This window comes from Thermobia domestica, chromosome 10 (genome assembly GCF_964235325.1).
Source record: "Thermobia domestica chromosome 10, izTheDome1.hap1.1, whole genome shotgun sequence".
Taxonomy (NCBI): Eukaryota; Metazoa; Arthropoda; class Insecta; order Zygentoma; family Lepismatidae; genus Thermobia; species Thermobia domestica.
Genome location: NC_137463.1, coordinates 83,102,238 through 83,174,326, shown reverse-complemented (window position 1 = coordinate 83,174,326; position 72,089 = coordinate 83,102,238). Strand labels below are relative to the sequence as shown.

The following is a 72,089-nucleotide window of genomic DNA, read 5'->3' as shown; positions in this document are numbered from 1 at the left end:
TAGGTGGTAAAATTTCCGAAACCGGTCATGGAAAGTTAATAAACATCAGTAGCAATTTCATCTTAAAATAATTAGGTATTTCCATGGAGTTTAAGAACATCATGGGGTCTACCAAGATTAAATTTTAAAAGCTTTGTAAAATATATTTTGACATTTGTAAAGAGTATTAGAAATATGTATTTACCTAAAACTTCCAGCTAGTACATCTAGCAGCTAGAGAGACACCATACAATAAAAGCGTATTAGATCTTGAAATTTCAGAAAACAATGATTGATCCTAACAAAAGTTAAATAAGATGGTACTTATATGGGTTAAGTGAGTACTTCAGACTCGTCAGTACAATTTCGATCGAAAGATTAATTCAGCTCTAAATTTTCTTTGGACAATTCCAAGCGTTCATCGGGCTCTGAAATAAAGTGAACATTTTTTGTCAATATCTAATATAGCAAGCGAGATATAAGGAATTATGCATTTTATGACGTCGTAAAAATAGAGACCCACATGGATTTGTACTTTTGAGTATTTGCTGTAAGAAGAAGAAATTTCAGAAAACAACCGTATATAACTTAATAAGCAATTAAATGGGCAGGGGCACGGTGGCTTAGTGGTAGAGTGCTTACCTCTGGTGTATTGGGTTCTTGGTTCGATCCACGGCCAAGTCAGTTTGTAGTGGACATCGTTTTCGTGGGTTTTCTCGGGGCACTCTCTTTCCTCCCACCTTTGCATTCCATCAACTCTGTCAACAACATTCACTTGCTTTAATCATAATCTCCCTGAGACTAAAATGCATAATCGTGGGTCGCTACACTGAAATATTTCCTTTTATTTAATTTTAAACACAAACAAACTATTTGCTGAGCAAAACAATATATTCACATAAAAAACTACATGCGTGTTACAGTTTCGCCAACTAACATTTTGGCTTCATCAGACACTATCTTTTTTTTTTTTTTTTTGTCAATGTCCGCTTCCTGGTTTGACTTCCACCCTAACCGCTTCCCTTTTCCATTAATCTCTGCTTCACTTTCATATTAAATTCCTCTTCCCACACTTCCAGTCTCTTCATAACTATATCCCTAGTAAATATCAACAAACTATCACTAATGTCACTTTTCAACTTCACTGTCTTTTCTTCATTCAAAGCTAAAAAACGTTCTCTAATCCTAATCTCATTCCAAATCAGTTCTTTTTCTATCTTCTTAATGAGTCTTTTGTACCTGCTTGATTCACACCTCACTCCCTTTTTGTCAATCATCCGATCATCCGATAGTGTCTGATGAAGCCAAAATGTTAGTTGGCGAAACTGTAACACGCATGTAGTTTTTTATGTGAATATATTGTTTTGCTCAGCAAATAGTTTGTTTGTGTTTCAGTATATACAAAGCAAAGCTTCTACTTATGGAAAATATTACAGTTGGTGTGACTCCGATGCTGAAAAGGAGAATAGACAAATGGAAGGACAAGAGGAGAGCTGAGATATCGAAGAGGCAGCAGGTGTGGTTCCTGAGGCAGTGTTTAGTGGAACAGGTTACACCGAAAGGCTTAAGGATTGACAAAAAGGGAGTGAGGTGTGAATCAAGTAGGTACAAAAGACTCATTAAGAAGATAGAAAAAGAACTGATTTGGAATGAGATTAGGATTAGAGAACGTTTTTTAGCTTTGAATGAAGAAAAGACAGTGAAGTTGAAAAGTGACATTAGTGATAGTTTGTTGATATTTACTAGGGATATAGTTATGAAGAGACTGGAAGTGTGGGAAGAGGAATTTAATATGAAAGTGAAGCAGAGATTAATGGAAAAGGGAAGGCGGTTAGGGTGGAAGTCAAACCAGGAAGCGGACATTGACAAAAAAAAAAAAAAAAAAAAGATAGTGTCTGATGAAGCCAAAATGTTAGTTGGCGAAACTGTAACACGCATGTAGTTTTTTATGTGAATATATTGTTTTGCTCAGCAAATAGTTTGTTTGTGTTTCAGTATATACAAAGCGAAGCTTCTACTTATGGAAAATATTAATTTTAAAATTAAATAGGGAGTTAAGTATGATCGTATCTCTACAGGTTAAGTGAATACTCCAATAGTTTCTGCAAAAAAGATTAGTTAAATACCCTACCACTAAGCTACTGTGTCCCCGCCCACTGAATTGTCTATTAAGGTATATACAGTAGTTTTCTGAATTTTTTCTTATAGGAAAGACCCAAAAGTACAAATCCGTAAAGATCTCTATTTTTACGTCATAAAATATATAATTCCTTATATCTTGGTTACTATTTTAGATATTGACAGCGAATTTTCATTCTTTTGCACAGCTCGATGAACCCTTGGAATTGCCTGAAGAAAACCTAGGACTGAACTAATCTTTCGATCGAAATTGTACTGAGGTACTCATTTAACCCATAGAAGTACCATCTTATTTAATTTTGTTGCCACCAATAATTGTTTCCGAAATTTCAAGATCTCGTACGCTTTTATTTCACAGTGTTTCTCCAGATATTAGATGTACTAGCTGGAAGTTTTGGGTAAACACATATTTCAAATACTGTTTACAAATGTCAGATTATATTTTCAAAAGCTTTTAAAATTTAATTTTGGTAGACTCCATGATGTTCTAACACTCCATGAAGATATCTAATTACTTTAAGATGAAATTGCTACTGGTGTTTATTAACTTTCCATGACCGATTTCGGAAATTTTAGCATCTAAGACGAAAACCCCTTAACTGTGTTGGTCCTCCCTTTATTTGACAACATCTTGATAGCCGTTAGTCATATTTTAATTCAATTTCCGAATTGTAGCGTCAAGTATGCAAGCCCCACATACCTATAGTTTATTTTCCCATACCTCGGTATCCATAAGGCTTACCGAGTTGCAGTTTTCAGTAAAAAAAAAAAATCAGTTCTTTACATTTTAGAGACATGTATTTCCATATATCTAAAACGCAGAAATTAAGTACCGCATTAGAACCCCATTGGAGTACTCACTTACTTTTGCATAGCAGGGTAAAAACGCCAGTGGTTCTCACTTTAAGGTTGAAAACATACTATTTTGTCTCTTCTCTGAGCATCGTGAATCTCTCGGAGCTGTACCATAGTTGGAAAGACTCACTGATCCTTCCTATAATGACCATGTAGTTAGAATTAAAAAAGGAGTAGCCGTTGGAGGAAAAACTATTTTAAAATCCTTGCACCAGTAGTCGTCCCCTTAAAATCAAAATGTTCCAGTAGTAGTCAGGATTTTCTACCAGTGTTCGTCACTCAAATAACTTGACATAATTTATTCAAAAACGCACTGTTTAGGCTAAAGAATAGAATATAAAGTAGTAAGCTTAATAACTTTGCATCACTTTTAGCACTCAAGAAATAAAATAAAAACGTTTTTACATACTTTTTAAAACAATTTCAGAGAGAAAAATGTTAACTGAATTCAAAAGTTAACTGTATATCACTTCCACGTTAAGAGTACAATATTAAATACTATGTTTAATAACTATACGTCAATTTAAACTCTCAAGAATGAAAATAAACGTTTGTACATACATTTTAAAAACAATCTGAGAAACAAAATAAGTTAACTGAATTCAAAATTTAATTATACATCACCTTAAGCTTGAGAATACACTATAAAATACAGAGATTAATAAAAAATGAAATGTTTAAGTTTAACGTCCCACGATTATGCCGGTTAGGCTAAAGGAGACGGTGATAATGAGAAATGAGTGAAATGGTGGAATGAAGAAAGTGGGAGGAAACGGGAGAACCCCGAGAAAACCCATGAGCACGGTGTTTGTCCACTACAAAGTCCACACGGCGCGAGTTGGGATCGAACCAGGGACCCCAAGCACCAGAGGTGAACACTCTACCACTGAGCCACCGCGCCCCCTGAGATTAATAACAATGCATTACTGAAGAATGAAAACAAAAATATTTTAGCTACCTATATTGTATTTACATGTTACCGGTATTTCTCATTAACTTTTTTTTTTTTTGATACGTCATGATCAAGTGTAGGGATGCGCAAGAGAAAAGATTTGAGATTGTCTCCTCTCAAAAAGGTGCCGCGAAAGTTATGTCTCGTCTCGAAAACTGGATCCGTTTCTATTGGAAGAGCTCTATTTCGTCTCGAATTTCGTAACAAAAATTCTGTCTCGTCTTGTCTCGTGCGCATCCCTAATCAGGTCCATAGCCAAAAACTTCATTTCGGAGGGGGTTCGATAGGGCTTTGGGATATCCGAATTTAGATATAGATAATCGATATTGACAAACTATCGAAACTTGTTCGAAATATCGAAAAATACAGCAATATCGAAATATAAACAAAATCAAAAATCGAAAATATAGAAATATGAAAGAGATCAAAAATATGGATATATCGATCAAAAATGGATATATGATCTTGGAATACGATTTGGTGGAATAATGAGGGTGAAAAATAATCATTGATTAAATATTAAATTGAAAAGAAATAAGAGCCTGACGCTCAAATACTTATCTATCCGGCACCCATCTTGATCCCCATAAAATATCATGAAGTGCTTGATTGATTCTAAACCCAATAATAGTAATAGTAATTTAACAATAAACACAGAATATATAATTTACGCACCTTGAAATGTAGAAATTATTGATTGTAATCCCCAGCTTTCCAATAGACGTTTGATTTCTCCAAATGAAGATTCGGATATATTGTTTCTTCTCAAGCAATAATGGGTTACAATAATCAGTTGCAGTCCAAAGCCAAGTCACTAAGTTAAGCATGAAAATAAAGAATTCATTAGTTAGATGCATACAAAATCCTACGCATATAAATCCGAATCTACTTGTATTAAATTGTAAATTTAAACAAACTAAATTATACTACTTTGGAAAGCGTCTCCAAATATAATGTTTTCATTCTAAAGTGAAGGAATTTTTAAAATCGGATGACCCGTTTGCGCTGTACACTCGCTATGCGTCCAATGTGAAATGAAAATGCAACATTGCCATTTACCTGGACCCACAACGTAAGTGAGTGAAGTTACTGTCTTTTACGCTAACATGTCGATGGCCAGCCCCCGTTTCAAACAGTAACTTCATTCAGGTCAGGTAAATGACAACGTTGCATTTTCATTTAAAATTGGGTGCATAAAGAGTATACAGCACAAACATCTCGTCCGATTTTTTAAAAAGTGTTCACTTTAGATTGAAAATGTCATATTTCGAGATGTTTTTACCTCTTACATTTTGTTGTAACTCTGATAATAACAGAGTTATCCTATGTCAGGGAACGTTTGAGACATCCTGTATACATCATAAGAAGTTCCTTTCTAAATTCTACACGGATGTGGTTTCATTGAATGTGAGGTGGGTGATACACATTAGGCCTTTTGGGAGTACGTCACACGGACGACCGTAATTTTGTGTTCAAAATTTTTATGAACTGATGGGATATGTGATACATATGGCCACGGACTAGAATTTTCTCAGTATGTCAAATATGCAATCAGATTTCATGCAGCTTAATTTGGTGAAAAGCTATTGCCAATTGAACGTTACATTTACCTCTTTCTTGCAGATGTTGAACCATGCCGTTAGCACGTGAGGAATGGATCGAAATAATCAAACTGTGGGGCGGGAGGAGTATATGTGCAGTGGTTGCCGATTACAGAGTCATCCACAATGTGACTCTGTGTCACATGTTTCAGTGTCACAGTAATTAACTAAATTTGAGAAGACGGGGACATTCGTGAACATACATCGTAGCGGTTCAAACTCGCGGAACCTTTTTCCTTCCCCATTTTGAACCGGTACATGAAAATGCCATTTTCTCCATGTTTGCCTGCGCCGATTTTGAAAATTCCTTCACTAATCGATTTCTCTCGTCGAGTACTACAAGAATCAGTTAAAATCTCGCGGGCCCTTTTTTCTTCCCCATTTTGAACTGATACATGAAAATGCGATTTTCTTCATGCTTGCCTGCGCCGATTTTGACAATTCTTCACTAGTCGATTTCTCTCGTCGAGTATTACAAGAATCCGTTAAAATCTCGCGGTTCTTTTTCATTCCCCATTTTGAACCGGAACATAAAAACGAGATTTTCTCTATGTTTGCCTGCGCCGATTTTGAAAATTCCTTCACTAATCGATTTCTCTCGACGAGTACTACAGGAATCAGTTAAAATCTCGCGGGCCCTTTTTTCTTCCCCATTTTGAACTGATACATGAAAATGCGATTTTTTTCATGCTTGCCTGCGCCGATTTTGAAAATTCCTTCACTAGTCGATTTCCCTCGACGAGTACTACAAGAATCAATTAAAATCTCGCGGTCGTCTTTTCTTCCCCATTTTGAACCGGTACATGAAAATGCGATTTTCTGCATGTTTACCTGCGCCGATTTTGAAAATTCTTTCAGTAATTTATTTCTGTTGTCGAGTACTATAAGAATCAGTTAAAATCTCGCGGGCCCTTTTTTCTTCCCCAAGCCAATATTTTTGTATATTTTGAATGTATTCAAGTATGGAACAAAAGTATTATATAATTCCCTTAGTAGGTTTCTCAACTTAATATTTTTCAACTTAAATTTTATTTATTTTAATTATTTATTTTCTTGTGACTCAATATTTAATTGCAATCGTTCATTGGGGAGAAGGGTGGCCATTCTCAAATATATAAATATAGTATTCTTAAAATTTATGTGTTCTCGTACTATTAGTTTCTTCCACTAGACCTGGAAATTGCAAAATTAATACCTGGAAAACCTGGAAAATTCAGGGAAATTGAGTTCCATATTTATGTATGAACACTGCTATTTACAATTTTTTTTCGAATAGGGAGAACTGTACAAAAGGGTGTTTTGGGAATGGTATAACAATAGGTTTCTGGGAGTGTTGTTCGAAATGAAATCTTTAAGTTTTACGTCCCACTATTATGCTGGCTAGGCTAAAGATAACGGGGTGTTGTTCGGTGGGGGTCAATGTTGCCAATTTTGGGTAAAGTCGCTAAATAAGAGGAATTCGACCTCAACGATAGCGTAGGTTGACCATAAAATTTTCAGTTAAAAACGGGACAGGTTCTTGCAACCCTAGACTTTTAGATCTACCTTTGTTCTTATCAGTGCCTTGATATCAGATTTCCTCATCTCTCTCTTTGTTACAGAGCGGGTACTTATGAAAAAGGAAAGACACGTTGAAATTTGTTCAACACACAACCAACTGCTAAAACCTCTGCTGCCTTTCGAGCAGTACTGCGAACTATAGAGTATGTTTAATATAGGGTATTTCAGTTCAATTTTTGCCTCTTTGTTATTATTAATTATTAATACTTTTAAAAGGAGTAAAGTATACTGGGTTTGTTATTTACTTCTTTCATTTACATAAAACGGGACGAATACTACTTTTTTCCATCTACTGACGGGACGGCCGGGACACGCCCCTAAAACGGGACTGTCCCGGTCAAAACGGGACGTATGGTCGCCCTACGATAGCGACAAAAAATATTTTTTCCGATTGGAGACTTTTTTGGGTGATTTTTAAATGACGATTTACCTACTTACACATTTAGCAACTTTTTGCTCCAAACAAAATGTTCATCTGTAGAGAAGCAATATTAGTTCAAAACAGTTTTTACGTTCTTTTTTTCTGTTTGTTTGTTTTAATCAGCGCAACTGATGAAGAGTTTGGAAATATAGCATACTCACTGCCCCACAATCCTGCATTGTTATGTTACCCTTGCCCTCTAACGAAGAACAACTACAAACTTGATGTCCTTTAGTTCGCAGAGTTTCCGTTGAGAGACACACGTAATACATCATTACCGATAGCAACAAGATTAGCTATAGATGCGTGAATAAAGGCGAAGAAGATGTTTCGATGGTTGAGCGCCAAAAGGGCGTAACTGTCGAATTTTAAATTTTGGAGGTAATGCTATGAGGACATTATAATGGATTGAATTTTCTTGTGCCAAGACGCCTTAATGAAAATCTCTATCCTTGGAACGTTATTCGAAAATGATATAAAGGTATAACTGAGTTATTAGCATTTGCTTCTGTGCCAGAGAGGCACATATCACTTAAGCCTCTAAACTAATAAAATTGCAGTTACGCCTTTTTGGCGCTCAACTATCGGTTTGTTATATTTGTCCTTTGGGGTCTTTTAATTATTCTGCACTTTTTCTTTTACAAAAAAAATTGCTTAACGTAAGTACTGTAGTGTTAATTATTTCGGAACTATTTTGACCACAATATGAACAAAAGTACCCGAAACAACCTGAAATGATCCCTGAATTAAAGGATTGGTTGCGCCCTATTTACAAAGATGTGAGTAGAACCAGCGGCGCAAATCTGTCTTCAACATTGGGGGGGGGGGGGGGTAAGACCGTTACCATACTTTTTTTTGGCGATGTCCAAAATACTTATGAAGTTGAAAAACAATGTTGTGGAGAATCAGAATTGTCTTCAGCGTTGGGAGGCTGCAGATTTGAGGCTTATTCTGGGGGACATCTATTTTATCTCACGTTCCTTTGTAGCAATCGGACAAAAATAATCAAATTTCTCCCAAAAAACACATTTCAAATCGGATTATTGGAGAGAAGTCCCCCTCAGTTCCAAGATTGGAGGGGACATGTATCCGTCATCCCCCCCCCGGATTTGCGCCAGTGAGTAGAACATATTGTTTAGTTTACATCTACAACTTTGAAACAATGCTTATAGACAATGAATTTCTCGATTATTTTTTATAGCGACTTTTCACCCAAACTTGGAGTCGTCATCTCTCGTTTCGCAAACTTATTGCCAACATTTTGGAAACTGGTAGCGAAGAGAGCTACAATGGATGAGTCGAGTTATTTCGTCGCTTCCGCTGTGAACCTAAGTACAAGATTCCAAAGAGATTAAGAAAAAATGAAATGAAACCTTTGAGTTTTACGTCCCACAGTTATGCCGGTTAGGCTAAAGGAGACGCTCATGATGAGTAATGAATGAAATGGTGGAATGAAGAAAGTGGAAGGAAACGGGAGAACCCAGAGGAAACCCACGCACACGGTGTTTGTCCATCACAAAGTTCATTTGACGGGGGCTGGGATCGAACCCGGGACCCCAAGTACCGGAGGTGAACGCTCTACCACTGAGCCACCGCAGCTCTTAAGAGATTAAGAGTCACAAACATAGTCACTTTCAATTTTGTAATATATATAGGTCTATATATTGCATCACTGACTAATAACTAAAATCCTTGGATTGTATATATAAAAGTCACCCCCTGCCCGTAGAAAGCTTCATTCGAACTCGGAATCGAACAATTGCATCTGTAAAACAGTGCTGAGTTGATTTTAACGTTCCTTTCAGCAGCAAGGCTGTATGAGACGTGGACCTACAGATTAACGTGGAATCCGAACCACATAAGCTCCGGCCGGGAATCGAAAAAATGGAATGAAATCTTTGAGTTTTATGTCCCACGGTTATGCCGGTTAGGCTAATGGAGACGGTGATGAGTAATGAATTAAATAGTGGAATGAAGAAAGTGGGAGGAAACGGGAGAACCCCGAGAAAACCCACGCACACGGTGTTTGGCCACCACAAGGTTCACTTGGCGGGGCTGGGATCGAACCCGGGACCCCAAGCACCAGAGGCGAACCTTCTACCACTGAGCCACCGCGGCCCCCGGCCGGGAATCGAACCCGGATGTCCCACGCCAAAGGCGTGTTCACTAACCACTTAGCCACGAGGGAGCTCATCTGTAAGGCAGTGTAAGCAAACAAAAAAACGCACACTGGATGTTTGCGCAACTGAGGATCAAAACATTCTCAATGGAGTATGAGAAATAGTAAACGCCAATCAAAGTGTGCTTTTGCTTATTCATTACTTCGTTAACACTTAATTCCTTCTAGAAATAGTGAAACTATACTATGAAGAAACACTAATAAACTAATAACAATTACGTTGTATTTCTTACCACAGCACGAAAGTAATATACCATTTTTACCACCCATAGAATTTGAACCTAGTACTATACTGCATTAGTCACGCCGTAACGAAAGATGAAATTCAAACACCTGGCACTCGTAGCTGTTGAAGCTGTGTTGTAGCTACCTGTATATCACGCGGCCTGCGTTGGTACTCCTCAACATAAATACCTCACAGCCCAAAGCCAGGAAACATCACAGACAGAAGACAGGGGCACAAGCAGTGCCTGACACTTCACGAACTCAAACCCGCCAAGACTCAACTCAACATGACCTTCAATTACGTTCTAGAAACCAAACCAATGCTAAGGCACAAACTTACCAACTTCCTATATGAAAACACAAGAAAAAAAACTAACTTTTTTGGTTCCAAAGTGATGACATAACAATAATACTAAAAAGGTTTTAATTTTCAGTAACCCAAACATTAATTAACTAGGGAACATAACAAAGCAAAAATAAATAAAAATAAAAATAAATTAAATTAAAAAATAAAAATCTGACAAGTAAACTCTCCCTGACTACTTTTTTTTTTTAATTTCAGTGAGGCTGTAAAATATGTCAATATCTTTGTAAAATATATATATTTCAATGTAAACAAGTTCTTTAAACAAAAGAAAGCTTTGTAGTAGAGCGCTTACCTCTGACGCGTTAGGTCCCTGGTTCGATTCCTGCTCCCGACAAATAGCCTTTTGGTGAACACTGTAGGTGTGGTTATTCTTAAGACTTTCCAGTTTCCTTACATTTTCTTGATTCCACCATTATCATGTATCTCATTGTCACCTTCTCTCTTACATTGATGTACAATCATGGGGCGTTAAACTAAAAGCAAAAAAAAAAAAAAAAAAAAAATCTTGCAAATATCCTAGTAAAAATGAGTTTTCTAGACTACACAAGTGGCCCCGCGTAGGGTAGTCGCTAGCGCTCTCGCCTTCGGTGCGAACGGTTCCGGGTTCGATCCCGGTGGGGAAACTCGGTCGAAAAAGTATCAAAGGATTTTAAGTCCAGCCATCCTGAATGAGGTTTCCTTGGGTTTTCCTCATTCACAGCAGGCAAATGCCGGAGTGGTACCTAACATATAGGTCCCAGGCCGTTTTCTTCCTTCCCAAATCCTTTCTTCCTTTCCTTTCCCCGGATAGTGTGCTCACCGAGGGAAGTCATCCCTCATGTGTGACGGACTAACAAGGCCATTGATGCCGAAAGCCCAGAAATCTAAACCCTAAATCTTCACTACAGAAGGAAATTTTCGCGCTGGAAACGGTTTTTTAGCAATTATGATAAGCAGTCCTGTAGTAACTCTGCACCAAGTACTAAATCGTCACATATAAAACGGAATGAATAAACACATAACATTCATTTTCATACCTTGAAACGTAAAATGTTTCAAAACATTAATATTCAAAGATTTCTCAAAATTCAGATTCACCCATTCCATTCTCCTCAATCATTAACGAGTTACAATAGTAAGAATTGTAGTCATAAACTATATTACTTACTTAGTACTATATTAAAGCAAGTTACACTAAAAGAATATATAATTAATGGAATATTTAACTAAAGTAATAGTTAACTCTTGTACTTACCCAGGCTTTTGTTTCCTTCCTCTCTTCTTTTCCGTTTGTAAACAACCTCGTTTCGCAAGCAAAAGACGGTAGTTCAATGACGTCAGCCATGGAGAAAGAAAGAGTGTCTATAGGCGGTCTGGATCTCACACACAGATGGACGTATATAACATATAGCTGAAGTATTTAACATACGTATACGTATGTAAAATACAGAAGATTGTTAGATGTCAGACATCCTGCAGAGACATGATGTAATATCTAAGCGGGTAAAAGGCAGTACCTGTGTAGTATATGGATAAAGTACGCTCCGTACAGATTTCCTTAGTAAACATAACGAATCCTTGTATTTGTACAATATACCGCTGTCCGGATAATGGATTTTTCTCAGTGTAGAAATCCCTTGAAGAAAGTTATTCTTTCAATCGTTTGAGAGTTCTATATTCAAATAGGACTTCTTCGCACAAAACATGAAATAATTGTGAAAAATTGTCTATTCAGGCTCGGATCATGGCAGAAGTTTAGGGGGGTGTTACTCGAAGTTTAGGGGGTGACACCCCCCATTGGGGGGAAGTCTGGCGGAATCCCTGTTTGGATTACACATTCAATTATTAAATTCACATGTCGCAATGCCCTCGGGTTGAGAGAGAACAACAAATTGAAAAACAAACTACTATTTTCACTTTGTTATAATGCTGTATACCAAAAAACAAATTTCAGTATATTGTGTTAATAATTCGTACTACCAGGCACGTGCACAAGATTTTATTTCGGAAGAGGTGCAAATGTCTTGGGAAAGGGGTAGTCGAAATTCAACATGAAAATAATGTACATAAAAATTTATAAAATCACCCTAAGATTAGATTAAGTTTAAAGAAAAGTAGGGGTTTCGGGGGCGTTTAACTATTCGCGTGTTCCTGCGTAATATAGTATTCTAAATAAAGTACACACAAAAGCAAATATTTTTCCTTTATCCTCTCCGCGAATTTAAATATCACTTAGCAAAATATTTTTTTTTAAATCCAATGCTTAATATGGTCCATTAGCTTACAATTTTCGCTTAAATACTTCTGATTTCTGAATCTTATTGATTAATTTTGAGTTGATGAGTTGATTTTGAGTTTAACCTCCCGTTCAGCAGCGAGGCTATATGAGACGTGGACCTACTGATTAACGTAAAATCGGAACCACATGAGCTCCGGCCGGGAATCAAATTGATTAATTTTGGATCCTTAATTTTAGAATTAAAGCATTCCACAGAACAAAGTTGTATGGGATATTTCGGGGACAACAGGGGGCAATTGACTCTCCTGGATTTTCGAAATAGGTTTCGGATATTCAAAATGTAGTCAAAACAATAGAAGAGCTCCATTCCAAATACTACTTAAGTCAGTTTTTCTGAATTTTAAACTTTTTATGTTATTATGATATTGTGGGTGAGATGCACATATATATCTTGAATAAACTGCAAGACTCACTCAAGTCTCACTGGTGTAATGGCTCAAAAACTACGTTTTTTTTTTTTTTTTGCAAAGTCCACCTTAGTCATTGAAGTTTTTGGTGTTTCCTGTAAATTTTAAAAATACGACTTAAGTGGTATTTGGAAAGGAGCTCGGATGCAAAAAGGCCGGCTCTTTTAGGAGAAGATGGAGGTTTCTTTGCAAATAAGTCGGTTTTTTTTAGAAAAACAGAAAGTTTAGCCTTCTTTGTAACTTTGTTATTCAAGTGCCACCTTTCTTTTCCTATAGTTGATTCTATAACTTAAATGGCAAATTTACAACGATCATTACTTGTGAATCCTATGTTCCGTCACGGATGAGTATCTTCATTGATTTTCAAACTGGCATTTCTTCGGGTGCCAGGAACTTTAGATTATGCAAACCAGCACATCGATGGTGTCGGTTTGGTTGCCTAAGCACCTAAACTAGTACTTGTAAGTTATATTTCTTGCAATATGTGTTTTACGGGTTGCCTAAATTCATACTGGTAGACAAGAAAATAGTGTAATAAACAAAGTATATTTTTATGTTTTCATATCAGGAATCGAGACCGCGATCACGTGCACTAAAGGAGCACTCACTACTATAGTCATTAAACCAACGGGGAGGGCTTGCTAGCATTTCGTACTCCGTTGGGAAATACTTCAGATATTCTGTTAAAACCCAGAATTAGCTTCAGATATTCTGTTAAAACCCAGAATAATATATTTCGATCTCCAAATATTCTATTAGAACCTAGAATAATATAAGTTCAGCTCATAAAATTAAAGGTATTAACATCAGTTTTGGGTATAATGTTAGATTAACGGTGGCAAAAATTCATTATTCACAAGGGGGGCGCGGTGGCTCTGTGGTAGAGCGTTCACCTCTGGTGCTTGGGGTCCCGGGTTCGATCCCAGCCCCCGCCAAGTGAACTTTGTGGTGGACAAACACCGTGCTCGTGGGTTTTCTCGGGGTTCTCCCGTTTCCTCCCACTTTCTTCATTCCACCATTTCACTCATCTCTCATAATCACCGTCTCCTTTAGCCTAACCGGCATAACCGTGGGACGTAAAACTTAAAGATTTCATTTCATTTCATTATTCACAGAACTACTTCTTTCTTTATTGTTATATTATTTGAACACATTTGAAATAAGAAGCTTGAGTATTGCTTTTCTAATTTTAAAGACCTCAATAAATGGTACGTAAATATAATGAAACATAGATATTTATTTTCCTTGCCGTTTGGGAAAAATTCTTGAACGCATTTTTGTACCTGACTGCTGATTCTGGTATCTTCAGCACTACAGAATTACGCATGCTGTATACCATGGTCAGTGTCAAGTTCTTTTGTAGAACACTGATTCATTTATGGTATGCGTTTACTCTTATTTTTACTTTTCTCTTGTCGATAATAACATATTTAATTCAAATACGATAACACTTCACTTCAATGATAGATGATAGGAAAAGGATAATTAAGAAAGGAGGTAAAATATCGTATCAGAAATAATCGATATCACCTTAGAAACTAGGGATGCATTCGAGTCGAGTCGAGTCGATATTTAAGCCTGTCTCGACTCGTCTCGAGAAAATGTTGTCTCGACTCGTGTCTCGACTCGAAAATATGTTTCTGTCTCGACTCGTGTCTCGACTCAACAGTCTCTGTCTCGACTCGACTCGAATTCGAGTCGAGACGTCTCGAAATTCGAGTCGAGACAAAATGTACGAGTTAAAATATACGCACACATCAGCCAGACCATCATGACTACCTACCTAATTGTCAGTATGTCGACTTTTGGCATGGATAAAAACGGCGACACGTCTTGGCATACACGCAATGATCCTTGATAGGTCGCTGGAGAGAGCTGGCACCACATGTGCTCACTCAGTCACCTAATTCCCGTAAATTCCGGAAAGGGGGGCGATGTGTTCTGACGTCAGGTTCAATCACATCCCACAAGGGACATCACTCAAATGTCCGGCTCCAATTTCAATGAAACTTTTTTTGCTGATAGAAGGCATGTATGCATCATTACTTGTGATGACAAATTTTTGCCATGGTGCATGTTTTCTATTTTTTTAAATAACTTTTAAGAGTTGTGATGTGGTTATTAGAGATTACCACAGAAGTCCCTTACTACCCTTTGTAAACGGAGCGTTAATGAAGAAAAGTGAAGAAAAACCCTGTGGATACATATAAGTCCTGGGGGGAAGTCGTATGGTAGATATGACCTTGATGGCAGCCATCTTGAAATCCGCCATTTTGAATTAAGGTCAAGTTTTCAAAATGGGAATAGGGTAATATGATACATAATTTCGGGCTAGAATTTAATTAGAAAAATAATGGTGAGATTAGTTTTAAGATACACCCATTTGGGGGAAAGTTACCGGCATATTAATTGTTTTTACTTACTGTGTGCGTAAGACCCTTATTACTTTCGTCTCAAGACCTGTAAATCGATCGCAACGTCAGAGCCCGGTTTCGCACTAGTGTTTAGAAATCTTTAAACTCACTTGAGGCAATATTTGTGGATTATTGTATTGTATTTTGCCTTTAATTAAATTTGAACCCACTTCATGATCTTGTGTAAAGTATCACTAAAAGAGAATTTCTGTTTTTATGGAGAACGTAAGCATAGCAATTATAAAAGGTGAGTAAGGTGCGTATGTATTTATAAGAAAGTTTATTTTACGAGTCTTTTGTGGTTCCGCCAACCTATTCTTTAGTTGTTTTTTTTTAAATACTCATATCTCATAAATAAAAGAGCTATTATAAAATCTCTTACCACTATTCTTTAATATTTATAAAATTTTATTTATTGTAAAAGCACTAGCGAGATATTTCTTATCGCCCACTAAAATTATGGTGGAGCTCCTTTGTGGCTAACGGTTAGCATACTTGCCTTTGGCGTGGGAAACCTGGGCTTGATTCCCGGTGAGAGTTCATGAGGTTCGGATTCCGCGTTAATCAGTAGGTCCACGTCTCACATAGCCTCGCTGCTGAACGGGACGTTAAAATCAGAATCAATTCAACTCAAAATTAGGGTTTTGACTTTATTATGATGTCATTAGTTTAAACGCCCAACTGCCCAGTAATTATAAACATTGACTACATTATAAAATTGTAATTTGTGACGACTAAAATATCAGAAATTAAAGATTATTCTTTGGGTTTTGGAACATTTTGAAAAACGTGAAAAACTGGTACTGCACCGATACAACACACCTTTTGGATTTGTCATTGTGTAAAGTGATACAAACTAAAGAAGAATTACAACTTTATGAAATTGTATTAGGACTTATTATTTAGAAATAAACACCAAATAAGTGTAATAGTTCATATCCGTATCAAATACCAAGTTTATGATGAATCAACTACACAAAGTAGGATCCAAAAACGCTCATTGCAATTTGTTTCATCCTTCAGTCGAACCAGGAACTGAAACATAAAGAGTGACATTTTCTTTTTAAAGATACTTTGTCCAGCTAAGTACTGTGAAGGTTTATGTCAGTAGAAGGAATTGCATTCCATTATACAAGCGCAATTTCACAACTTTATGTACACATTAATAAATATCGAACACCCTTGTCCATATGATTAGCGTACGCGTCTTTGGTGCGGGAGACCTAGGTTCGATTTCCGATGGGAACTCCTGTGGTTCTGAACCCACGTTAATTTGTAAGTTCACGTCTCTTATAGCCTTGATGCTGAAAGGGACACTAAACTCTAATCTAATACTAAATACAAATATTTAAAGAAAAATGATGACGCACCAAGATGACGTGAATTTGGCTATCAAATCCATTTTGTGTTTTCAGTTATTTTCTAGTAGTATTTTTTCTAGGCATCCTTTCAAAAGACAGTGATGCAAATTTCGTAACTGCGAATTCCTGTTAGAAGCCATGAAATTATCCGATTAGATGCAAAATTTCCCGTCCACTAAAATAGATACCGTAAATTTACAATATCTAACAATAAATAATTTTGAAAGATATCGCTTTCGAGGGAAAAAATGAAGTGAAATCTTTGAGTTTTACGTCCCACGGTTATGCCGGTTAGGCTAAAGGAGAGGGGTGATGATGAGAAATTAGTGAAATCGTGGAATGAAGAAAGTGGGAGGAACGGAAGAACCCCGAGGAAACCCACGCACACGGTGTTTGTCCACCACAAAGTTCACTTGGTACGAGCTGGGATCGAACCAGGGTCCCCAAGCACCAGAGGTGAACGATCTACCACTGAGCCACCGCGGCCCCGCTTTAGAGGGGCCATGACGTATAGTTGAACTCATTCTCGTAGTATGAAAGGCATTATTTATAATTGTGCATGATAGGATCACAAACAAAATTTAAAAATATTATGTGCACTTTCTTTTAACAAACATTATATTGTCTTTTATGGTGTGGAAGGGAATGTTATGTTCGAAAAAAAAGTCCTGAACACGATTCTTGTTGCTACACACTGCATGTTTCTAGCCACAGAAAAGATGGAGCGATAGGTAGGCTATTTTTCAATTGCTTTACATTAGCTTGATGTTTCAAGTCTTTTGTGTGTTTCTGAAGTTCACTTTTACCACAAAAGAGCTCAATATTAACATGTCTTACATAGCTTTGGTTCGATTCTCAACACGGACTGCAACTACCCGTTAAATTGTGCATCCGAAAGGCACTCTTTGTTAAACCTCGCTTATCACCGCTCATCTTAATAATATATATAACTTCACCTCGAAGCAAATGTTGCATTTCTCTCTTTCATCCTAACACAAAACAAAACTAACCACGTGACACGAAGGAGCTATTTCAAAAAGAAACAAGCTGTGCTTCATAGAGATGTGTACCAAATGATAGAAGTATAAAGTATTGTTTTCTTTCCTGTTTATTGATATCAGTTGGTGTTCTTAATGAGTTTATTCATTAGTTTAGATAGAGTATATATGGAATTTGGACATATGTTGTACGTATTCTCCTGAGAAATTGATGAGACCAGAAAAATTATAAGGACAGATGGAATAGGTTTAAGCGCGTCTACGTGACTTTATCAAATATTTATTCTCCATAATGGTACCACGCGGAAAACTTGGTATAGGCCTACTTTTATCTTTGCCTCCCTCTGTTAGCTGTTTTGTATCATATATATCGGATGGTTTTGATATTTCTTCTGATCATTAAAACAACAATGGTACCTGTGTGCGTGCAGAAATGCAAAAGCACAAGGTAACTTCCTATTTGTTTTGGAAACAACAAACCCATTTCACGTGTGAGAGAGAAATTGAGCACAGCGAGATCGGGTGTTTACTCACGGTCAGTTCGCAGCAGGAGTCTATGGTAAAAATTTGGCTATCTCGAAAACACTCGCAAAACCTTACAAATACAAAAGACTGCGCTTCAAAGAAAGTTTAGACACAGATGTTTCAATTTTCTTTTAGCATCGTTCTTCAGCAAAAGAGTCGGTTCATTGTATTCGAAAAAGAGAAGGGAGAAAGGGTGAATTTATATTTTATGTGGGGGGTAACGTTGTAAGTAGTGTAAACAATACATACCGCTTCCGACTCTGTACGCATACACTAGCCGCGGAGTTCACACACACACACACAGAATCAGAGTCCTCACACACCAAGGGCGAGAGCTGTGCCACTGAGTCACAGCGGCCACGGGGCTAGGTCGAGTCCACTTTACGTTTATAGTTTCTTAGTACATAAATGTTACGATTATGAAATAGATTTTCCTTAATGAGCTGCATAAAAACAAAAGCTTTCGAAATGCATTAAACAATTAGCTCGATTTGAGTGTGAACTTAAAGTTATATCAGAGTGTAAATACGGATACGCACCAAAGCTCGAAAACTTAATACACTATTTCTCCTATATAGTCAGCATGTATCAAGCAATCATTCAGCTCTCATTTGAGAGGATGGAAATCGAAGGCCCCTGAACAACTATGTTACTAATGTGCGGAATGTATTTATCTTACAGTGAACTGCTTTGATGCCAAGTGGCCTAACTCCAAAATTGAAATTTTCCAGGAGTGAAAGTTGAAGTTCAATATCTCATGAACAACCCATATTTCTTTTATGTTGGGAACCAAAACCATAACTACTGTATGTAGTTCATTGTTTTATAACTTAGTGTTTACAAAAATCCTTTTAAAAAATACCTATTCATAGAAGTGGATGGTACTTATCTGTACTAGTTCTTGGCATCCAAGCAGTCCATTTATTGTAATACTAGCTTAATATACCCATTCTTCGCATGGGGGCTGTATTTGGAAGTCAACACCTGTGGAAATATCACCATTCATTTCAGTGACCGCGAAAACTAAGGATTTGACACTAGTATCAATCAATATGGGCTATTTATACATGCCTCGGTATTCCTCACCCGCTGACACCCGGCCCGCATACAGTAGTAGCTGAATTTGCAAGTCATCGCTGATGGAAGTGTCACCATTGATCTCAGCGACCGTGAAAACTATGGATTTGACACTAATGTCGATCAATTTGGATTACTTTTACTACATGTCTCGCTAAACGCCCCCCTGAGACCCCCTGGTTCCAGTTTTGACAAAAACGCTTCGCCTTAGACTGGGACCTGGACCAAGGTATCCGTGACCAAAATTTGGTAACTCTCGGTCAACTTGTCTGGTCCCCAGGTCGGACCCAGTAAACGTCCCTCCCGAGACCCCCCTGGTTCGAAATTAAAAAAAACGCTTCTTCTTGATCTGGGGCCTGGACTAAGGTACCCGTGACCAAATTTTGGGAACTCTCGGTCTACTCGTCTGGTCCCCAGGTCGCACAGACAGACAGACAAACACACAAACAAACTCTTTATTTTATTTATATTAGATAAGATATACTATGTAAAATAGTATCGTATCATAATATGTGATGTACAACAAATGTTACATTATATATTAACCGTAGCTCGTGATATGCTGCAACATATTAAAGCCTCAGAATAGTTGGGCAAGCGAATAATCCAGAAGTTACGTAACCCTATTGCGTTCATGGGAACGAAAACACAATAATTATAACTATGCTAAATTACTATAGACTACCAACTGCTCATTCAGAGAATTTATGAAGTTTTCTCTATCGCAATAGTTTTATACAAACTAGATTTAGACTACGGATAATAGTTTTATACAAACTAGATAATCAATTATTATTATTATTATCATTATATTTACAGTACAACCAAATACAACGACATTAACTATTAGCTCTAATTAACTGAATTGAGCTGAAAATTAAATCTTGATCTTTAAAGATTAACTATTAATTTTATGCGTTCTGTACCTTTCTAAAGGAATAAAAGCTGGAATTGGTTTCAAGGCTGTTTCTGAGTGAATATTTTCTTCAAAATAATATTAAAAATTATAGAAAGATTTTCGAGACATTCGAGTCGAGTCGAGATTTTTAAGAGCCGTCTCGACTCGACTGGTGTCTCGACTCGAAAATTCGAGTCGAGAAATACGTTTGTCTCGACTCGTCTCGAATTTTACAAAGTGTGTCTCGATTCGAATCTCGACTCGAATTCGATTCGAGTCGAGTCGAGATTCGAGACATGTCTCGACTCGAGCGCATCTCTATTAGAAACGCGCCTGTATTCATTTCGAAATAGGTGGCAACACTGACAAATGAGATGTATGAGGTGATGAACACAGAACAGACGTCTTTCGATATTCGGAAATATACTGGTATAAGATTGCGTGCGAATAATGTAAGGGATACAGAGAATTATAAGAATGGTCAATAAGAACAAAATCTATCTAGAAAATATCAAAATAAGAAGGAACTATTATAATAGGATGGCAATACTGACAGTTGCGCGGAGAGATCGGGGACAACAAATATACCTTTCTTAGTTCTTGTAGTGATATTTACGTATCAAATTACCTACACCTACGTTAAGAAAATACGATATTATCTAGCAAATAGTTAGCATATACTATTGGAAATAGGTTTGCAACATTGACAATCGGGTTTTGCTTACTGTGGTGACAGGGAGTATTTGTACAACGTTTAACAAAAAATTGCATTACCAAATCATATGTGTAGAATGCAATTAAAATAGTAGCGAGACCAGTGGCGTCTCGTGAATACCTCCAACGGGGGGGGGACTTCAAAATTTGCAATGGAAAATGGTATAACTGTTGGAATCGTCCGAAAGGATATTAAAGGTCACGCAACTTTCTAATGTCCTCTAAAAGTTGCATGACATTTAGTGTCCTTTCTAACCATTCCAACAGTTATAACACTTTCCATTGCAAAATTTGAAGTTGCCCCCCGTTGGAGGTATTCACGAGACGCCACTGGTCTCGCTACTATTTTTATTGCATTCTACACATACGATTTGGTATGCAATTTTTTGTTTGAAGGCTCTACGTGCAATATTAGCTGCGATATAGGCCTGGTACGTTCTTATTGAATCACCCGGTATATATATATATATATATATATATATATATATATATATATATATATATATATATATATATGTATATATATATATATATATATATATATATATATATACACAACACGTGTAATTTTAATATTTAATCATCAAATTTAATTTAAATGCCATTAAATTCATATATAATATAGGTTCATTTTGAAAATCGACACCTAACTAGCATTGAAGAAAAAGTCAGAAAATAAATTAATTGAAGTTCCAGTTTATTTCAAAGAGAGAAGGATTCTCCAAATAAGCTAACTGCAGGTATATACGCAAGTGCAGCTAAATACAACAAGTGTTCAGTACTGGGACGTTTCCGACAAAATCCTTTTAAATGCGACTTCAATATGTGTCACGGAGTAGTAGTGGTCCCCGTATGGCTCGCCGAGTCAGCAAAAATTTCTCGATTCTGATTGGCTGAGAGAGGTCACGTGACGTTAGGCCCCGCCCACGCGGGAAATTCAAATTTTCAGGTCACGTGGTATGACGTCATGAGTCACCCTGCGGGGAAATCCCTCACTAATTTGTTCCCTTTTACGGGTAAAATGTGTGTTTCTGATTGGTTGATAGCTGTCACGTGATTTTAGACCCTGCGATATTTGAAATTCGTTCCCTTTTACGGGTAAGATGAGTGTTTATGATTGGCTGACAGAGGTCACGTGATCTTAGGCTCTGGGATTTAAAAAAAATTCGTTCCCTTTTACGGGTAAGATAAGTGCTTTGGTACCTTGATTCTGATTGGATGATAGAGATCACGTGATTTTAGGTCCTAGGATTTTTGAAATTAGGGTGTCCTTTCTGATGTATACTTTGGTATTTCGATTCTGATTGGTTGATAGAGGTCACATGATTTTAGACCCGCCACACAGTGAACAGGTTACATGGGAAAACCCCTCACTTATTTGTTTTATTTTATGTGTAAGATGCGTGTTTTGGTACCTCAATTTTGATTGGTGGATAGAAGTCACATGATCTTAGCCCCCCCCCCCCCCAGTTCATGAGGAAAATACAGAGCGATATGACGGCGATCCATCCTAGACCGGGATCTTAGAATTTAGTTCCCTTTTTATGGTTATGCGTAAAGTTCCTATGAAGGGTTCAACCTCCTCCTTAAATAACCCTTTTTTGGTATGATATTGTACTGAAGTTTACATTAAATATTATCGTTCTCTTTGGTAGATAAGATGATTCTTACCTTGATGGAGATCCTGTCCTTGAATTAGTAGCCTATGTCTCTGGAAGTAACAATGGTGAAAGAGGGTTGTCGCTTGTAGATTTCTTATAACACATTGTTGTGAGTTTAAGCGATTTTTTAAACGCTCAGTAAGCGCTTCAATTATGGAAACAGTGTTGCCAGATTTTTTTTTTTACCGAAACTGCTCCGATTCTTTTCGAAACGGTTCCGCAGAGTGCAAGAAATTTTAAACTAAAAATTTTTTCGAACTAAAAAAAATTGTAACTAAAAAATTTTCAAACAAAAAATTTTCGAACTAAAAATTTTGAAACAAAAAAGTTTCAAACAAAAAATTTTCGAACCCAAAAAAAAATTTCGAACTAAAAAAATTGAAACAAAATTTTGTCGAACTAAAACATTTTTTAAAAACAAAAGTTTCGAACTAAAGATGTAAATCACATCTAAAAATTTTCAAATCAAACTTTTTATCGAACTAAACTTTTAAAATTTTCGAACTAGAAATTTAAACCAAGTTTTAGAAAAATCCTAAGAAATGTTTCTCCAGGAATCGAACTCAGGTCTTTCAAACCAAAGATGTGTATGCTAACCGCTTAAATGAATTCGGTTTTAATCGATCTTGGTGGGTTTCGAACCATGGTCCTTGAAAAGGATACACATATACTTTAAGAAAATAAATCTGACAGTGTAACGCTTCTCAAATCAAACTTTTTATCGAACTAAACTTTTAAAATTTTCGAACTAGAAATTGAAACCAAGTTTTAGAAAAATCCTAAGAAATGTTTCTCCAGGAATCGAACTCAGGTCTTTCAAACCAAAGATGTGTATGCTAACCGCTTAAATGAATTCGGTTTTAATCGATCTTGGTGGGTTTCGAACCATGGTCCTTGAAAAGGATACACATATACTTTAAGAAAATAAATCTGACAGTGTAACGCTTCTCAAATCAAACTTTTTATCGAACTAAACTTTTAAAATTTTCGAACTAGAAATTGAAACCAAGTTTTAGAAAAATCCTAAGAAATGTTTCTCCAGGAATCGAACTCAGGTCTTTCAAACCAAAGATGTGTATCCTAACCGCTTAGCTATGAATGAATTCGGATTTAATTATGCTTGGTGGGTTTCGAACCATGGTCCTTGAAAAGGATACACATATACTTTAAGAAAATAAATCTGACAGTGTAACGCTTCCGTTCGTGGATTAAAATAAAATGCTGATAGACTTCTTTGTGTGACGACATAGAAGCACATATGATTGAAAAAATGCAAACGTCAGCGGATCGCATTACTTTAGTTTTACTACGAACGTGTCAGCATGATTCATGGAAAAAAAGCAAACATTGACATTCTCGTATGGAATATGAGGAAAATGAAATGTCGTCACAGTTACGACAAGTAGTGACATGATCCTGGCAGAAGGGAATTGGCATCGGAATTGCGATACTAGATGTTGTAACTATTGAGAAACGTGAATGACGTCACGATCGATTGTTACACATCGTTTTGGTTCGTGATTCATGACAAAAGCAGCGAGCGTTTTGATTGGTTCGTTGTGATGTCATTTTATAAATTTCCTCGTTTCTGATTGGCTGACGGTGACATCGTTTTCGCAGCGACCTAAATAAAAATCTAAATTTCATTTTTCAAATCCTACACCGCTCTCAACTATCGTGTGAGAAGGTCTGTTCTTGAAAAGTGTCTTTATTTAAGAAGCTTTACTGCACCGACTTTGTGTTCATTGAATTTGAGGTAAGTTCAGTGAGATTTTATTTTTTACACAAGATTCGAAAATCATTTTTATTTTATATTTGTGGGGGGTGGATCACTCATACACTGTTTTACTTTTAGTACGAAATATTTAGACTATGAAGAAATTAGTGGAATGGGAAAGTGGGAGTACGAATCAGGAACCCCCACACATTAAAAGTAAGCACGATAAATGATATGGTTTAGCGTCCCTTCAGCGAGCACCCGTCGGGAATTGAACCATGGCCAGAAAAATGTGTGCGCTTAGTTTTGAAAAGAATGCATTACAAAATTTCAGAAACTATGTCTGAGAATAATATGGTTCGATACCCTTTGAAATCATTAGCGTCCCCCCCTTCAGCTTAACGTGATATTCGAGCAATCACCTGGGATTGAACCAAGGCCAGAGGCGTGTACGTCAACCATTTAGCTTAGTTTTGAAAAGAATGTATGATAACGCATGAGAATATTAAATTTCAGAAAAGACTTGACAGCGATCCGATGTGGAAAGCAAACCCACCGAGGATTGAACCAGGACCTTCCACGTTAGAAGCATGTACGCTAACCGCTTAAATAAAAAAGAGTGCATGAATATTTGGTTAAAAGATTTACGCTATACAGATTTTGTTTTGACAATTACGTATGTATAACGTTAATGGTTGGTGAATCTCTTCAACTTGCAAACGCATCATTTAAAGGTCGTTGTGAGTAGAAAAAATGCTTACGCGTACATTGTCACATCTCAGTACTGTTGAAACATTCATTCATGCATTCTTTTTTTATCGCTATAGAATGGTAGGTCAGTTACATGCTGATGTAATTGTTTCGAGTTTGACAGCAATAAAACACACATTTCAGTAACATAATTATTTTTTAAAAAACTTTGATTTTTAGTACACGTGCTTTCATAATGAGATTCTGAACGTCACCGCCAGGAATCAAACTCAGGACCTTTACATGAATTGCTTAGTTAAGAATTTATCATGAATGTTATGATTTCCCGAACTAAGCGGTTAGCATACGTACCTTTGGCGTGGGAGACCAGGGTTCGATTCCAGGCGGGGAGCTCATGTGGTTCGGATTCCACGTTAATCAGTAGGTCCACGTCTCATATAGCCTCGCTGCTGAAAGGGACGCTAAACTAAAAAATCAAAAAATCAACTCAAATTCACGCTGCTCAATTCCTTTTTTCCCATTACATATTTGTTTTACCGTACCTGTTTGTTTGTTTTCATTTTTAACCATGGTCCAATCGGGTTTTACTGTTCGCAATGAAATCACTCGTCATTATAGACGATTTATGTACGTTTATGTATTATGAGGCGTGTACGTCAGTCATTTAGCTTAGTTTTGAAAAGAATGTATGATAACGCGTGAGAATATTAAATTACAGAAAAGGCTTGACATGCCCCGACGTGGAAAGCAAACCCACCGAGGCTTGAACCAGGACCTTCCACGTCCGAACCATGTACGCTAACCGCTTAGTCACAATAATAATAAAAAAATACGCTATACAGATTTTGTTTCGACAATTACGTATGTGTATCGTTAATGTTCGATGAGTCTCTTCAACTTGCAAACGCATCATTTAAAGGTCGTTGTGAGTGGGGAAAAAAAATGCTTACGCGTACTTTATCACATCTCAGCACTGATGAAACATTCATTCATTTCATGCATTCTTTTTATCACTATAGAATGGTAGGTCAGTTAAATGCTGATGTAGTGCTCTCGAGTTTGACAGCAATAAAACACTCATTTCAGTAACATAATTATTTTTTAAAAAAAAACTTTGATTTCTAGTACATATGCTTTCATAATGAGATTCTGAACGTCACCGCCAGGAATCAAACTCAGAACCTTTACATGAATTGCTTAGTTAAGAATTTATCATGAATGTTATGATTTCCTGTTTATCAGGTGATTAAGATTTTTCTTTCTTCTTTCTTTTGTAGTAAATTCACGCTGCTCAATTCCTTTTTTCCCATTACATATTTGTTTTACCGTACCTGTTTGTTTGTTTTCTCCTTTTATTAACCATGGCCGAATCGGGTTTTACTGTGCGCAATGAAATCACTCGTCATTATAGACGATTTAACATTGAGGGCAGAATGCTCGAAATTCAATTCAACGCACCGCCCGTAGGAACCGATATCATACAGTATGTACATAACAGTTTCCAAGCAATGCTGGACCATTTGTTAGCCAATGTCGACGATGAGGCGATGGTTGGTTTATCCGTAATATCACCACGCAACACAAATAAACCGTTTTGGGTGAGTTTTCGCCAAGCACGAAACTTGACACTGGAAACGATGTGGGCCTCATTCGAAAGAGTGTTACAAAGTAACAATGCATTTCTCCTGCACGAACCATTCACCGTGCATTTTCATCGTGTGGATATTCCACGTGGCTATGGCGGTTTGCGGCAAGGAGTACTTCAAAACGAAGAATTATTACGTTGCAAGCGAGGGATTGTACGTGTAAGAAATCAAGATTCAAGGTGCCTGGCGTACGCCCTTGTTATTGCTATTGGCCTGAAAAAATACAAGAATGTAGATGTGAAACGACATAAGCAGTATAAAAATCAGAGAAAATGTGTTGTGGACGATGAAGTGGATGCGTTATGTGCAAATGCAGGAGTGAATTTGGATCATGGTGCCAGTGTAAATGAAATACGACAATTCCAGGCATACCTCAAAGAATATAAAATTACAGTGTATACCAGTTTCACAGGCCATGACATCATGTACGAGGGGCCCAACGACGAAAATCGCACTCCCATAAATTTGATTTGTTTGGCTGGTCATTTTGACATCATCCAATCCTTAACTGCTTGTTTTGCAACCAAGTTCTACTGTGAAGCGTGCCATAAAAAATACAGTGAACGTAACAGACATGTGAAAAATTGTCCTGTAACATGCTCCAAATGTCTACAGAGACCTCTATGCGACAAGAACCAAACGCCGATATTATGCAACGACTGCAATCGTCAATTTTACGGCGAAGAATGTTTTAACAATCATCGTAATATTGTATATCATCAAGGGGAACCTGTATGCAGAATGGTGAAGCAATGTACTAAATGCTACAGAGTTTATTCTTTTGTGCATACAGGACAACGACTTCATGATTGTAATGAGATCTTTTGCAATGTTTGTAAGAAGATTGTTCCAGGATCCCATCAATGTTTTATGCTTCCTGATCGCCAATGCTTGAAACCAGGTGTTCCTTCACTCATGCACGCAAAGAAAGCCTTGTTGATATTCTATGATATAGAATCTATGCAGGACACAAATATTGGCGATAATACGTATGTACACATTCCAAATTTATTGGTTGCACAACAAGTATGTTATGCATGTGTTGAAAACAATAATATCCAGCAGTCTTGCAGTACGTGTGGTCAGCGCCAGCATATTTTCCAAGGAGAGGATCCAGTTTATAATTTTCTCCAGTACTTGCGGGAACGTCGTCCCAATATAAATAGGATTTTCTGTGTCGCGCACAACGCTAAGGGATACGATGGGCATTTTATCCTAAAGACCATGGTAGAACAATGCCAATGGAGACCTGACGTCATATTAAATGGGACCAAGATACTGAGTTTAACGTTGAATAATCTGACGTTCATTGACTCGTTGAACTTCCTACCTATGGCATTAAGTAAATTGTCAAAAGCGTTCAATTTACCCGCAACCAAAGGCTACTTCCCGCATTTCTTCAACACCAAGGAGAATCAATCGTATATTGGACCACTTCCAGAAACGAAGTATTATGGTGCAGATGAAATGGCCGTCGAAGACAGAAACAAGTTCATGCAGTGGTACAACGATCATCGTAATGACACGTTTGATTTTCAGAAAGAAATTCTCAAGTATTGTATTCAAGATGTCAATGTACTGCGACAAGCATGCGTTTCGTTTATGACGTCATTTGAAACAGAAACCAAAGTGAATCCCTTCTTGGAGACGATCACGATTGCCAGTGCTTCCAATCTAGTATTCCGCCGGAATTTCCTTAAACCCAATACCATTGGAATTCTACCGGCACATGGCTATCGATGGAGAAGTACCCAATCGATCGCTGCAATGCAATGGCTGGCCTACATTGAAAAAAGCGAAGAAAAACAAATCTTACATGCGGCCCGACAAAAAGAAGTGTTTATTGCGGGATTCCATGTTGATGGTTACTACCAAGATCCTGAGACGTTAGAGGAGCACGTCTACGAGCATGCCGGCTGCTTTTATCACGGGTGTAAAGTATGTTTTACTACAGGCCGTAATCAGCCCATCTACAACAATCCAGAAGACACCATGGAATTCCGTTATGAACGAACGCAACGCAAAAATGCAAGACTGCGTGAATTGGGGTACATTGTACATGAAATGTGGGAGTGCGAATTTAATCAATTCTTAAAACAAAATCCTGCAATGGCGACGTATCTGAAGAATCACCCGTACATGAACCGCAGACCATTAAATCCAAGAGATAGCTTTTTTGGAGGAAGGACCAATTGCGTGAAATTGTACCACCAAGTCGACGAAAAAGCGGGGGAAGTAATAAAATATTTCGATATTGTCTCGCTTTATCCCTATGTAAATAAGTGTGCTAAATACCCTGTAGGCCATCCACGAATTTATCTACAGGGTGATGATAATATACCACCAATAAATAAAGTCAATGGTCTAATCAAAATGTCGATATTACCAAGTCGCCATCTTTATCATGGTCTCCTGCCTTACCGATGTAACAAGAAACTACTCTTTCCACTGTGTGCTGCGTGTGCCGAAGAAATGAACCCAGACCCTACAGCAACGTGTACACACAACGACCAGGAGCGATGCCTCACTGGAACATGGGTATCATATGAAATCCAGAAAGCAGTAGAATTAGGATATCAACCAGTGGAAATTTTTGAAATTTGGGACTATGACATTGAACAATATGATCCCATCACGAAAACAGGTGGCTTGTTCACGGAATATATCAATACATTTTTAAAATCAAAAATGGAAGCGTCTGGCTGGCCTAGTTCCTGTGTGACCGAAGAAGACAAATCAAAATTCATACAAACCGTCCTGGAGCGTGAAGGTATTGCATTGGATCCGTCCAAAATTGAAAATAATCCTGCACGAAGAAGTTTATCTAAGCTTTGTGTGAACTCTCTATGGGGAAAGCTTTGCCAAAGATCAAACTTTAGCCAGACCACAATTATTGATCGGCCGGAAGAATTTTATGAAAAACTCACTTCCCCCGACATTAAACTCCATCAAATTGTACCCATCAATGATACGATGTTGTATGCGTTCTGGGAGTACAATGAACATGTGCCTGTTCAAAACCGAAACACCAATGTCGTGTTAGGTGCATTTACAACATGTCAGGCACGTCTGGAACTGTACAAGTACCTGGAAATGTTGCAGGAACGTGTTTTATATTTCGACACGGATTCTGTAATATTTACGGAGAAGCCCGGGGAGCCAACCATTGAACCTTCAACGTACTTGGGATGCTTATCGAATGAGATGGAGTCTTACGGACCACGAGCATACATCAAAACATTTGTCAGTGGAGGACCGAAAAATTACAGCCTAGAAATATACAATCCGGATACCAACGTCACCAGTTACATATGCAAAATTAGAGGATTTACATTAAATTACAATGCAGGACAACAATTAAATTTCAATACGCTAAAAGAAATGATTACAAATCAATGCCGTGGACAAGTCACCATCACTATCCCCCATAAGATATGCAGGACCAAAGACCATACCATCGTCACACGCAAAGAAGAAAAAATGTACAGTATCCAGTACACAAAACGTCGATTTAAAGAATTCAATTCCTATGATACGGTTCCGTACGGGTACGTTAAAAAACAGAAGATGGAACTGGAAAAAGAAGATGAAGAAGAAAAAACTGTAAACACCCAATAAGACCGCCATTTCTTTTTTCCTTTTCCTTTTCTTCTTTCCCTTCCTTAACCACAAAGCAGCAACACCAAGAAGAAAATGAAGTACCCACAAGAGTTCATAAACCACCACCAACACCATCAGTGGAAGAAATGTAGTCATCTCGTACCGAAGGAGGAACCTTGACCATAAAGCAGCAACACCAAGAAAAAATGCAGTACCCAGAAGAGTTCATAAACATCCATCAGTGAAAAAAATGCAGTGATCCTGTACCCGAGGAGGAAGATGAACCTAAACAGATCCATCATTTACGAGTAAGTTTTATTTCTCTCTTATCAATATTGACTCATTTTTATTGTTTCAGAAAAAAAAGAAATTCATAAAGTAATCCGTCGTTTCTTCTTTTTCTTTACAGGATACGGCTACAAGATTCGAAGATGATGATACGTCCAACATATTCATTAAACTAGATCCTGTATTTATTATGTTAATAAACATGTATAGGAAGACCACATACTTTTCGTTAAAATACAACAAGTTGAAAAAAAATATGTTTTATTATTTCTTGAAACCCTGAACACTTGTTTTCAAATCATGGTAATCTTGAAAATTTAAGGTGGAAAATATATTCAAGATTTGGTTTACATGATTTTGTTCGAAAAAATAATTAAAGAATTTTTTAGTGTCCAAAATTTGGTTTTTAATTTAGTTCGAAAAAAAATTTGGATTTGAAAACTTTCAAATGTGGTTTACAACTTTAGTTCGAAACTTGTTTTTAAAAATTGGTTCGAAATTTTTTGTTTAAATTTTTAGTTCGAAAAATTTTGATTTGAAAATTTAGTTCGAAAGTTTTTAGTTTAAAATATTTTTCGAAAAATTTTTAATTTTTTTAGTTCGAATTTTTTTTTGGGTTCGAAAATTTTTTGTTCGAAAATTTTTTGATTTGAAAATTTAGTTCGAAAGTTTTTAGTTTAAATTTTTAGTTCGAATTTTTTTTTCAAATTTTTGTTCCAAAATTTTTTAGTTCGAAAATTTTTTGTTTGAAAATTTTTGTTTAAAATTTTTTAGTTACAAATTTTTTTAGTTCGAAAAATTTTTAGTTTAAAATTTCTTGCACTCTGCGGAACCGTTTCGAAAAGAATCGGAGCAGTTTAGGTAAGAAAAATCTGGCAACACTGTTTCCATTAATGAAGCGCTTACTGAGCAATAAATCGCTTAAACTCACAACAATGTGATATAAGAAATCTACAAGCGACACCCCTCTTTCACCATTGTTACTTCCAGAGACATAGGCTACTAATTCAAGGACAGGATCTCCATCAAGGTAAGAATCATCTTATCTGTCAAAGAGAGAACGATAATATTTAATGTAAACTTCAGTACAATATCATACCATAAAAGGGTTATTTAAGGATAGGTTGAACCCTCCACGGGAACTTTAAGGATAACCATAAAAAGGGAACAAAATTCTAAAATACAGGTCTAGGGTGATCACCGACATATCGCTCTATATTTCACTCATGGGGTGTGTGGCGGGTCTAAGATCATGTGACCTCTGTCGACCAATCAGAATCGAGGTACCAAAGCACTCATCTTACTCGTAAAAAGGAACAAATTTCAAAAGTCACAGGGGCTTAAGATCACGTGACCTCTATCAATCAATCAAATTCAAGGTACCAAACCACTCATCTTACCCATAAAAGGGAACGAATTTTAAAAAATCCCTGGGCCTAAGATCACGTGACCTCTGTCAGCCAATCATAAACACTCATCTTACCCGTAAAAGGGAACGAATTTCAAATATCGCAGGGTCTAAAATCACGTGACAGCTATCAACCAATCAGAAACACACATTTTACCCGTAAAAGGGAACAAATTAGTGAGGGATTTCCCCGCAGGGTGACTCATGACGTCATACCACGTGACCTGAAAATTTGAATTTCCCGCGTGGGCGGGGCCTAACGTCACGTGACCTCTCTCAGCCAATCAGAATCGAGAAATTTTTGCTGACTCGGCGAGCCATACGGGGACCACTACTACTCACGGTCTTGGACAAGTTCAATTTGATGAATACAGGGTTTTTATAAAGTCTGGACGGATTTAATTTGCTTATAATTTTCATAAAAATGCTCATAATGAAATCAAATAAAGTGCAAAGGGTAGCGGAAGGATTAAATTTTTACCTGTAATATGCACCAGCTCAGTTCATTCACCGCCACACCTCCAACTGGGCGCCATTTACGTCCACACATTCGCGTAGGCAGCGCTGGAATCCACTCACAGCGTTCCGCCATCTTTGATACGGTAAAAAAAATAGTTTTCTCAGAGGAGTTTTTCATTTATTTATTTAAAAGACACACACACCAATACAGCTTACAACTTACTTTTAACAGTCAACATTGAAACAACAATGAAAACAACAATGGATGGAATTTGGTAAGAAATTGACCCTTGCCCTCCCTATCCCTCTCTCAACGTGTTCAGAGTTGCCGCTTATCTAACAGTGTTGCCAACTAAAAATTTAATCCTTCCGCTGCCGTTTGCACTTTATTTGATTTCATTATGAGCATTTTTATGAAAATTATAAGCAAATTAAATCCGTCCAGACTTTATGAAAACCCTGTACGCTGAGACCGACACACCGTGCAGTATTGTTTGCTTCGGGAAGGTTCGTGGAAGTACATTATTATTTGAATAGAGGTAAGAATACGTTAGTCAGGGGCGGATCCAGGGGGGCGATCGGAGCGATCGCCCCTTCCCCCCCAGAAAAGGAAACTTTCTTATTTTATATATATAAATAAAACCCATTCCAAAGTTTGGAGCCCTTAAAAGTAGCAGTATGACAATCCACCGCCCCCCCCCCCCAGAAAGTCGGTTCTGGATCAGCCCCTGACGTTAGGAGTATCGTGCTAACTCAGATCATTGCCGAGTGTATACAGCAATGTACGCCTTTTTTCGTGTTCGTCTAGGAACACTTTGTTTTGTAAGTATAATTTCAGTATTTGTGATTCCATGGTTACTAAATCAATACCAAGTGTGGTACAGCAAAATATGCCAGGGCTTGTGCAGGATTGACTGTAGAAGACAAACGTGTTTTCATTTGTCCCACATGTTCCATGTAATATCGGTGTAGGTTTCTCTCCCTTTCTCTCTTTTTTTTACTTTTTGTTTTGTTTGGTCAGTACAGTGACACTGTTTATCTTCTTATGGACTAAAACTTTTCAGTTTGGAACTTCATTTCAACTTTGAAGATTACCACTTTTACATTTTATTTTTTATCCTCATCTTCCACTTTGGTTATTCTATTTTTTGCTTCAGCCATGTTGTGTAGTAATATTTGTGTTCGTGTAATACAGACGATGTAAGCAGTTGCAAGATTTATTACAGGTTTCTAGTAATATCCTAGACTTGGCGTAATTACCTGCACGTGTTGGTAAATACGTCACTTTGTAACACTTTTTTTCTTTTACCTTGGGTACAAAATAGAAGTGAGTCGCATCATTGCCACATTTTTAGTACCCGCGGAAAAGGCTACTCTACAACGCACATGTCATGTTCTTTGTGTTGCATGTAAATTAAGGCCATAAAATATCCAACACCATTAACATAACGTATTTACCTAAACCTACCTTAAATTAATGGGCTAAAAGAACGAAAATGGTTGCAGGTACTCAACACGGTTAATTTTTAAAAATATAAAATAACAATTATTAAAATAAGTTAAAAATAGGTAAACATGTCGAAATAGATATCTTCAGAATCCAATAAAACAGAAATTGTTAATCATGATAGCTAGCATACACATACAACTGAACGCAAAGAAGGAAAAAAAAGTTTTAAGTTAAATTTTCAGAGTCTGGTGTTCAGTGGTTCTTAAGCAATGTGTCGCGACACACTGGTGTGTCACGCAGTCCACTAAGGTGTGTGGCAAAATTTTAGAACTTAAAAATAATAAAGAATTTAATAATTATAATTTAAAATCGAGAAAGAATGTACTTGTCAACACCTCCAGCGGTAGTAATAATGCTCAACGCTATATAGAGTCACTATAAAAACAAATTGGTTTCACTATTATAATAGATATTATTATTATTATTATTATTATTATTATTATTATTATTATTATTATTATTATTATTATTATTATTATTATTATTATTATTATTATTAACAATAATAATAATAATAATAATAATAATAATAATAATAATAATATCAAACAATTGTGTCGCGATGTCCTTGATGTTCAGTAAAGTGTGGCGTCAGTCAAAAAAGGTTGAGAACCACTGGTCTATTTTCAACTTTAAGTAGGAACTTAACAAAACAATAATAACTCATGCCCTATTTCTTCACTTCCTTACTTGCTAGCTGTAAGCAGAGGCGGATCTTAGACAGCTAGAGTCCAGACTACGATAGGTCTATCATGAGTAGAGCAACCCACATTATGCTTTATTTTTTGTTTAATTATGCTTTATTTTTTTCCAAATTATGCTTTATTATTAATTTCAATCATTGTTTTACATTAATTGTATACATTAAATAGTCTAAATATTTTGATCTCTTTATTAATATTTTCTTTCATATTTAATGAACTTTCTATTATACTTAATGTACTGTAAAGAGATGCTTTACTCGAGTCAGTTTTTTTTTTTTTTTTTATCACTAGTGTGTGCGCCTTAGAGGTGCATACATACAGAAAGGGACAGTAAAAGATGCCTCCAAAAAGTACACAAGATGCTCAAATTCAAGAGCTGCACGAAACAATATAATGTGGAGTTCTTGTGTATTACTCATTGTTCGCGGAAGTTTTCTTCTTCTCCTTTTTTTCTTTTCTCCACATCAAAGGATTACTCTGAAAAGTTTACAGAAATAAAAATAAGCTTTTCATTGTTGCATTGTTGTTCTCAATGCTTTTGTATTGTAAATATTGGTTTTAAAAAGTATTAATACAATATGTTAAACTTGTAGTTAAAGAGATTTTTTAAAATAGAATTGTGCTATATATTTTAAATTATGCTTTATGCTTTATTTTCTAAAATTATGCTTTATTATGCTTTTAAAATTAGTTTCTTCTGGACCCTTAAACAACCACAACCATGTTCAAGGTACCAACCATATGTGTACTGTTATGCTTTTTATGTTTTTGGGTTGCTCTAATCATGAGTTTACTATAACCTTTCAAAATATATATCAATAATAGCTTCAATTATTTCTGTCACTCAAAAAACTGGGGGCTCCGGACTAGATGTGCCACTGGCTGTAAGATAAGGTTAATCGAAAAAGTCCCAGATTTAAATCCAAAAATCTAGTTACTTTTAATTGTGTCAAAGAATGTAATCATTACTTCATAGTGAATGAAGTAAGTAACAAGTTATTATTTTTGCATACAATATGTGCTGTATTTAAAAAATAATAATAGTCATATTACATTATTTTAAAACATAGAGTCATACCTCCACGAGTGTGGACACCTTGAGCAAAGGGATTTCTTCAACATAAATACTGTGATGTTTACATTTCAGTTATAGCCTTCTTGTCTGTAGTTGCAATTGCGAGCACATTGGCAAGCATAGTGTTATCTTCACCTGGCTTCCTATATAGCTGTCTTCTAAAAGTAAGTAAATCAAAAGAAATGATTAAATTTCAGAATCTAAGATTGTGCTAAAATTAATATAATGGTGTATATAGAGATTGTAGTCTAATCATAGGTAAGGTAAGGTAATTATAGGTATGGGATTGCAGGTAAGTGTAAAAATTAATCAGTTTCGAAAAACTTAGAATGAAATACAGGCATACGCTTACTGAGAACAATTTGTTTAAACGCTTATTGTGTGATATAAACTAAGATAAAAAAAAATCCATTATAAAAAAATAAGCAAAAAATATTGGTATACAATCAATAAATAAATGGCAAAACTATTTTTTCTATAATAAATGATCATGATTTTTTTCTAAGAAATAACCTCGTTATGAACCGAGACTAAGGGAAACGGTGATGATGAGATGGAAGGTAATGGGGAGTGACGAAAGTGGAAGGAAACGGGAGAACTACGAGAAAATCCATGTACATGGTGTTTGTCCACCACAGGGCCCACGTGGCTGGAGCTGGGATGGAATCAGGGATCCCACGTGCCAGAGATGAGCGCTCTAACCACACAGCCACTGTGATCCATTCCGAGACTCATGTTTGTACCACAAGACCTTTGAATATTTTCATAAATAGCATTGAAAAAATATATTAGAAAGAAATATTGTAAACTATTTTATGAATGACATATTTAAAAGCATTTACAAGCAGGTTACTTTTATGTTAAAATAGAACAACATTTTAAATGTATTTCTGCGAACATACAGATTAATACATTAATCAGAAAACATTAATACTCTTAATAAATAAAGATATACTACATTGACTTCACACCTAGCATTCCGTTCGAAGCGTTGCTATCGGCTGAAGGAATTCCACTCCCATTCGTCATCCGCTCTCTCGCTTAGCAACAGCTCAACCCTAATTGGTTCAACGCGTGGGTATGAGTTTTAGTTCCCATTTTTGCCACGGATCAAGACATTTTGGCAGCACTATACAAACTACATTCACATCACGAATGAGAATGCCACTATATAATGACCATAAAAATAGAGTTCTTTTTTTTAAAAAAAAAAGTTTTAATGGCTTCAGAACTTTTATAGGCGCTTTCTGAATTATCATCTCCAGCCTTTTGTCTACAGAATAACAATAATGTGCATAAAGAGCTGCGCTGTAACTTAGCTTTTTTTTTGGGGGGGGACAAGTATTAATACGCTTATTTGGGCCCCATAGAAAAGTTGTTTTTCTAATTCTTGGGTCCCTTCTTTCCATCTTTCTCTTATTTTTTATGGGCCCCGGAGCCTGTGGGCCCTCTTGTACGGCAAGGTCTGCGGGGCCGTTAGTTTGCCCCTGGGCCCGTTCCATATATGACAAATTAACTAAGGGAATAATATTGACAAATCTCAAAGCCACACGAATAAATATTATCTCTAGGGCCCCTAATAGTAGACATTTTTTTACTGAAATGGGCCCACGATTCATTTTTGTTTTATTTACCTTTTATGTGCTGTTTTGTTTATGTAATGTAGTGAACCTTTTTAATGCTTCATTTATAATTTCATGTTCGTATCGTATATGGGTAAGAAAATTTTGTCTTAAAATGGGCCCCCCTCGAACGGTGGAGAGGTTGTCTGGGGGGTAGTTATGGCTCTGATAAAGAGAATGCCTATGAACATATCATAAAATCTATTCATAATGCTTAAAAGATCTTATTCTATTATAGTTTTTCTTTTCGTTTTTACTTAGAGATTTGTTTCGTAACCCTTTGGAAGGTGTAGAAGTCTAGGTAAATATTGCTAGCGGAAGAACAGGTAGCACAATGAGTTAGGAAGCTATTTTAACCCAATGTAGCTTTTAAAAAAATACCTGAGGAAGTGCATAGTGAGCGAAGACAGTCAAATATTATAAGAGGTTAGAATGCCGAAGGTGCTAGAATGAACACTATTTAAAGTCAATGTGATTTTAAATATCTTGAGAAGTGCGTTATAAGATATTAAAGACTCTGTATTGTGCCTAATTGCTCCCGTTATAGAAGACCATATGGTAATGGCACTTACATTAATTATACTAATTTTATCTTATTAGTTTAATTAGAGGTATGATCTGCACAAATAAGTTCTTTAGTTACTAGTCTTTTTTTTTTTTTAACACAGTAAATCTTGATGGTTTAGTTTCCAAATATGCATTCCCAAATTCTTAATCTGACCCAAGACACTTAATTTTTGTAATTTTTCTTTTTCATTTTTCTTTTTTCTTTTCTTTTTTTAAAGGAGTTTGCAAGAAGCAATTAGTATAAAAGTATTGGTGTTTAGATTTCCGAGCTTAATATTGATTTGTCGGTAGAATTATATATATATATATATATATATATATATATATATATATATATATATATATATATATATATATATATATATATATATATATATATATATCTGTTTTTGTATGGGCTAGTACTTTAATTTAATTCCATGGTGTTGCATCCTGTGAACTACGAGTTAATGGCTAGATGTACAGGGTCTTCCAAAAGACCTGCAAAAAATTAAAAAAGCTGTAACTTTGTATTTGTACAAAACTTTTAGTGGACTTGTAAGAAAGTCTGAAATTTTGTTTCCAAGCATTTTTTTTTTTAACGTCAAACCTCCAGCTGAGCACCATTTACGTCCAAATATTGCTGAAGTCTTTTCGGGAATCCAAGAATGGCATTTCACAAAACTCACTTCTTATGTCGCAGTCTTCTTCCGTCAATTCCTGTACAAGTTTCAACTTGTAAGACTTTGCCTTTATTTTCTTAGGAACGATATTGTGTAGCGTTGTCATTGGCACTCGCAGCTCCAAGGATCTGCGTTTCAACGATTTCTTTGGACTTCGCAACTCGCTTTCCTGCACGGACTGAATCACATCAACACTGGTTGTTGGCCTTCAGCTACGAGGCAAGTCCAAGACACTTCCGGTAGCTAGGAACTTATCGTACCATCTCTTGATACTTGAACCTGTAAGTGGTTGTTTCTGATATTTTTGTCGGAATTTTCTTCTCACCAAAACACTAGATTTTAACTCACTAAACCACGCCACACCTGCGCTTTCTCTTGAGTAGACGCCATCCTTGTCACGTGATTTGCGGTTATGACGTCAACGTTTACATCCGCTCATTGTTGCCAACAAAAATTTTAACATTTCCACTAAACATTACAAACAAAATACAAAATTGTAAGTAGTACTTTCAAAGTTACAGCTTTTTACTTTTTTGCAGGACTTTTGGAAGACTCTGTAGTACAGGAATTTTGTGAGTTTTATGTGTTTCTAATAGTCTATCATTAATACAACAACAAAGTTATTGATCTATATCACAATAAGTGTAATTTTAAATATTCGTAAAAAAAAAAAAAGTAAAATGATTTTCATGACAGATCTATCTACTATTTACCTATAGTTCATTCAAGGAACGTTCAGTACCTCATGTAAACAAATACACGTGGTGATTGTTTCATTTTATTGGTTAAAGTGCCTTGCCGCATCCATGCGGCAGAAGAAAATAGTCCATTGTCAAGTAAGCTGTTTTTCAATCTTTTTGTTGCTTATAAGGCTCATTACCAGAAATACAATTTATTTACAGTGAAATAACAGAAACAACACTCTATCTAAGAACTAAATTGAATTAATGCAATAAAAGAGAATACGCATGCGTAGAAACTGGATTTGGCCCACCTTATGCGCGAATCACAGTTTACAATATGGCCGCGTGTGGGGAATATATATAAAACATTGGCTAGCTACAAACACGTGCTTCTTGAAAGAAGCGCTGACCGATAGCCAATCATCCGATGACTGGCGGAGTAATACCATTCTACAATGTTTACATCAGGATCAGAAGGTTCGTTGAATGAACTTTAGATACAAGTTTTGTCTACAATTACCAATTATCTTTTACTTAACCTGACTCTATGCAAGAAAATACTAAAAATGTCAATTTTTGCGTATAGTATAATTGTTACCTTGATACTATGAATTTCTTTTCAGCTGATAGTGTTGAAGAAAGGGGGACTCATCTTCAATTGGTGGGTTCATCCTCCTACAGAGACCTTGACGAAGATTTATGTTTTCAATTACACAAATGTAGAAGCATTTTTGAATGGAACTGGGAAGTTGAAAGTAGAGGAGTTGGGACCTTATGCTTACAGGTTTGCTAATACTCAGATAATACTGATGCTTTATAAAACATTGTAACCGTTGAAATAATATTATAAAAAAGTATTTTACAAAATGTTAATTAATAAAATGACGACATATTCTTTGTGTATACACATTGAGTGGGAAAACAACTAGGGATACACCTAACACCTAAGTAGCGACACAAGTCAACACGGTAGCTCACCACACTTGTATTCTTAGTATTATATATACCTAACGTGTCTGGTACTGGTGCTACAGATAAGCAAAATGATTTAATCTAATTTGGAATAATGGATATGCTTATCACTGCCTGAGTGGTAGATGAGAGCATTTCCAAAAATGCAGTGGCGACAGAATTTTGGACAAATTTCTCGAGCGCATCGCGAATGAATGAGGCACAGAAAATTTCCAATAGCAAAATGCTTTCTTAGCGTAAAACAACCATAGATGAGATGGGTCGAAGAGCGGGAAATTTACACGGACAAGCTGTATTGTTTCAACGGTTAGAATTGGATGACCAGATGAATTTTGATTACAAATGTAGTCTCTTTTTTAACATAGAAATACTTCTAACGAACTATGTACACATTAAGCGATTCTCACCAAACCTTCTTTCAAAATCACGTTGCGCACTAAATAACAAGAGTGTAGATGTAAACATAAAAAAAAAACTTTCTTATATTTTTCGGGAACCATTTTGTCTCAGATCATTGCAAACAATAAACTAGGCATTTGTAACTATATATAAAATATTAATTCACCATATGTTTATAATGAATAAAACAATAGAAATTTTCAATCAGTTGTAAATTCTTTTGATGTTCCATGTTAACTAGGAACAAAATTTAATCTCTTCCGTAAATATTATTGTTACTGCAGTCGTTGCGTAAAAAATGTTTTTGAAGCTTCGTGTCTACATTTGTTGACAGTGTGAGAATTACAAGGGGAATGATTGGGAAATCTGCTTTGGTTATAGCAACATCCAGTATTAGCAAAGGAGATTCCTCCCCTCAACTTCTTTGTAAATCGCACACTGTCAACAGATGTAGACACGAAGCGTCAAGAACATTTATTACACAACGATTGTCGTCAAGGGCGCCGATCATGGGGGGCCGGGGACTCGTCCCCACAAGCTAATGTGGGCCCCATGTATTTTTATGTATATGTATTTGTTGTTACATGTATTGTTGTATGTATTTTTCATGAATGGGCCCCCGAAATTTACAGAGAAATCGGCGCCGTTGACTGCCGTAACCATAATACAACTCGGGATGTCAGTATATTTACGGAATAGATTAAATTTTCTTGCTAGTTTACATGGAACATTGAAAGATTTTACAAGTGATTTTAACATTTCTGTTGTTTTATTCATTATAAACATATGGTGAATTAACATTTTGTTTATAGTTACAAATGGTTACTTTATTACATGAAGCAAAAACAAAACAAGAATTGGCTCGAAGGGAAATTGAACCGGGGACCCTTTGCATATGAGTTGCACACTTTACTCACTCTGCCACGCCGTCACTTGATAAATTTGTTCGTCGAACAGTATATGTGAAGAGTAGAAAACTTTTGAAGACGGTTTTTCTACCTTATTTTTGCCCATTGCGTTCCCCAGTTTGTAATATTAACTCTTTAAATGTGCACTACCTCCTCGCAAAAAATGGCCCCGAAGTTCACCTACCAAAGTCTGCTTTCTCCTTGTGAGTGTCAATTAACGCAGATTGTTACAAATGTAATCAGAAAAAGAATGTGCTCTACCTGAAGACATTTTCTAGCTGATTTGACTAAGAGCTTGGAGGAGTTATTACAGGCCAGTGAACCAAGCGCAGAGAGGTTATGCTGAGGTCTAAGAGCAGGGAGTTTCGAAGGGAGTATTGTCTTGCTTTAAAAAATTCTAATAAGCTGTTAATAATTAGTTTAACTCGATAACCGAATTTACCTCCTTCTCACATCAATGAGTTCAGGGCTTAAGAAAAACTTATAACTCGAAATTTATCCATTGTCGTTTTCCATCATTAAAAAGTAATATAAATTTTATACTTTATTTATTGATTCCTTTTAACTTTGAAACAAAGCACCAGTGTTGCCAACAACCTCTGAAGAAAATAGGCTAAGTGGCCTTCAGAAATAAGCTTTTTTACAGAAAAATGGCTAGATTTTGAACTTCTTACCTAAAACCCACATTGTTGATTTTAAACCCCTTTTTTTGTGTGTATTGGATTATAAGTGAGTTACAGTAAAATTTGAAATGTTGAATTTTATTCGCTGAAGACTAACAAACAACATACATGACTTCAAATTACAATAAAATCCATCAATAACTGATCTGGTTTGTGAAAGTCAGCAGCCATATTATCAGTTGAATTGAAATAAATCATCATCGATGATGTCGCAGTTAGCCGAGGCGCTGGAACTAGATGCACCATCGTTGGATTGTGGATTGGTTGTGTTTGTGTAGACTGTCATTGTCCCAGTTTTCAGTAGTACTTCGTTCGACTGCACCAGCGCTTACAAACACTTCTTATTTCTTCGTACACCCACATGAATCATCATGATTGCATTGAGAGTTTTCAAGCTAATTAGATATCCTATGTGTTTCTCTTAATAGACAAAAAAAAAAAAAATCTCTGCTGCTTGAAGAACCGAACAGTTTACTAAATTTGTATCAGAAGACTTTCATTCTTGCAATGAAATGTGAAAATTAAAATAATTAAATGTAGCAAAAGGGCCCTTACGGTAGAAACATTAAAATTCTTTCTGAGTCAATCTTTGGGCGGGGAGAGGGAAGAAGATTGAAAAACAAGTGTTTGTTGCGTAATAAAACTCCCACTTATCTAGAGAAATCAATTAATACGATATATAATACGATAATGTATAATGACAAATAGTCTCTGTTTTAAAAATTACACTTTATTTTCAAAGAAAAAGTATTTTTAGAATTAATTTAACGGTTAATAAAAAGACCAAAATGTCAAAAGAGTTTCATAAAATAAGCTATAATATTTAAGGCTATAAGCATTTCGTAGACTTGTATGGCTAAGTGCCTCTGCCAATATGCTAGATTTAGCCAAAAATAGGCCAAATTGGCATAACTGCACAGCACATGAAGCGGCATTCGAGCAAAAACATCTGAAACAATGAAACTGATGTTAAAGCAATATTGTTGCTCTCTTGACGGTTTTAACTACCTACAATATTTTTGTTTTTATTCCACTAATTTAAATGGAGAACTATTGAGTAAAGTTCCTTACTTTATCAAAATGAATTGCATATTATATAAATTTAATGCTTAATTTAATTATTAAATTATTTTTCAAGAAATTTCATTTTCCCAAAGTAAGAGACGTTTAAAATTACACTAAACAAAAACACATTAAAGTTTAAATTCATAAAAAAAAGAAAAGAAAAATAAATTCTCCATGTAAATCAATCGCCTAAAAGCAAAGATGGCGCGAATATCCCGTACAGTTAAACAATCTCTTCTTTTCTTCATACACCTTATCAGTGAAAGTATAGGTACACCAGACACATAATGTCTTAGTGTGCTACAAATGCAAAATAGTGTTATACTTAAATTGTTGTATAAATATAATTATTCTGACAAGGGAACATCTTATATTGATAGTAGCATTGCCCAATCCAACAATGCGCAATCAATGGAGGAGTGAAGAAAAATGAGAAATCCAAAGTTTTACGAGTCGACACCCAGAAACACAGGAGATACAGAGGAAAGAAGGATCTAGAATCAAGAGAAGATAGCAATGCAAAAGATATACTGACACAGAAATAAGTTCAAAATGATTAAAGTAATCAAAATGACATCTACACAGCAGTATAGTAAGCAAACATTGTACCCACAGACATACTCAATAACATCATATTTAATGCAGTGTTGCCAACGGAGCAGAAAATGAAGTTTTGTTAAATGGCACGGAACACAAATTATAACATCTAGCAAATCTAATTATGAGTAGAACCATACCTGTAAAGTATTGATGTACAGTGGAAAATCAGAATAGCATCAAAGACAACACACAAATCTGAAATGATGCATGCGCTTGGATTGCCAATTGATTAGCAGACTCACATTTCTGATGCACGTAATATTATATTACCTCACACATTATTGGTTTTGTTATAATTTGTGTTCCGTGCCATTTAACAAAATTTCATTTTCTGCTCCGTTGGCAACACTGTATTACATATGATGTCATTGAGCATGTCTGTGGGTACAATGTTTGCTTACTATACTGTTGTGTAGATGTCATTTTGATTACTTTAATCATCTTGAAGTTCTTTTTGTGTCAGTGTATCTTCTGTATTGTTATCTTCACTTTATTCTAGATTCTTCTTTCCTCTTATCTCCTGTGTTTTTGGGTGTCGGCCCGTAAAACTTAGGATTTTCCACTTCTCTCCACTCCTCTTTCGATTGTGCATTGTTTGATTGGGCAATGCTATTATCAATATCAGATGTTCCCTTTTGAAATTGCATAAAATGACGACAAATATGATTAATTTCTAAATTATTTGTAATTTAACTGTTTTAATCCCTAATTGTTTTATATTTTAATCTCTTAGTCTTTTATGATACACATATAGCCAGTGGCGTATTTATAATTTTGTTTCGGGGGGCTTTGCTAACTTTCAGGGGGTTGGGCTTTGCCTGAAAATGTGAAAATTCTGCAAGATATTTCATATACTTTACTATAGTAAGTAAGATTTCGAGGGGGCTTAAGCCCGGAAGCACCCCCCTAAATACGCCACTGCATATAGCCCACCGCCATTTGCATTATAAAGCCAGTTGAATTCATTTAAGAAACCGTGTTACTATGTTGAACAAATATCGAAGTAGTTTTGTACTAATAACTAGTATGTTTTGTATATTAATTGAAATTATAGTAAATTCAAAGTTAACTATATTTAATCAGTAGTTGAATTGATCGTCACATGTTTGAATCATTAATATTTATGATTGTTTTTACACTTTTGCTGCAAATCATTGTTATATTGATTGTTTTTTCAAAAATAATTGATTTAATGTCACTATTGGTCCACATAGAATAACTAAAGAGTTGCTAAATAATTGCATACGAGTCGAAAATCAATTTCACATGATAGACACTCCCACTCACACAGTTGTCATCTTGTACACCTCAAACAATGCTTTATACCATTTGTTTGTGATGTACTTACTCATTTGAAACAATCATTTAATAAAGAGGAAAATGTATCTTTTTTCCACTGTTTTGATGTGCTTTTTAACCTTTATGCATTAAAATTGTACAACAGTTGGGGAAGAACATACATACATATATGATTAGCTATATTTTGTTTATATTAATAAAGTAACTTAAAGTAACGATTTCTTTTTCTATCTTTGCTTTAGGAGAGATTTGCCGAAACTGAATGTTCAATTCCATGATAACAATACACTTAGTTTTCAAAGAGGCAACAATTTTACATTTGATCCCAGCAATACTAATGGCAACATTCATGATAAAATAGTTGTTCCTAATATTCCAATGTTGGTAAGATTTTTTTTTTGTTTTTTTTAGAAAAGATATATTCTTTCATTTATTTCAAAGTACTTACTTATGTATTAATTTATTAATTGAAGTGTATCTGTTACTCTCATTTGATAACTCATTATTTTTTGCTATAATATTTTAGAAATTGCTTTTATAAAAAATAATTTATATTCTACCACTGCTTTTTTTTTATAAAATAGTAATTGATAATTTTATATTTTGTTATTATTATTGTTTAAGGCATTAAAAAGGCATTGCGTTATTTTTAACGCATATTTTGTTCACCTTTTACCTTTTCAGTTCAATGATAATCATATTTTCCCCTCTATACATATTGATTAGTAGCCCGAGGTTCTATTCCAGGTGAAGGTAGGAATATTGATCTTTATTTCGCCAATATTATTATTATTTTGCCAAATGAACCCAATTTGTCATGGCGCAATCTAGTAGCCTGTAGACCTAAGTAGTATAATTTTCCTGTGTTTTGCATTGTATTATCATACTTTCTTATATTTTACGTTCACATTATTCATAGTAATCAAAACGGTGAAAGTAGGCTGCAACCTAGACATAGTTACCAAGTTAAACCAAGTATAGGCTGAGAGGAGCACACATACATACATTACTGAGTGTGTCTGTTCTACAGAATAATCCACTACAGGAAGTCCCGTAACACTTCCTATATATTTACGTATTTTGCGATGAAGTAAAGTCATGGATCAGAAAAAAAAGACAATGCGATAAGAAACGAAATATTAATCGAATCCATGTGGACATTATTTTCGTAGCAAATATTTATGTACCTTTATTTGAGACGTCTCGTCTCGAATTCGAGTCGAATCGAGATAGAAACTTCTCGAGCCGAAACACGAGTCGAAACAGAAACATTTTCGAGTCGAGACAGAAACATATTCAAGTCGAGACACGAGTCGAGACAAGATTTTGTCGAGACGAGTCGAGACAGGCTTAACTCTCGACTTGACTAGACTCGTGCGCATCTCTATTAGCTCATCCATAATATTCATTATTTGTTCTTTGCCCATTATGATTTTTTTTATATATTACTACAGAAAAAAAAGTAAAATGGTTTATCAGAAAACCTTCACAGAGGCATTCTGTGTGTTTCAGAGACGTTTAAGAAAACAACAAAACTGGAATTAGCTTTCAGTTTACAGAATGTTTACAATTTTGTTGCTGATGTTAAGAAAATAGTGTTTCCCTTTAGGTGCGAGTTTTCGTTTAGTTTTACACATAACCTGCAACAGAGCACTACCCACGGAACGTTTCGGAAAGACGCATTTGTAGTCTACCACTTCGAGCTAACTCGAGATTAGGACAGTTGTATTAAGAAGGTACTTCGAGTACTGTTTGATCTTAGAATCGAAAGGGATAAAGGTGATTTTCTCGGAAATGGCACACAAACTCGACTCCTGGTATCTCGACAATCCGTATAGCTCGACACCCGCTTAAAACGCTGAATGATTCTACTAATCAGGCAAAACACTATCTTTCTTAATGTAATGTTTTGGTCTGTTAATTGCTAAACTAATTATTTCTATCACCTCGTATATTGTGCAAACAGTATAAATATATATTTAGTTACTGTATTATTATAATTGCAGTACATATTTATTCGTATAGATGTTAGCATTTTCCTGTTCCATTCCAAGATTTGTTACGATCTTCAATTTTTGTAATGTATGCTCCTTTTCTTTTGCGACGTTACTTCTTGGAGTTGTGTAACAAATTATCGTATGTTTTATTCATTTCCTTTAAGTTTCAAATTATTCTTTTCCTCCTTCTCAGTAACGAAGTGGCTGAAGAAAGCCAGATATCTGCTGGCAACAAGGGCGCCGATTTCTCTGTATATTTGGGGGGGGCATTCAGATGCAGAAGGCATATATATATGAGGATTTTAAGACAAATTGCATTCAAATTATGCCAAATACTGTATATTCATAAATACAATGCGGGGGCCCACATGAGCTTTGGGGGGGCCCGAGCCTCCTCGTCCCCCAGGATCGGCGCCCTTGGCTGCCAATTACCACTCACCTTGTTTCGATTATTGTTAGATATTAGCAAGCTTGATTGAAGATTTACTGTACCATATTCTATTCTAAATGTTCACATAACATATTATTAGTTCTGAATATTATAAGAACTAATTATCGTAAAATATTAGTTCTGAATAGCTCAATCCTTATTCAATAGAACTCTACTGTCGGTAATTCCCCACTCTCTGTCCACATTAGGTGGAATTGCGTAACTACTGTAATAACATCTGTAATTCTTTTCCTACACCGAAAATTAAGAGTGGTTCTTTAGAAGCCGAATATCGAAAATTGTTTTCTGAAAATGATTCTAACGATTTGACTGTATTTCACACTCACACACACACACACACACACACACACACACACACACACACACACACACACACACACACAACACACACACACACACACACACACACACACAAATCCTATTAGAGACCCTATAGTAACAGCATTCGTAATTATTTTCTGTGGGTAAAATCGAGAAAGGCAGTAATTAATTAATATAGACGATTTTTCCCTGGCCGATATGTTTAGATGTCGGTTTTAGAAATTCTGCTCATATTTCATAAACAAGTACTTTAATAGAACCCCTACAGTATAACATAAATATTTCTTCTTTTTGGAAAAAATACAAGAAATGCTGTTTATTAGTGGGAGTGAAATTTTTTCGGAGAATTTTCTCAAAAATTCTAATAAAAGTTTTGTTCAATTTTCACAACAAATATTTGAACTACTTCCCAACAAAATGTGCATTTATTTTAATCCAAAAGAATCAGGATTTATGGATTGATCCTTACTAACATTTTCTTGGATGATTTTACGTGTTTATTTATACTTCATAAATAAATATATCATTAACACTAGTAATTTGGTGTTTGATAGAATTAATGATTTCATTTGGAAAATGAGATCATTTTTAAGACAAAACTAAACTTGTCTAGGCTCGTACAGCACTTTTCGACAGTTTTATACTGCTGCAGAATTCAATAAACAATTAAGGGACACACTACTAAAAATGATACAAAAGCTAACCATTTTTCTTCTGCTCGTTTTTCGTAAGCGAGAAGAGATAGTGATTCTACACCCGAAAATGCGAATTGGAAGAATTTTCAGTGTTCCCATCCATAGAAATTACAGTGTGGCCAGAATATGAACTACTCAAAAATCTAGGTTAAGGTAGCGACTAGAAAAATGAACTCAACGGTAATTGATAAGGTATCATGTTGTCTTGGCTCTTTGTTAACTACTTTTTAAATTATATTTGTATTTATTTTGTAATAAACAAAAAGTTATTAAAATTACACTTTGTGTTTATTACAAAATAAATACCAATATTATTTAAAAAGTAGTTAACAAGGAACCAAGACAGCATGATAAGTCATCAATTACCGTTGAGAAAGTTATTAAAAATTAACACTTTCTGTTTACAGAAGGCTGTTTCATCCTTATGGTAGCAATTTGTAGTCGCCACCAGAGGCGCTAGTTTCGCGTCAGCAACGTGACGCACGCAATACGGATTAGCCAGACACTTGTGTACAAGCCGTGCAGAAGAGAGACGTGTGTGAGCAGAATGTCGCCGAAAATCGACCCTTTTGGGGAGGGCTACATCGTAGCACTTTCTGATATAGGCTACAGCTATAGAAAAAAAAAAATATAGCCGAATAAGAACACAGTACAAGAAGAAAAATGGTATGGCTTTGCAGTGTCTGATAAGGGAATTAATGCAGCCATCCATCGCAATCCAAACCCAGAGCAAACCATTGCCATACGTCGTCAAAAGGGGCAAAAGAAGCAACCGGCTCTACAACGCAGTCAAAACGTCATTGCCAAGGTCCGCCGGTTTGTGACCCAGAAGAATCCACCCACCCAACGTGACATAGCGAGGCGTGTTGGACGGTCAACTGTAAGTGAACACCGAATCATACGCGACAATTTGGGACTCAGAAGTGCACACAAGCGGCGGGTCCATGTTCTGAAGCCAACGCACATCGCAGAACGGTGGGTGACATGCAAAAGGCTGTATGAAGGTTACCTGGCAGGTGACAAATTACGTTATGTGATCACCTTAGATGAAGCATGGGTCTATTTGACAGGATTCCAGCAGATGCGTGCAATTTATTACCGCCGCAGTGATGGAACCGATCATGCAAAGTGGGTTCGCTCCTGCAAGAAGAGTTTTCCAAAGAAATTTATGGTAGTGATGGGTTTCTGTGCAAAGGAAAGCTTCCGATACACCGGGTGTCATCAAATGTCAAGGTGAATGCAGCGTATTATATCGAGCATGTACTGGAACCCATCTATCGCCAACATGCCCCGGCTTTGTATGGCAATGACACTGACAGAGTGTTCATCCACCAGGACAAGGCCAAACGAACGGTGACCTACATGATACGTATGGAACAGGAAACAGGTGTAAAGTCTATCTCATTTCGAGACATCCCCGTCAAGTCACCAGATGCGTCCCCTATGGACTTCTGGGCTTTCGGCCTCTTCAAACGGAACATCAATAAGCGTCGTCCGACCACACTTGGTGACCTTTAGAAAGTGCGCAAGGAAGAGTGGGCGAAATTGGATCAGGTAGTGCTCAATAGAGGACTCCTTCAGTGGAAACTACGATGTCTTGCAATCGTTCACCAATGGGGCTCTCACATCGAACATGACTGCTGGTGGAAACGGGGTTTCACGCCCTAGGGCACGGGTCTGTACTTCGCTACCATAAGGCTGAAACAGCCTTCTGTATTACAAAATAAATACAAATAGTATATAAAAAGTAGTTAACAAGGAGCCAAGACATGATAAGTCATCAATTACCGTTGAGTTCATTTTTTAGTCGATGTCTTAACCTAGATTTTTTGGTAGTTCATATTCTGGCCATACTGTAATTTCTATGGATGGCAACACTGAAAATTCTTCCGATTCGTATTTTCGGGTGTAGAATCACATTATCTATTATTGTAGTAAATTACATTTCATTATCTCTTCTCACTTACGAAAAGCGGGCAAAAGAAAAAATGGTTAACTTTTGTTTCATTTTTAGTAGTCTGCTCCCTTAAGAGTTAAGCTAGAAAGTACAAGGAATCCGTACCATTAACGACGTTGAGTATCTCCAATATCTTTTTATATAGCTTGACTAGCAGCGTTCACCCCGCTTCGCTGCGGTCACCCCGGAACGCAATAAACGTTGTTACTTAGATAATTTTTACTTTTTCGCTTTCAAGTGATATGATAAAAACCATAGAAGATTGCAGTAAATGTTAACATTATATCGCCTGTCATTTATGTTAACCCGCCCCGCTTCGCTGCGGTCACCCCGGAACGCAATAAACTTTGTTACTTAGATAATTTTTACTTTTTCGCTTTCAAGTGATATGATAAAAACCATAGTAGATTGCAGTAAATGTTAACATTATATCGCCTGTCATTTATGTTAACCCGCCGAGTGACACGGTCATGCGGGTTGCATATACATACGTTTATTTTTATACCTATGATGAACTAACAAAGGATTTGTACGTTATGGACACTTGAATGGTCAATTATCTCAAGACACTGGTAATTAAAAATTAAAGTGATATGATAAAAACCATCTAGGGTCCAAATCCTAATAACCCCCCAAAAATGAAAGAAATTGGTTCAGCCGTATTAGCGTGATGAGCTAACAAAGGATTTGTGCGTTCTCTTTTATATAATAGATGGTTTATATGGAGAATTATCTTTCTCTTATATTTGAAATAAATTAAATTTTAATGATGTAATTTTCTTTTTCAAGTCTAGTATTCAAGAAAAGGAAATATAGTATTCAAGAAAAGCAAGTAGAGTATTCAAAAAAGGAAATATAGTATTCAAGAAAAGCAAATAGAGTATTCAAGAAAAGTAGTAATCCTTTGTTCTATCAAAATTAATTTTGTACTAAGTTATATAAATTTAGTATTATTTAAATTCAGTTTGATTATTAAATATTAAAATTATATTTACTTTTCGTAAAGTAAGGTACACTTTAAAATAGTTTTAAACTGTGAAGAAATAAGTAAAATTACACAATTAAAACCCCAGTTCAATTTAAGTAAAACACAATAAATCAGTTCCCTATATGAATCAATGAGCAACAAAGCCGAGATGGCGCAGTATTCAACACCGATATTTTAAATTTGGATCGTTCAGAGCATAAGGGAGTCAAGTTCAATTAACAAAAAGTTGCGGGGAAATTAGGGATAAACTTTATGCGACACGCTTAAGTATTTCATGGAAAAGTTATTTTATTATTATTATTATTATTATTATTATTATTATTATTATTATTATTATTATTATTATTACATAAGAGTTACTTGCAATATCTGTACTTGAATCTTTTAAGTTCTGAAAAGAATATCAGGTAGAAATCTTAATGTCTTAAATGACCAAAAATGAGTTTAATTCCCTTCAGCACGGAGCGCTCCATATATAACAATGTTTCCCATTTTTGTTACGTAACACTTCCTGTAGATTAAAATATCAAGGGCACATTTAAGTTAATAAGGCAAATATTTACTGTACGCATTGAGGTCAAAAGATGGTAATAAATAACGTACCGGCACTGAAGTTACCATCTAATTATAATAGTAATCAAAGAGTAATATTTTTAACTATGAGAATCGCATGTTATGAGTAACATGCCGATAACATATAAACCAGTTGTTTTATTTTCATTCTTGAGTGTGTGTGAATATTTTCTCCATTCTTTCTTGAAATTTCTCAGAGAACTGATCTTATGAACAAACAAATTTAAAAAAAGCAGAACTATGCTCCTAAAAGAAATTATTTCTTATCTGAGACGTCATACTTTGCTTCTTCAATTCTCAGTAAACCGGACCAACAGACTTCAGAAATAGATTAAGAGCCCTCATCACTGCGAAATTGAAATACCGCTAATTTTACAGTAATTATGTGATATCTTCAAATAGATAAAAGATAATCGAAAAGTGGAACAAGATCTCCCTAGACAATATTATTTTGCGTGAGATACCGTTATCATGACTCATTTATCTGCTTTCGATTTCCAGCCATATTGAAAATCGGCATTTATTTTCGCGTTTCTAAATAACTGCAAACGGAAAGCTACTAGGTGACTCGTGATAACGGTACCTCATGCAAAATAACATCGTCTAGGGAGGTCTTGATCCACTTTTCGATAATCGTTTATCTATTTGAAGATATCATATAATTAATGTAATATTAGTGGTATTTTAATTTCACAGTCATAGGGACTCTTAAGTAGAGCTGCAGACAAGATTAGATAAGACACTACTTTCACGACACCTTTTCCTAGATGAGACTATCTCAAATCGTGTACAGTAGTGACATGAAAATATGACCATAGATGACTGAAAGAGTCGATTATTTTGTAGGTATAGCATTCGTTGATTCTTAATTACTCTATGCTAATAACACTTCTCTACACTTTTATCCCGCCTCCCTCTAACAGTCCTTGGTTCTTACAGTACTGCTTCTCTTTGTCACTAAATTGAGTGTAAAGTCACTTTCTTTACTTTATACAGCATGGGGTTTCAAAATCATTACTGTGATTTCTCTTCAGTATGGTCTATGTGAAGTTGAAATTACAAAAAAAAAAAAAAAAAAGCCTCCTAAAGATGGCGTATCCCCACCATGTAACGAGAATTACCGCTGGAAGATGCACTCATGTGTTGTCAGTTTCTTCTCAAGTATTCAGCTTTCCAATAGTCTTTCGTACATTTCTTTCATTATAATTTTCTAACAAAGAAAGATATATCAGTGGAATTAAGTTTGTAGTTGGTAGTAGTCCATAAAATTTAACCTAACTCTAAAAGGATCACGTAACTGCGAGCAATCACATGGTTCCATAACAGCATTCACTCAGGGCTGAGGCTACCTCCCATGTGTCTGGGAAGATGAACTGATACAGCTGCGGAAATTGGTATACTAAGAGCAGTGCCGCCTGTGGAAAATCAGCGCCCGGGGCGAGAATTTACGACAGAGCCCCCCATGCATATAAGTGAAGTCGAGAGACCAACCGCGAAGCTCCATCATGGTTGGCGCGAAGCGTAAGAAAATTTTCGAAAATAAACCCTGCTTTTCCTTGATTTTGGCACTTTTTATTACATTTTTTCCTTTCATTTTATACATATCTTTTATCTTTTCCTTCCGAATTTTGCGCCCCCTACTTTGGCACCCGGGGCCGTCGCCCCGCTCGCCCTCCCCACGGCACGGTACTGACTAAGAGCCGAGCAGAACCGACGTTGATTCCAAACCTACGACACCGATAGCCTTAATGCAGTTTTGTGTGTCTATGGACCACTTTAAGTGCGCCTTTCTTCGAGGAAGACATCATGTTGGCTCCTAACTACTTCAACATGCTGCAGACTTTGTACCCCAGCTGGTTGCACTGCGTATCAAAAATCACGTAAAGGAAATCCACGTGAGGTGATGAAGCGAGGGTAAGACAAAGCTGTTCATTAGATGTAGTCTCAGTCCGATTGCTCCAGGCGGAAAGACATAAATATAGCCGGAATTCATCGTCAAATGAGTAAGGGTTACGGTGAGAACTTTGTAAATGATGACTGTATGCACGAATATTGCAAAGAGTTCAAAAATGGAGTTGCCGAAGGCGGCCAAGGGTTGAAAAGCGATAATACAGGGTTACTATAAATGATTGGAGCGATTTCAGTTTTATAATAACTGTATTACTGCATATATTGCGATTTTTTTCACACACATAGACAAACTCAAAAAGTTTTTGTTAACAATTACAAATGTTTGATACTGATTCGACAGATATCAAGCCGAAAATCAAGTTCTTCCCATACTCAGCGCAGCATGTACCTATCAACGAGTTCAAAATCGTTGTTGATGCGGGCTAGCAGGCGGGCTCGCAGTTCTGGCAGGTTTGCTGGTAGAGGAGGTGTGAACACATAACCCCACACAAAAAGACAAAGGTCTACGTATGGCGTTAGGTCAGGAGAACGTGGAGGCCATGACATGAAATGCTTTCTCGGCGCTGTCACCATCTTGCCTCACTGCTCATTGCTGCGCTCTCGTGGGAGAAATCTGAAGTACACCTACAACAAATAAAACTTTTTGAGCTTTTCTTCCTTACTGTTGAGTTTTGTTACAATATCTCAATCACTAGAGCTGCAGTGAATTTATGAAACATTTAAAAAAAAAAGTCAATTCAGTTCCCCAAGAGTAGGTTCTATTTCCGATTGTGTTCCTCAATTGCATTCGAAAGTAGTAGATAACAACTACTACTTTTGGTTCTAATATTCATTCCCAAAGAACACAATCGATAATAGGAGCGAAAAAATATTTTATGGTATGGCTTCTAAATCTTAAGATTAGATTTTATCTCAGCTTTATTCTTCTACTAAATTCTGGAGTAGTAAGAACTAGTAAAACTTCCGGTTTCAATATTCATTCCTACATAGTAATGGGGAAACCACAGTGGCTCAATGCTAGACCGCTTACCTCTGGTGCGTGGGATCTCTGATTCGATCCCCAGACAAATACGTTTGTGGTGGACAATATTCTATCCGCAGATTTTCTCGGTGTATTCCCATTTCCTCCCACACTTTCATTCCACCAATTATTTCACCATCATTCACTTGCCTTAATCATTCGTCTCCCTTAGTCTAATGGGCATAATCGTGGGGCGTTAAACTGAAAAAAATCATTTCGTTTCATTTCCTACATAGTAATAGATAACGAGAAACGTTTTTAATGTGGATTCAGTGTCCGATGAGCAGGTTTCATCTTTCACATTATCCTTTAATTGCACCCGGAATTTATAGTTTTATACTCCTTCTGGTTCTAATGTTGAATTCACATAGTTTGGAAGCTTACCAAAGGTGCACAATGTAAAACGAAATTAATTATTGCTTGTTAATTGTTAAATATTTGTAATATCCTGCATGATTATGTTACAAACGCTCGACATGTGCTTACATTTACAAACATCAACCATATGCGTCTTTTTACACATTACTATAACTGCAGACAACAGGAACAATAACGACACAACTGGCCATATGACGACAAAGGAACAACAGCACCACCGCCTTACTTGGAGCATCTATATAACCGAAAGTATTTCGGCGATAAGCATCAGCATACAACTGATCCCCCCCTCTAGCTTGCATGGAGCTCTAGGAGATACTTAACCCAAAGCCTTTAGTTTGCTCCGAATTCTAGACTTCCCCTCTTCCCACTCAGCTTGCTCGGAGCTTTGTTGGAACTCGTAACCTCAGTCACCTAGCTTGCTTCGGAGCTCTGTGACTCCTAACCTCTTCTCTGCTGGCGTGGAGCATTATGGATGATAAGTGCACTCCACCTAGCTTGCTTCGGAGCTCTGTCAAAATCCTTCACTAGGGTGCTCGGGCCTTGGTTCACCTCTCTTTACCCAGTATAGATAATTTATTAATACATTATAGTAATACTTTTGTAATATATTGTGTAATAAAAACCAGTAATGAGAAAAATGATTCCGAACTGTAATTTCCTCTACCAATTCCTGCAAAAGCAGCTCTTTACAATATAAACAGTTAATGTTTGTTGTTTATTATGTTTAATTATATTTAAGCCAACACACTCTTCCGCCTTCCTATACGCACGCACGCACACACACACACACACACACACACACAAACACACACATACACACACTGTTAGTAGTCATACCGGATTTAGCGTGTTGATAGGTCACATACACACAACTGAAAACTTCTTGAAGTTTTAGCTGCAAGTAGCAGTGACGCAACTAAGGGAGGACAAACGGGGCTTATGCCCCGGGCGTCGGATTAAGGGGGCAAAGCTTTTGAATATTTATTTTTATTATAAGGAAAGAAAAGGATTCTTAGCAAACGAAAGTTCATAAAAAATTATTTCAGAAACTTAACAGGCTAACGACTCAGCAACCTTAAGATCTATCCATGGAGCATAAGTTAGTTTCAAAAGTATCTTTTGAGGACTTATAAACATTTTTGCAGCCTAAAGAGCCATCAAAGTTAAATTCCATCTCTTTGTGTTCATTTAACTTGCATTGATTTAAGAGATTTGCAATATGTCCGAGTATAATACGCGAGACAACAGCTTAACTATTTGTCATAGTTAAATATTCTATTCTAAAGCAACATACTGTTGGTTCATTCTACACATATGCACATCCCGATATAATTCCAAAAACATTATGATTTGCAGTTATTATGATAAAATTATAAGAATATGCCAATTGGCAATTAAATACTAATTAGTTTAGTGTTTTATCATGTATTAAAATTTAAGTTACGTACTTCAATTTTGAAATCAAGCTTCACCACTTGAATAAACAAAAATGGAATAGGAGAATTACTGTATGATACCAATATCAGGTATAGTCGGGGAGCGTTTAGATTTGGTTGGTCTGGGGTGGCTAAGGCGAGTTCATGTCCTGGGCGGGCGACAACTACTAGTTGCGTCGCTGACCGGTAGTCTCGTAAAAACTAGCGGAGTGACATCAACTCTTCTGAAGTAATTAAAAGTTACAAATACTGTATATTATTCATCAGCAGATAGGACAAATTAATGATATATTATCAGTGTTGATATTAATGTATAACTTTAGATCCAAAATAATCAAATTTGTTTTTCTTTTACAATGTTTGAAGTATGCTTTACCTTCGTTCATTTACAGACTGCTATCAACGTTATGAGTGAATCCTACTACTTCGTTAGAAAATCGCTATCCTTATTATTAACCTCAATGAATGTACAGCCGTTTATAACCCTTACTGTGGATGAATATTTATGGGGCTATGACGACAAGTTTTTCGGCCTAGTAAATGCTATAATTCCACGTGAAATGAGATTCCCACGTGAGAGATTTGGCATCTTAGCAGAGGTAAGTTATCACAATCTTTCTTTTTATTGGACTTGTTATAAAATCTTATAATTCAGTTGAACATCTAGAATTTGGTTTGAACAAGAAAGAAAACGTTCTCTATGATTTATTTCTTTGTCTTACCATTTTTTTGTTGTTGTTGTAGTTTTTACCTTTGTTTTACTACTTTTAAACTTCCAAACTAAGTTATGCATAAATACAGTAAGAGGAAGTTTTCAAGAACAACTGTGTCTGTCTGTCTCTAACCAGGTATCACAGCCAAAACGACAGCGCAAAAACGGTATTTTGGAATCCTGATTCAGCGTCCCAAGAGTAGCTTCCATTTCGTTCATTTATCTTCTAATCAAACCGGAAGTTGTTTCTTATACACGTGGATGAGTGGTTAAACACATCCCAGAAGAACAACTGTACAAGGTTGGTTGTCATCCGGCGTATAGCCCGGATATTGCTCTGAGCGATTTTCATGTCTTCTAACACCCAAATAAATTAATGTTCGATGAACATTTCGATAGTGATGAACGATTTCAGATGGCTGTATTACAGTAGTTCCACTTCCAGGCGGCTGACTTTTACGACTTCGGAATACAAAAATTTATTGCCATGGTATGGCAAGTGTTTGTATGCCAGTGGTGTATATGTTGAAAAAATGTGTCACCTGTGCTGTATCGATGGGAATACATGTTTGAAACTGACTTTGTCTTCTTTGTATTTACCACCCCAGGAAACTTACTTTCTTGACGAGATTAAACTTAAGATTTTATTTGATTTATTTCCCTTAGTATTTATTCAGCAGGATCGTTTTGGAACAATTTTACCTCCCAGAACCATTCTATTGAATGCGACGGCGAAGGCGTCGACCACCAAACTGTGAGAGGTAGCCCGCAGTGGTCTGTGTCATTCTAACTGTATCGGTCATTGAGTGGGACAATTCAAGGATCCCACGTAGTGTAGTCACTAACGCTCTCGCCTCTGGTGTAAGCGATCCTGGGTTTGATTCCTGGTGGGGACACTCGGTTGAAAATGCGTAACAGCTTTTTCAGACCAGCCATCCTGAGTGAGGTTTTTCATTATTTATACACGGCAAATGACGTGATAGTACCTAACATAGTGGTCGCAGGCAACTTTCTCCCCAATTTCCCGGGCAGTATAATCGCCGAGGGACGTCATCATGTGTGACGGGCTAACATGACCATAGATGCCGAGAGCCGAATTCCGGAAGATCTTTCCCGGAATTGAAGTACATACTTAATACCAACTTAATTACAGTGGCGTATTTACGATTTTGTTTCGGGAGGGGGGGCTTTGCTAACTTTCGGAGGGGGCTTTGCCTGAAAATGTGAAAATTCTGCAAGATATTTCATATACTTTACTATAGTAAGTAAGATTTCGGGGGGGGATTAAGCCCGGAAGCCCCCCTCTAAATACGCCACTGCTTAATTATAATACGAAACTTGTTAATGAATTGTGTATAATTTACTGTATTACTTAGATAACCACCGATTCTTAGGATAGGCCTATACCTAGATACAACAGCAAGGAAAAATATTGAATAAAAGTGAAACTATAGCTCTGGAGCACCTACTTTTACCACCGACAGTTGTGACATCGCGCAGCTCAACTGTAAAACTTTATTTCCTCCAATGTGAAAAGCGATTAGCCAATTGGTGTAGAAATTTCATTTTTTTTCACCTGTTTTATATACATTAAATTATAACATCTATACTAGTACTTGAATTAAGCCTCTACTTAATGACAAATTTATTGATCATTTCAGAAGAATGGCTCGTACAAAGAAGTAATCACTGTATTTAATGGTGAAAATGGAACTAAAGTTGACATGATCGACAAATATGATGGGAAAACACTTTTGGACTTCTGGGGTTCCAACGATTGCAATAGCTTGGATGGTAGTGAAGGCACTATTTTCCCTGCTCCTATTAACAGAACATCAGAACTTAAATTCTACAGGAAAGAAATATGCCGTCTGTTTCCCTTAAAATACAAAGAAGATACTTCTGAGTGGGGCATCCATGCTTACAAGTTTCAACCTCCTGAAGATGTATGGGCTGATGCCAAAAAGAAACCACAGAACTCTTGTTACTGTAAGGACAATTCTTCATGCCTTCCATCAGGGCTTACTGATATAAGTCACTGTGCATATGGTAAGGTCATGCAAGTAATATCTGTTGGACGAAATAGGTTTAAACTATGTAAAATTACTTTTATTTCGTATTCTAAATTCATTACTGCTAGATGTGTAGATTGAACACAGCGCCCTATGAAATTAATTGTTACTTTTATTCTTGTGATATAAAATGTAAAAGAAATGCACAGGTATTCTGAAAGAATTGTGAGAAGCAGAGAAAAGATTTAAACGCAAGTCTTATCTCTGGTCTATCTTTACAATTGGTCCTTCAATTTGAATTTTTAATTCACGTATAACTTAGGAACCAAAAGTCTATATTCCATAATATTTTATAAGTTTGTATGGCAGGTTAAGGTCTACTAATACGTCAAGTTTGATCCAGATCGGATAAATTCGGTTGAAATCGTACTATAGGCCTATATGTCGTCTTTCTCATTGGTTTTTCAAGGAAAAACAAATGAAAGACAAGAAGTATACTGTGCATTCAATAAGTTCCAGAAATACCTCGAAACGGCATAAGGTCACATGTTCAGGACATCTTATTATCTCTGTAATCTTCCAATACACCTGACAATAATTAGTCAGGTTTCTCCGCACTTCACATCTCTTCAGAAATGGTAGTTCATGGCTGAATGAGCTTTCTCTTTTCCTCACATTAGCATTGCAACCTTATGTCTTACAATAAAAATTTTATTCCCAAATAGACTGGTGATAAAACATATTATCGGAGGTGATAAAACATAATTATAACAATGTCTATATGGTGGAAAATTAATTAAGAATATTTCAATGTTAAAATATATGACATAATTTGATAATGATGACTAGAGACCGGATGTTAGGCAAAATGTCTATTCTTTATTAGTAAAGATATGATCAAAAATAACGTTTTAAAGTTTATATAGGGGTTTATAGTTTTGATTTAAGCCAATTTTATTTTGCCTATTTTGCCTATTTCGACCTTTACTGCCTAAATAATTGCTTTAATGCCTAATGTTTATGCTTATGTTCTTAAACGTGCGCCATTTACTTTACTGGTAATGGACTGTCTTCTAACAATGGAAACTTCCAATACTTGTTTTTAGTTTTTATTGTACCTTACTAATCGCTGGTTTTCAACTAACACTTAAAATAAACCACAAAGTACATATAACAACTTCACTGTGTTCATTGCACTTAAATAACAAACTTAACTTTAAAATTATGGAAGAAATGTTCGTGCCTCGTGCCTTATGCACCGTCTCTCTTCAACACTTTCCATCTTGAATAACAAATGAAATCTAAATTTCGTAAAAACAGTGTTTCCAGTTCTTAAAAATATTACTACATAATATAAGACTTAACATGCCGCCCGCCAAAAAAGGGCTAGAGACCTTTTTTTTAAAAAAGAAAAGAAAACAAACTTTACATAACAACAAATAAAATAGACTAAAACAGGAAATAAATATACTTTAACATGAATGACATTACGATTCATCATTATTTGGTAAAACACAAAGTCCTCTAATTGAGCGTTTATATAAACCATTGGAAGTTCTAACAGTAGCCACTCGAACCAAACCGTCAGGTCCAGAATGCACTTCAGTGATGACTCCCAATTTCCATGATAGAGGAGGTAGCTTATCTTCTTTGAGAACCACCAATTGACCTGGCTGTATGTTGGCACAGCTTCTCTTCCACTTATTTCTTCCTTGTAGTTGTGACAAATACTCCATATACCATCTTCTCCAAAACTGTTGAAATTGTTGTTGGATCCTTTGCCATCTTTGAATTGAACTAATCCTCTCCTGATGTAAGTCTCGTTCTGGTAGTGCTGTCAATGGTTGGCCAATAAGAAAATGACCAGGAGTTAATGCTACTGGATCATTAGGATCATTGGATAATGCTACAAGAGGTCTCGAATTTAAGCAAGCTTCTATTTGTGTGGTTAATGTTGTTAACTCTTCAAACGTGAGATATGACATTCCCATGACTCTTCTTAAGTGGTATTTAAAGGACTTAACTGCAGCCTCCCAAAGACCACCGAAGTTGGGCGAATATGGCGGAATAAAATGCCATTGGATTCCTTCAGTAGTTGCAAAATTCTTAATCCTTTCTTGATGGTCAGCTGTATGCAACAACTTTTCGACTTCTTGAAGTTCCTTGTTGGCACCAATGAACGTAGTTCCATTGTCGCTATAGATATGCTTGCATTTACCTCGACGAGATATGAATCTTCTCAAAGCAGCTAAAAATGCCTGACTAGTAAGATCACTCACAACTTCGAGATGGATAGCCTTTGTTGCTAAACACACAAACACTGCAATGTAGCACTTCACCTTTGTTTTTGACCTTCTGGTACCAGTTTTAATGTAAATAGGACCAGCAAAGTCAATTCCAGAATTTGTGAAAGGTCTTGTTAGTTCTACTCTATGTTTTGGTAGTTGTCCCATTAATTGATCTGGTCCAGACGCCTTTAATCTTTGACATGTAAGACACCTTCTAATTACTTTCTTGATGGCATTTTTACCATTAGGTATCCAATACCTTTGCCTTAGTGATGCTAGCATTAACTGACATCCAGAATGTAGCAATCGCCTGTGTTCATGTTCTATAATTAGACTTGTTAGGTGATGATCTGGTGGTAGAATAATTTGATGTTTAGCTTCAAATTCAAGTTCAGACATCTTTAATCATCCACCAACTCTTAGTAATTGTTGCTCACATATGAAAGGGTTGAGAGACAAGAGTTTGCTCTTATTGCTAACTCTTCCACTTTCTTTAAGATCAGCCATTTCCTTAGCATAAACTGACTTTTGAACTTCTCGTATTAGTTTGATTAAAACTTCTTCAATTTCTTCCAAGGTAAGAGCGTCTACATTTCTCCTTGATGCTTCAACTTTAGCATTCTTGGAAAACCGCATGCAATAAGCCAAAACTCTCTGAAGTTTGTTCAAAGTAGAGAATCTTTCGATCATACTATTATCTTGAGTTGTTACTAAGTAACTTGATTTTAATTTCTTCTGTTCAGGAATCTCTATGAGTGGGGCAGGCTTCGTCTTAGGCCAATCAAGTGAAGAACACTGTAACCATTGAGGACCGTTCCACCACAAACTATTATGTATTAACTTGTCAGGGCTTGTTCCTCTTGATATAATATCCGCAGGATTGTCACTTGAAGCGACGTGTCTCCATTCTCCTCCCACTTCTTGTACCTCAGCAACTCGATTGCCAACAAATGTTTTCCATCTATTTGGACTTGCCCTTAACCATGTTAAGACCACCATAGAATCTGTCCACATGTATACCTGGGATATTCGTTGTTTTAATGCCTTAGTTACCTTCTTGACAATTTTTGCTGATAACACTGCCGCACATAACTCTAAGCGAGGCAGGGAAATCTTCTGTATGGGCGCCACTTTGGACTTAGCACATAATAACTTCGAAGTAACTTGACCATCCTTGCTGACGGATCTTAAATACACACATGTCCCATAAGCCTTTTCTGAAGCGTCTGAGAAAGCGTGAACTTGAATGTCTATCAAGGTACCCAACTGAAGAACCATTCTGTCTACACTGATATCTGATAATGAAGGAATGAATTCAAGTACTGTCTTGCATCTTTGCTGTAGTTCTTTAGGAAGTGTTTCATCCCACTCCAATCCTGCTTGCCACAGATCTTGAAGAATTATCTTACATACGATTGTTATTGGACTAACAATTCCCAACGGATCAAAGATTGAAGCAATAATACCCAACATCTTGCGTTTTGTTAAATTATTATTCGACCTTTGATTTAGAGTGAATCCATTCATCACTTGAAGTTGATCAGTTGCTGGATGCCAAAGTAATCCTAATGTTTTAATTTGACCCTTATCGTCTAAGCGTAATGGAAGTTGTGTTTCTCTCAATTCTTCAGAGATGGATTCCAATAACTCAGTACTGTTGGAACACCACTTTCTTAGCAAAAAACCACCCTTTTGTAGCATTTGTATTAATTCGTCCTTTATCTTTAAAGCTTCCTCCACACTTTCAGCTCCTGAAATACAATCGTCAATATAGAAGTCATTCTTCAGAACTTGTGCTGCCTTCGGATATTCACAAGCTTCTTCTGCACTTAATTGCTGGAGACAGCGAGTAGCAAGGAAAGGCGCTGAGGCTGTTCCGTATGTGACAGTTTTTAATTCATATACCTTAATGGGTTCTTCTTCTGATCTTCTCCACAAGATCTTCTGGAATTTACAGTCACGCTCATCAATCAAAATCTGTCGATACATCTTCTCTATATCTGCAGTAAAAGCTATAGGGTAGGTGCGAAATCTTAATATAATTGACTGCAAATCGTCTTGCACAGTTGGACCAACTTTGAGAACATCGTTCAGTGAAATGCCACTAGTTGAGCATGCGGATGCATCAAATACTACTCTAGTCTTCGTAGTAGTACTAGCTTCCTTAATAACTGGATGATGAGGCAAGTAATATCCTTGAGTAATATTAGAGTTGCCTTCCACTTCCTTCATATGTTCCAAAGCTTCATACTCTTCAAGGAATGCCACATAATCTGTGCGTAACTTGGGGCATCTATTTAACCTTTTTTCTAGTTGTTGTAAACGCTGAACAGCTGTCTTATAAGAATCACCTAACTGGGTCACTTCTTGTTTGAATGGCAGTCTCACTATAAAGCGTCCTGTTGAATGTCTTCTAGTGTTTGCGATAAAATGTTCTTCGCACTCCCTTTCTTCTTTGGATAGAGGAGTTTCTTGAATATCTTCTATTTTCCAAAACTTCTGCAGCTGATGGCTTAAATCATCGTTGTTGTGCAAAAAGAATGTTCGATGTTCTGGCGTGAAGTTGTTGTGCTTTGGCGTCTGATATTGTCCTGAAACTATCCATCCTAACTCTGTATTTTGGAGAACTGGAAATGCTCCTGGACGCACCTGTTGTCCTGCTTTGAGTAGACTAAAGAAAATTCCAGCACCTAACAACAAATCAATCTTACCAGACTTGTTGAAATTAGGATCCGCTAACTGTAAATTCGGTGGAAAGTTCCATTCTTTAATGTCAATATCAGCATCAGGTAAATTTCCCGCTATTTTTGGCAATACAAAACACTCAACATCTACACTAAAATCACTTACAGCAGAGAATACTTGTAACTTACTTCCGTATTTAACGTTGCAACTTACATTATTAATACCTTGTACAGGAACATTCATAGGATATTTCTTTAATTTTAACCTTTGAATGAGAGATTCTGTTGCAAAATGAGATTGGGAACAACTATCAAGCAAAGCCCTAACCATATGTAATTTACCATTGCAATCTTTAACTTGAACAACTGCAGTTGAAAGTAAAACACGCACATTACTTTTAGGCTTCACAGAGCAATAAGTACTAGTATTAACAACTTCCTGTCCTTGAGACATTGACTTTTCACCTACAGGTTCCGTAACAGAATCATTTTCAACACTTACAGCATGATTAGGCTTTGATTTCTTAAAATCACTATGCAATAACGTGTGATGCTTGAGATTACATATTTTGCATGCACTTAGCGAACAATCTTTCGCTACATGGTTGACAACTTTCAAACAATTAAAACAAAGTTTGCTCTGTTTCGCAAAACTTAATCTTTTGTATACACTTAATTTCTGAAACTCATTACACTTGTGCAACGCATGACTTTGTTGACAAAACGAACACAAAATATTAGTACTCACATAAGATTGTCTAGCATTTTTTACATCCTTAACAACATTAGATTTACTGACATGCGACTTTGATTGCGTAGACTTTACCAATTCTAAGGCCTGGCATTTATTTTCTAAAAAGACACGAAGTTCTTCTAAACTAGCAAACTGTTCCCTATTTGTTTGATTTTCAAAGTCTTTACGTGTTTGTTCATCTAGCTTTTCCAAAACTAGGTGCGATAACAATATATCCTCCAAAGGAGTATCTAACTGTAACGCCTTAAGTGCATTTACGTTACTTATAGTTTGATTTAATAATGTCCTTAAGTCCGCCACTGAATCTTTACTGACAGTTGGTAATGAAAACAATGCCTTTACATGAGCAGTTGCTATTAGCTTTGGATTATTATACCTTTTGCATATCATTTCCCAAGCAAGTTTGAAATTTTCACCTGTCACTGGTATATTCTCAACTAATTTGCTTGCTTCACCTGATAATGAGGACAACAAATAATGAAATCTTTGAATATCATCTAAACTCTGATTGTTTACAACCAAACTACTGAAAGTATCATGAAAATGTCTGAAATCTGTAACTTGACCTTTAAATGTTGGTAGCTTTATGACTGGTAATTTTAGACACCCTGTATTCGCGGTTGAATTATCTGACGAACTTCTATTGCTACTACTAGCCTTCTCAGCTGTTTCAACAATTGACGTCATTTTTGCAAGAGTATCGTAGTAAGTGGCTTCAAACAAGTCTCTATCCTGTGTGTATTCATCGTTTTCGTCCTTTAATTCAAGCTGTTTTTGCACTTCATCATATTCTTTGAATATATTGGGTAAACGTGCACACCTAACTTTAATTTGCATTACATCGCCGTCTGCTCCAAATTGTTCAACAAATGTTTTCATTCTTGTAAGGGAAGCTTTAGCTAGGCCTCTTGCCTTTATAAGAGAATTAGTATTTGAATCCATTGCTTGTGATATATCTACCTGAAGTCCTTATAACAACAGATCTTTACACAAGTAAAAAAGAAACAAAAAAATATACTTAGCTACGTGACTGCTACATTGCGCCTTTGTTTTTCTTCAGATTGCAATGCACAGCTGAATGCGTAGGCGCGTACGTGATAAGTCCACTAGGTCAATTTTGCTTCTGATTCGTAACACTCACTGTCTTTACACACACATAGTCAATATGAATGTTTGAATGATTCACTTATTATTTTTCTTGGCACAACACTTCCTCCATTCGGCACTGGAGGACCAAAAAAACTGTTTATGCTTATGTTCTTAAACGTGCGCCATTTACTTTACTGGTAATGGACTGTCTTCTAACAATGGAAACTTCCAATACTTGTTTTTAGTTTTTATTGTACCTTACTAATCGCTGGTTTTCAACTAACACTTAAAATAAACCACAAAGTACATATAACAACTTCACTGTGTTCATTGCACTTAAATAACAAACTTAACTTTAAAATTATGGAAGAAATGTTCGTGCCTCGTGCCTTATGCACCGTCTCTCTTCAACACTTTCCATCTTGAATAACAAATGAAATCTAAATTTCGTAAAAACAGTGTTTCCAGTTCTTAAAAATATTACTACATAATATAAGACTTAACACCTAATATTGCCTATTCTATGCATTTTCTTCAAAATAAGCCTTTATTGGGAAAATATATAATTTATATAACATAAATAATACACACATATTAAGTGTTTGTAAACACAAGCACGTGGTACGTTACGATATATATACATAGTGAACTTCAAAGATGTGCACATAATTCGGGACGTGATTAGTGATATCAAAAGAAGACAAAATGTCCTCTTGTATTTTGTCGAATTCCGTGTCGTGTACGACTAACAGAGTGTCAATTTGGAATCGAAAATTAAATCCTGACAATTGGAACGGAATCGAAAGATGTGCAGATACTTTGAGAGGTGATTCGTGACATGAAAAGAAGACAAAAAGTCCTCTTGAATGTCACTTATAACCTCCCGAAGTATGTGAACACCTTTATGTCTCGTTCCAATTGCCAGGATTCGGTTTTGCCAGGAGTCACTCGTACACAACGCGGAATTCGACAACATGCAACAGGACTTTTTGTCTTCTTTTGATGTCATGAAACAGCTCCCGAAGTATGTGCACATCTTTCAGGTTCACCCAGTATGTATGGAATGCATAACAACCTTCGTTTTTATATATACAATAAAAGAAGATATTAACAAACAAGTACGTTTCTATATTCTTTGAACATTATATATGACTTGAATCTATTTTTTAATGGTATTGAGTATTTATCTTCATTACTTCGAGTTACATTTTAGTACCTATTTTTTAAATTTTTAGTGCCTATTTGCCTGCCTATTTTCCAGGTTTTTAGTGCCTAAACATCCGGTCTCTAATGATGACTATGCCACTTTGTGCTCTTATGGAAGCGGGATTGCGCATAAAAGTGGACACAATGCCTACGAATGGTCTGGCGACCAGGACTTTAAGGGCCCATGAAATAATTATATTTTTTCTTCATTCAATTGCGATATTTTCATGTTTGAAATTCCTTACTGTATGATCGTATCACCACTGTATGATAGGATAGCGCTGTATTAACATATGCTTCAGGGGTACATGAAAACATTGTACATTTCTATCTTTGATTTGATTTGATTTTTAGTTTAGTATCCCTTTCAGCAGCGAGGCTATATAAGACGTGGATCTAGAACTTAACTTGGAATCTGAACTATATGAGCTTCCTCCGCAAATCAAGTCCGGGTCTCCTACGCCAAAGGCACGTGTGGTAACCGCTTAGGCACGAGAGAGCTCTCATTTCATCTTGATCTACGCATATTGTTCATCTTTCCGAATATTGTTATGGCGCCACTGCCTTCGATTGGATAACACACAGCCGTTGTTACTCGCTCCACTTCCACATCTCGCATTCCCTTGTCAGCTACAGAACTCTTGTAGTCTGAGACATACCTTTCTGAATTAAGAGCAGTTGTCACTACTTTTTATCCAACCTATATATATATTACATTTACATAAGCCATCGAAATCTACTTGATTCATAACCAGCTACCTAAACTGGAAATGGAAATGATATTTTCTGATCACCGTATTGAGAGGTATCCATTAAAGGAGGTTTCACTGTACCAAGAAAGCTAAGCAATTTTTCATTTCTTTGATATACTTAATCGAAAGTTTTTGAAATTGATCTCAACATTTACTTACTTTCTTTCTTTCTTTCTTTCTTTTTTTTTTTTAAGGGTCACCATCAGTTGTATCCTTTCCTCATTATTATGGAGCAGACCCGAGTTTGTTGGAGTATGTAGATGGCTTGAATCCTAGAAAAGATGAACACGAATTTTACCTTAACATTCAACCAGTACGTATCAAATATTGTAGAAAATTAAACTTTCTTTTACAGGTCTGTAGTTTTTAGATTTGGAAATAAGTTTATGGTGTTTGTCTTTCCTTCAAAAAACTGTTATTAGCAGTCCTTTCGGTAATTAGCATATTATAGTTAATAGATGACCTAAATTATTAAGAAAATATTGAAAGAATAAATTCATATTATAGGTTAATAGTAACTTATGTTTGCCTTATAGGATGATGGGAGTAATAAATGTATCGACACAAACATTTATAGTGGAACGATAATGCAGAAGGTGGAAATACCTCGAAAATACCTACAGATACGATTCTGATTCATCTAATTCGAAGCTACAACCAACCTTTCAGAGATTATAGAATGATTGCAGCCTATGATCATACTAAGAAAATCAGAAAGAACTTTATAAAACACACATGAAAAATATGTATAGCTATTATATAGATACTTTACAGCTGTGTACGGAAGGAGGTTCGGGATTTGAACCCAATGTATTAAGATTTTTATATTCTGAAGTTACTTCATATATCACTTCCATACCAGCATGAATTTTAGAGTAACAACTTTCGACTTGGACAATTTATTGAAGACGCTTTAGTTTAGTTCCCGCCCATAGAGAAGTTAATTGACGTCGATGAAGTAAATGTGTAAAAACTAGTAGCGGGCACAAAAACAGGTTTTTCGGTTTTTAGGAAAACCAAAACCGGTTTTCGAGAATTTTAAAAAAACGATTTCTCACCGAAACCGGTTTCGGTTTTCTCCAAAACCGGCCCGGCTTTCACCGAAACCGGTTTAGGTTTTCTTCAAAAACGTTTTGATTTTCTTCAAAACCGGTTCGGTTTCTCACTAGATCCGGTTTTGATTTCTTCAAAACCGGTTCCGGCTTTTTCCAAAATTGGTTATATTTCTGACCAGAATAGTGTTTCGTTTTCCTCCAGAAGTTTCCACCGAAACCAGTTTCGGTGAAAAACCGAACCGGTTTTTGGAGAAAACCAAAATATCGTTTTTCGGATTTCGGTTTTTCTAGAAACCGGTTTCCGGCTTTTATAAAAAAAACAGTTCTGTCCATCCCTAATAACGCCATATATACTGCCAATTTCTAGAAATTTCCCTTTATCCCTTTTGAAGAAATTAATGTCAAAAATCCCACAAAATGGGATTTTTCCCATGGTTTGGCGTAACTGACTTGTCTTGCTAGTGTCATTATCAAAAGCTTGATGAGGGCATATTTAGTATTAGTTTCATCTTAATAGATATCGTTGTGGTCGTTCAGAGTAAACTTTTTTTTCGATTTTCTCGAAAGCTTCACGAGTATTTACACTCAATAATTTCATATTGTTCAGGTCATTTCTATATATTAAATTGGTGCATACCTCATCTTAATACATTTACTGTCGGTATAGGGTAATCGTAGAGAATTTTATATTTGATGTTATTAGTGAAATATGTTATTAATGATGTTATAGTATATGTCATAATGTTGATGTTATTAATTATATATGTTGATATGTAATTTCAGTATTCGGGTGTCCCATTAAATGGAAGAGTGACCCTGCAGTTGAGTATGCACGTCAAAAGTGTGAAAGGAGTCAAGCAAAATAAAGTCTTCGAGAACATGTTTTTACCTATTTTTTGGTGTAAAGAGGTAAGTTTATTAATGGGATATTTGAATAAATTCATTTCTTAAAGAAGTTCGAGCTTGAATTCAAAATTGTGACTGTGTACACCGAAGTTTTATTAACACTACAATAGATAATTTTTTAGTTTTCAATTAGTCAGGGTCTCACCTAACTTTGCGACCTGAAATATTTCCGTTACGACAAAAAAAAAAAAAAAAAAAAAAAAAAAGAAAAAAAATTGACAAATCTAGTTAAGCAGGAATATACCCATGCCAGAGACCTATACAATTCTGTAAACAACAAGTGTCCCCAGGAGTCCCATCATAGGGCCTCAGGGGTCAACTTGAAATTTTCAAATAGAAACCCCCTTTTTTATTGCAGATTCTGATTTTCAGATCAAAACTAAGCAACTTTTACTTGAAGCACTTTTTCGTTATTCTAATAGATAGCGCTGTAATCGCAAAAAATGAATATCATCGTACGTACGTCCCCTTTGAGACCTCAAATATTTCCGAAATGACAAAAAATTTGACAAATCTAGTTATGTAAGAATAAACACATGTCAGAAGTAGAGATGTAAAATACCTGGGTATTTATTTCAGCCAAAATGGTTATTTTAGTGTGTATTTTATGTTTCAATTATCCATAAATGAATTTTATCATTGCCAATGAAAAATATATTGGTCATTTGTATCATCTGCAACATCACATTTCACAGCATTTCACATATAACATATCCTAAATCTATTCACAACTTCAAAACAGTTGTAGGTCTTGGGAAAATAACCTTACCATTGGGTTTCTCTTCAAACGAGGATGTTGTTTAATATGCCACACGACCAAGTTGCTATTTAAAATAAACAAGTTGATTCCAAGGTGGCGGAGGACAACCTTAAACACGTCATATTGTTTCCCCCTTGCAGCACCATTGATCCCAATTGGTTTCGGATCGACTGTATTTAGTTTCTTAAATATTTAGCCCTGTCCAGATTTTTTATTTCACTTAACAAAATATCTTTCAATCACTTCGAACATTTGTACATTTTCCAATATGACGAACGAAGAAATAGTGGGATTTTAGTATGTCATTTAAACCCTTTGTTTCCCAAAGAATGCATTTATGAAGAGATAGAAAACAACAAACTTTCAACAACAATTAATTGGCTATACAGTTTCTGGGCTAATGAAAATCCTGGAAATAAACTTCTGTCCTTAGATGGCTTAAAAACTTCATACTAAAAGTTGGTTTCCTTCTAAATCCACTAGGCTGCACGGAGAAAAGAGTTAAAACTGTGGTTTCACACTGAAACCACCGGACCAGAAAGGGTTAAACAATCTTTATCAACATCTATGTCAAATTTTAACTTGTTAATAATTACATCCTAAGTTCAATAAAAATTTAAATCAGTTTGACGGTAGTATTCGAAATTTTAGAATTAAGAGCTAAATATTTCTAAAAGTATGCGTTTTATGAAATTTTTTTCTCTTTAAAAAATATTGTTATCTATGTTCTATAAACCGACACTAAGTTTATCTCTTTATGTTCAACCATAGTGAAGATATTGTTATTTTTATTTGGGTAGTGTTCATTTGACACTTCCGGCAGCCATTTTCCAATATGGCAGCTAAGGTCACCTTGGATTTCAGGGGACTTTTAGTATGTTGTTTAGAACATCATTCCCAACATCTGTACCGATTTTCAGCCTGCTACTAATTTGTTCCTTTCTTCATTAA

The 72,089-nt window shown here is 36.0% G+C and overlaps 3 protein-coding genes across 3 annotated transcripts; 2 read left to right on the top strand and 1 right to left on the bottom strand.

Annotated features, from left to right (window-relative positions):
* Positions 1–29,114: 29,114 nt before the first annotated feature.
* Positions 29,115–30,775, top strand: LOC145662019 (uncharacterized). The gene is made up of 2 exons (XM_081727355.1): positions 29,115–30,593; positions 30,695–30,775. Exon 1 carries the CDS (start codon positions 29,158–29,160, stop codon positions 30,301–30,303), a length of 1,146 nt encoding a protein of 381 aa, XP_081583481.1. The 5' UTR covers positions 29,115–29,157; the 3' UTR covers positions 30,304–30,593; positions 30,695–30,775.
* A 5,234-nt stretch (positions 30,776–36,009) lies between these two features.
* LOC145661525 (scavenger receptor class B member 1-like) lies at positions 36,010–59,785 on the top strand. The gene is made up of 5 exons (XM_081726843.1): positions 36,010–36,021; positions 39,887–40,047; positions 45,432–45,573; positions 57,313–57,519; positions 59,294–59,785. The coding sequence occupies exons 1-5, from the start codon at positions 36,010–36,012 to the stop codon at positions 59,783–59,785; spliced, it is 1,014 nt and encodes a 337-aa protein (XP_081582969.1).
* Positions 59,786–62,337: 2,552 nt separating this feature from the next.
* Positions 62,338–66,312, bottom strand: LOC145661524 (uncharacterized). The gene is made up of 2 exons (XM_081726842.1): positions 66,009–66,312; positions 62,338–65,825 (listed from the first exon to the last, which is right to left on the bottom strand). The coding sequence occupies exons 1-2, from the start codon at positions 66,310–66,312 to the stop codon at positions 62,338–62,340; spliced, it is 3,792 nt and encodes a 1,263-aa protein (XP_081582968.1).
* Positions 66,313–72,089: the final 5,777 nt, after the last annotated feature.

Bases quoted from the DNA above. Each gene is read 5' to 3' on its own strand.
- LOC145662019 (XM_081727355.1), top strand. From the start codon at position 29,158: ATGAACCCAGACCCTACAGCAACGTGTACACACAACGACCAGGAGCGA.
- LOC145661525 (XM_081726843.1), top strand. The intron at 40,048-45,431 runs GTTTGCTAATAC...TCTTTGCTTTAG, and splicing joins TTGGGACCTTATGCTTACAG to GAGAGATTTGCCGAAACTGA. The intron at 45,574-57,312 runs GTAAGATTTTTT...GTTCATTTACAG, and splicing joins TTCCTAATATTCCAATGTTG to ACTGCTATCAACGTTATGAG.
- LOC145661524 (XM_081726842.1), bottom strand. From the start codon at position 66,312: ATGGATTCAAATACTAATTCTCTTATAAAGGCAAGAGGCCTAGCTAAA. The intron at 65,826-66,008 runs GTTCGTCAGATA...CCTCATTATCAG, and splicing joins GGCTAGTAGTAGCAATAGAA to GTGAAGCAAGCAAATTAGTT.